Source organism: Chiloscyllium punctatum, chromosome 15 (assembly GCF_047496795.1).
Source record: "Chiloscyllium punctatum isolate Juve2018m chromosome 15, sChiPun1.3, whole genome shotgun sequence".
Lineage (NCBI taxonomy): Eukaryota > Metazoa > Chordata > Chondrichthyes > Orectolobiformes > Hemiscylliidae > Chiloscyllium > Chiloscyllium punctatum.
The window spans coordinates 61,226,701-61,298,789 of record NC_092753.1 but is presented as its reverse complement, the minus strand read 5'-3'; the positions used below and the strand labels follow the sequence as shown (position 1 = coordinate 61,298,789).

Here is a 72,089-nt window from a genome sequence, read left to right as displayed (position 1 = left end):
AGGTATAGGGAATGCTGGATGACTAAAGAAATTGAGGGTTTGGTTAAGAAAAAGAAGGAAGCATATGTAAGTTTTGGACAGGATAAATCGAGTGAATCCTTAAAAGAGTATAAAGGAAGTAGGAGTATATTTAAGAGGGAAATCAGGAGGGCAAAAAGGGGACATGAGATAGCTTTGGCAAATAGAATCAAGGAGAATTCAAAGAGTTTTTACAAATACATTAAGGACAAAAGGGTAACTAGGGAGAGAATAGGACCCCTCAAACATCAGCTTTTGTGTGGAGCCGCAGAAAATGGGGGAGATACTAAATAAGTATTTTGCATCAGTATTTACTGTGGAAAAGGATATGGAAGATATAGACTGTCGGGAAATAGATAGTGACATCTTGCAAAATGTCCATATTACAGACAAGGAAGTGCTAGATGTCTTGAAATGCATAAAAATGGATAAATCCTCACGACCTGATCAGGTGTACCCTAGAACTCTGTGGGAAACTAGAGAAGTGATTGCTGGGCCTCTTGCTGATATATTTGTATCATTGATAGACACAGGTGAGGTGCCGGAAGACTGGAGGTTGGCTAATGCAGTGCCACTGTTTAAGAAGGGCGGTAAAGACAAGCCAGGGAATTATAGACTAGTGAGCATGATGTTGGTGGTGGGCAAGTTGTTGGAGGGAATCCTGAGGAACAGGATGTACATGCATTTGGAAAGGCAAGGACTGATTAGGGATAGTCAACATGGCTTTGTGCGTGGGAAATCATGTCTCACAAACTTGATTGAGTTTTTTGAGGAAGTAACAAAGAAGATTGATGAGTGCAGAGCAGTAGATGTGATCTATATGGACTTCAGTATGGTGTTCGACAATGTTCCCCATGGGAGACTGGTTAGCAAGGTTAGATCTCATGAAATACAGGGAGAACTAGCCATTTGGATACAGAACTGGCTCAAAGGTAGAAGACAGTGGGTGGTGGTGGAGGCCTGTGACCAGTGGAGTTCCACAAGGATCAGTGCTGGGCCCTCTACTTTTTGTCATTTACATAAATGATTTAGATGCGAGCATAAGAGGTAGAGTTAGTAAGTTTTCAGTTGACGCCAAAATTGGAGGTGTAGTGGACAGCAAAGAGAGTTACCTCAGATTACACCAGGATCTTGACCAGATGGGCCAATGGGCTGAAAAGTGACAGATGGAGTTTATTTCAGATAAATGCAAGGTGCTGCATTTTGAGAAAGCAAATCTTAGCAGGACATATACACTTCATGGTAAGGTCCTGGGGGGGGGGGGGCGTTGCTGAACAAAGAGACCTTGGAGTGCAGGTTCATACCTCCTTGAAAGTGGAGTCACTGGTAGATAGGTTGGTGAAGAAGGCGTTTGGTATGCTTTCCTTTATTGGTCAGAGTATTGAGTACAGGAGTTGGGAGGTCATGTTGCGGCTGTACAGGACATTGATTTGGCCACTATTGGAATATTGCGTGCAATTCTGGTCTCCTTCCTATAGGAAAGATGTTGTGAAATCTGAAAGGGTTCAGAAAAGATTTACAAGATGTTGCCAGGGTTGAAGGATTTGAGCTGTAGAGAGTGGCTGAACAGGTTGTGGCTGTTCTCCCTGGAACGTTGGAGGCTGAGGTGTGACCTTATAGAGGTTTACAAAATTACGAGGGGCATGGATAGGATAAATAGACAAAGTCTTTTCCCTGGGGTCAGGGAGTCCAGAACTGGAGGGCATGGGTTTAGGGTGAGAGGGGAAAGATATAAAAGAGACCTACGGGGCAACCTTTTCACACACAGGGTGGTACGTGTATGGAATGAGCTGCCAGAGGAAGTGGTGGAGGCTGGTACAATTGCAACATTTAAAAGGCATTTGGATTGGTATATGAATAGGAAGGGTTTGGATGGATATGGGCTGGGTGCTGGCAGGTGGGACTAGATTGGGTTGGGATATCTTGTCGGCATGGGTGGGTTGGACCGAAGGGTCTGTTTCCATACTATATATCTCTATGACTCTAAAAGTGGCTTTGACCCAAATTGCTCTGACAAGTTGGGAAGCCAATTGTTCAGGTATTTCAATTGTTGGAACTAATACTCATACTGGAACAGAAGCATCCTCTTTCCTTCTTTTAGGTATCTTTCGTATTTGCTCAGATGAGCGGGTATGGATCAGACATAAAAACAATGGGTTATGAGGGGGTAAGTGATTTTGGTTAGTTTAGTCCAGTTTCTATCAGGTGAGAGCATATGAAATCAGAGCCATCTGGCTGGGACCAGGCAATGAGCATAAAAACCCACTGGCCTTTTGTCTCTGACATTTAGTAACATCCAGTCCAAGAGAATTAGGTAAATGTTTTTGCAATCTGTTAACTGTAAAGTTTCATATAAAATGACTTCAGACGTCTGAACTGAGTTACAGTAAGTCCAATTAACAAAACTCACACTAAAGTGACACATAAAAGTCACAAGGAATTAGTTCATGAATTTCATCACAGAACTTCATCGCAGAAATTGGACCAGGCAATTTTCAGACCACCTGAACTATACCAGTGTTCATACTCCACAAATATCCTCCCATTCTAATTACCACTTCCCACCTTGCCCTCATATGTTGCTTTTCTCTTTACTTTCATTTATGCTTAAACTGCCCATTGAACATATCAATGCTGTCTACTTCAACCATTCCATTGAGTATTACTTCTCATCTCTTCTGTGAAGAAATTATTTCTAAATTCTCTATATGATCAGATTAGACAGACTAATAATTACTGGCTAGCTTATATTTTTGCACCCTTGCTCCGGACCCCAGGAAGAAGAAAAATCAAGTTCTCACAATAGAAGTTACACTTGTGGGTTGGGGCTGCAATACCACATTGGAGTATCATATTTTATTCCTTTATAATACTTTTCAATATTGTGATCTGCTTTGAAAACACTGAATATTCAGAAAATCTGACACTTCCAATACACTGTACAAAATGACAAAATAGTAGTATTTGGTGTCCAAGATTCAAGAGTTAATTTATCATCGTTGTTATAGTCTCAACCAACTTTAATAAAATAATATCGGAAGACTCATAATTCAAGACAGATAGATTATTTTTATGAGTAGATTTATTTAAAAATTGTGAAAAAATCTTGGTTTTGAATAAACCTACCTTGACCCAAAGACATTCTTCACAGTATTTGCTCATGTGATGAAAATCAATCACTTCTGAAGCAATTGAGGCTGACCTTGAAGAACACAGCAAGAAAGTGACCAAAGGGATTTCCTCAGAACAGCATGAGTTCCAGTTTACAAAGAAAGGAACTAATACCGCAGTAGAGGAGAACATTGAAGTATGAGGTAGAGCTAACACAGACAAGGAGAAGGAAAGCAAGCACCATTGGTTTGATCACAGCCAGGATATAGTGGCCAAGTCCAGAGAGACCTAAGATGAAGAATACTAATAAATTTTGCACAAAATAACTGGGAGTCTTTACAGCATTAAATATTTGGCAGTTGCTGCAACAAAATTAAAGTCTGAACAAAAATAAACAACGATTTTAATCCTCAGTTATTTCAAACAGACTTGTATTCCCAAAGTTTCCTTGACTTATATACATTTTTATGACACTACTCAACAACATTTCTTCTCAGTAGTTGCATAAAATTAATTCACTGATTTTAATCAAAAGAGATTTTCATGTTTCCCAAAGAGGCAGCTGTTTTTCAGTGCTTATTCTTCTATGAATGGACTTGAGAATATTTTACCCTCTTTGCTTAAAAGAATTGCCTGAGTCTGTTTCAAATGTACAATGTGTGAAATTGACATCTGCAATTTTAATATTCTTGTGTCTGAAAGTTTTCTGAGACAGTGCAGTTGATAGGTTTATCACTGATAAGGAAAAGACACGACATTGGTAAATGACTCAAATTTGTTTCATTAGATAACCAGACTTGATATGCCTTTGGTATTGAAGTCAAAAGTGCAGAAAAACTTCCTAATGCTTGAAATTTAAAATGTTGTTGAAAATGATTTCAAGCTAAAATCTTATGTGTGTCATTGTCTCTCTGATATAACAAACTCCATGTTTGGCCAGGTTTTGTACACCTGTGCTTGCAACACTCCAACCTTCAGACACAGCTATGAGGACATCATCCACACATCAGTGTCACATACTTCCTTTACTTTTCTTATCTGTAAGGAGAACAGCAGGGCATGAGATCTCAGAGATTCGTCCTTGTGATCACCTTCAAGAAAGATGATAGGTCAGAGTGCAGTAACTTTAGAGGAATTTCCCAACTTTGGTCACAAGGAAAGTTATCATAAGAATTTTCCTCAATCACATTCTCCCTGAGACTGAAGAGCTCTTTCCAGAGTAACAATGTGAATTCTGCCCTCTATGGGTGCAGTTAACATGATCTTCACTGCACAGCAATAGTAAGAGAAATATAGGGAACAGCAGCAACCCTTATAAATGCCCTTCTTTGACCCCACTAAGGCTTTGACATTGTCAGCTGTGAGATATGATGGAACGTCATATTTTTCGGCTGCCCTCAGAATTTTGTTGTCATCCTCTACTTGCTCCACAATGACATGTCAACTGTGAACCTAAGCAATGGATCCATCACAGACTCAAATCACCTTCAGGCTGAGATCATGCAAGGCCTGGTCATCACACGCTGATGCCCTTCCTTGCTACAGTACTCCACCTTACCCTCAATAAGCTCTTTCCCAGAGTGGAGCTTACCTGCAGAACAAATGGGAACCTGTTCAAAATCTACCACTTTCAGGCCAGTCTCAAGGTCATTGCAGCCTGTCATTGAGCTATAGTATTCAAATGATCCTTGCATCTGTGCTCACCTGGCTGCTGAGTTTCTAGCTGTTGCCAAAATCTTCACTGACGGGTACAAGAACTTTTGACTTACACTAAGCATTCACAAGACAAAGGTTCTCTATCAGCCTACCACCCTCCCTGGTTCTGAAAATCCATTGCGAGGTCTTGGACAACATGGACCACTTTCCATACCAGATTGTTAACAATGGTGAAGATCACTGAGGAGGTTCAACACTCTCTTCAGTGTGCCAGCAAAGCCTTCAGTCACCTGAGGAAAAGACTGGGATCTCAAACCCGACACCAACTTCACAATCTGGAGAATTGTAATGATAATTGCTCTCCTATATGGCTCAGAGGCATGGCTGATATACAGCAAGCACCTCAAAACCCTAGCGAGGTATCACTAGCACTGCCTACACATGATCCTGCAAATCCATTGGCAGGATAGGTACACCAATGTCAGTGTTCTTTTTCAGCCCAACATACCCAGCATTGAAACATTGACTGCACCCGGTCAGCTCTACTGGACAGGCTACAGTATCAGCATAATGGGCTTGAGACTCTCAAAACAGGTGTTATAGACTCAAAGCTTTGAAGCACCAAGTGAGCCCGGGGGGTGGGGGTGGGGGTGGGGGTCAGAGAAACTATCACAAGGACACTTTCAATGCCTCATTGTAAAAGTGCAACATTCTCAACGAACGGAAAATGAGAAGCCCTCAGGAATGAGATAACGAGAGTCCAGAGACAGTATATTCCTTTTACGATGAAAGAAAAGGCTGGTAGGTGTAGGGAATGGTGGGTGACTAAAGAAATTGAGGGTTTGGTCAAAAAAAAAGAAGGAAGCATATGACAGCTATAGACAGGATAGATCAAGTGAATCATTAGAAGAGTATGAAGACAGTAGGAGTATACTTAAGAGGAAAATCAGGAGGGCAAAAAGGGGAAATGAGATAGCTTTGGCAAATAGGGTTAAGGGGAATCCAAAGGGTTTCTACAAATTCGTTAAGGACAAAAGGGTAACTAGGGAGAGAATAGGGCTTCTCAAAGATCAGCAAGGTGGCCTTTGTGTGGAGCCGCAGGAGATGGGGGAGATACTAAACAAGTATTTTGCATAGTGTTTACTGTGGAAAAGGACATGGAAGATATAGAATGTAGGGAAATAGATGGTGACATCTTGAAAAATATCCATATTACAGAGGAGGAAGTCTTGAATATGTCTTGAAACATATTTAAATGGACAATGTCCAGGACTTGATCAGGTGTACCCTTGAACTCTGTGGGAAGCCAGGGAAGTGATTGCTGGGCCCCTTGCTAAAATATTTGGATCATCAATAGTTACAGGTGAGATGCTGGAGATTGGCTAACGTGGTGCCACTGTTTAATAAAGGTGGTAAGGACAAGTCAGGGAACCATAGACCAGTGAGCCTGATGTCGGTGGTGGGCAAGTTGTTGAAGGGAATCCTAAGGGCCAGGATGTACATGTATCTGGAAAGGCAAGGACTGATTAGGGATAGTCAACATAGCTCTGTGCGTGGGAAATCATGTCTCACAAACTTGATTGAGTTTTTTGAAGAAGTAACAAAGAGGATTAATGAGAGCGGAGCGGTAGACGTGATCTGTATGGACTTCAGTAAGGCGTTCGACAAGGTTCTCCATGGGAGACTGGTTAGCAAGGTTAGATCTCACGGAATACACGGAAAACTAGCCGTTGGATACAAAGGTGGAAGACAGAGGGTGGTGATGGAGGGTTGTTTTTCAGACTGTAGGCCTGCGACGAGTGGAATGCCACAAGGATTGGTGCTGGGTCCACTGCTTTTCATCATTTATATAAATGGTTTGGATGTGAGCTTAAGAGGTACTGGATGGAGAAGAAGGTTACCTCAGGGTACAACGGGATCTTGATCAGACGGGCCAATGGGCTGAGGAGTGGCAAAAGGAGTTTAATTTAGATAAATGCGAGGTGCTGCTTTTTAGGAAAGCAAATCTTAGCTGGAGTTATACACTTATGGTAAGGCCCTAGGGAGTATTGCTGAACAAAGAGACCTTGGAGTGCAGGTTCATAGCTCCTTGAAAGTGGAGTCACAGCTAGATAGGATAGTGAAGAAGGCGTTTGGTATGTTTTCTTTTATTGGTCAGAGTATTGAGTATAGGAGTTGGGAGGTCCTATTGCAGCTATACAGGACATTAGTTTGGCCACTGTTGGAATATTGCATGCAATTCGGGTCACCTTCCTATCAGAAGGATGTTGTGAAACTTGAAAGGGTTCAGAAAAGATTTGCAAGACGTTGTCAGGATTGGAGGGTTTGAGCTAAAGGGAGAGGCCGAATAGGTTGAGGCTGTTTTCCCTGGCTCATCAGAGGCTGACGGGTGACCTTTATAGAGGTTTATAAAATCATGAGGGCAGAGATAGGGTAAATAGACAAAGTCTTTTCCCTGAGTTGGGGGAGTCCAGAACTAGAGGGCATAGGTTTAGGGTATTTTCATGCAGAGGGTGGTACATGTATGGAATGAGCTGCCAGAGGAAGTGGTGGAGGCTGGTACAATTGCAACATTTAAAAGGCATCAGGATGCATGTACGAATAGGAAGGGATATGGGCCGGGTGCTGGCAGGTGGGACTAGATTAGGTTGGGATAACTGGTCGGCATAGACGAGTTGGACTGATGGGTCTGTTTCCGTGCTGTACATCTCTATGACTCTGTGACTCTATAAAGCACACCAGGTCTCACAATAAGAATCTCCCCACACAACCTGACACAATTCACACTGAGCCATAAAAAGCAGGTAGGAAAAAGTGAGGACTGCAGATGCTGGAGATCAGAGCTTAAAAATGTATTGCTGGAAAAGTGCAGCAGGTCAGGCAGCATCAATGGAACAGGAGAATCGACGTTTTGGGCATTAGCTTATAAGGTCCCTGATTTACTTTGCTGTTTCTGTGGCTTCTGTGATACCAATGTAAATTGCTCAATTACTGTATAAGGAAACTATACTTAAAGAAATATTTATCATGTCAACTTTTATAACAAAAAACAAAGGAATTATTTATTTTCCTTTCTATCCTTCTTTCTCTTTCTATTCTTTCCTCTGTTTATTGCTTTCTCTCTATTTGATTTAAAAATTGAGTTCTTTGACTCTTCATCCACTGTCTTTCACAGACTATCCTGTTTATTTCTCAATGTTTTAATCTCAATGGTAAAAGAATTATATTGTTAGTCTCATTGTTAAGATGCTCTGCTGCACTCACCATGTTATCTGAGCTATCCATCTTCCAGCACAAAGCATCACAGTGGTCTCCCATTACTTTCTGCATTTTGGCAGAACATCCTGAAATTTCAAAATAAGTATCTCTCAGGTGGACATAGAAGTTCGCATGTATCCATTCCAAAGAAGAACAGAGGAGTTATCACCATTGTTCTGGCTGATATTTATCATTCATATCATAAAAAGAGATTGACCGTGTATCATCGCATTGGATTTTGTGACAGCTTCCTTTGCATTGATTAACTGTCATATTCCATACAGTACAAGAGTGGCTACACTTTAAAACAAAACAGAATTAGCTGCAATGCACTGTGGGACATTCTATGCTGTGGAAAGTGCTTCATAACTGCAAGTTTTTCTTTTCCTTCTTCAGGTCTAGGGTTTACTTTCCTTGAACTGCAAAATCAATTATCAAGACTGCCCTCTTCCATTTCTCTGAGCTGATAAGAGGATACTCAGGAGCAAATGCAAACCTATGTGGGTCGGGAAAAATCATCTGTGAAGACAAAAATAAAGTTTTTTAATCATTGACTTTCCAACTATGAACTGTTTACATTTCACAAGATTGTTCAAAGAAACATAAGTGCAAGAATTGATTTATTAAGAATTCTTCATTCACAATTAAGAATTATTCATAATGAACATATTCATTTACATAAATAGTTCTTTGTCCCAAAGGCAATGAAGCAAGTAATATTTTTCCATTCATCCTACTTACTGTTTGTCAATACCCAACTTTCTCGACAGCAAAGTACATATTATGTCCTGGAGTGCATTTGATCATTGTAGTACTAATCTCAATTCCAACAAGCTATTTCCAGTTATTTTAATCTAATTAATTTTTCTTTCATTTCTTTTAAACTTTCACTTCATTAAAGATCATTTCTAACTCTAAATAAAATGACTGCTTACATCTATGTCTGTGTGATATTTTAAATATTTGAGAATTATCACACCAACATTTTCATTCTGCCAAGGGAAACAAGTTTAGCCATAGAAAAAAAACTTCCTACATAAGCTAGAGCTCTAAATTCCAAAGTCAGCATTGCAACTTTTATCACTCCATAGCATAAACTGCCTTTTGAAAATAGGACCTCATCCCTGTTTTGAATGTACTGTTAATACAAACTGGAATAACTTCTATGGGTTTATAACAAATATCTCTAACTCTAATATTTATTTATGAATTATATGCAAGTGTAATACAGAAGTGATGTTAAACTCTATGACAGTCATTAAAATAAGTTTGATATTTACTGGAACATGAAGTGCACAGGTATTGGCCTGCACACAAAGTGAGAGAGTTTCAGGATGTTTTGTTAATATATTATTAGCAGTACATGTAAAGATGGTAAAGACTGCAGCAATATTTCAGCAATATAGGAAATGCAACATTAATGTCATCTCCACACTTAAGGTTATTGATAAGGTTTCTTGAGTCCAGTCATCCAAAACTGTTTGAACATTGAGCATCCTTCATTTTATAGAGAAAGAAAGTAGGTCATGGAACCACATTTGTTGCTCACAGTGTAACACCAGTGCCATTAGAATTTGCTGACACCGAGATTTAAAAGTATGTGGAGCCAAAATATAAATTTCCTGTGAGAAATCAGAATTTCTAAACATATCTAAAGAACTTCTGCAAGCCGCAGATTAAAAAGTCACCAAGAAATTGTCACATCTTCTTCTGAAACAGTCCCTCATGGTCAAGGATAACTTGCTACCTCAATAAAATGATTCTCAGGAGACTGAGGAATCTAGTGCAAGACCTACAGTTTCTGTCAGAGGTGGGAAGACAGTGGTTGGAGAAATGGAGAGTGAGATGACTGGATTGACAGGCAGTTCTTTCTCCCTTAGATTACAACGGGATCTTGATGAGATGGGCCAATGGACTGAGAAGTGGTAGACGGAGTTTAATTTAGATAAATGTGAGGTGCTGCATTTTGGGAAAGCAAAGCTTAGCAGGACTTATACACTTAACTGTAAAGTCCTTGGGAGTGTTTCTGAACAAAGAGAGCTTGGAGTGCAGGTTCATAGTTCCTTGAATGTAGAGTCACAAGTCGATAGGATAGTGAATAAGGCGTTTGGGATGTTTCCCTTTATTGGCCAGAGTATTGAATACAGGAGTTGGGAAGTCATATTGTGGCTGTACAGGACATTGGTTAGGCCACACTTCCTAGGACCTTACCATTAAGTGTATAGAGCATTTCTATTGAATCATCACACTGTAATATGCAATTCTATATTAACAATATACCTCTATATATTACAGTTATCTATATATATATATATATATATACGAAATAAGTTTTCAAGAAATAGATTTGCATGTGTCAATACTACAAACTCATAACTCAAATCTGAATGCGATAAGCTTCATTAAATTCAACTGAAAACAATTTTATCAGTGTGAAAGCCAATTCAAAATTTCTGAAAATTATTGTTATATAGAATTGATGTTGATTACAAATCAAATGAAGAATTGGTAGACTGGTACCTTGAAATTTGAGGCCAGTTGACAATTTCAGGCACTCTTTCTCTTGATAAGCAAGGTGGGTTGTAATATCACCAACACAAATGCCTGAATAATTGTGAATATCTCTGGCAGAACTTATAATTGTGCTTTATCATTTCAAGTCTTGTCTGGTGCAAGGTAAAATGGTTAGTACATGTCGACTATTAAGAATGCATAATGATATTGTATTCTTGGGAGATGGCATACTGTAGTTTTTGCTGGTTCAAGTTCCCAAACTTAAGCAATAATGACAGAAATAGAAAAGCAGCACTTCATATTGGGAAACAAAGTTTGCCACCTTAACAATTTGTGCTGAATTTCTAACTCAAAGTTTAGTAACCCACGGTACATGGTGCAATGTTTCTGCATGTCCTTCCAAAAGGAAAATCAGTCAATGTCCATGATTTTTATCTAACCTGAGAGTGGCATTATTGAACCGATTATTTCTTTGTAAAACAGTCCCTTGATCCCTGAAGCTGCAGAGTCACCGTGTCCCACACAGCACTTGATCATTTCACCTTCTATCCCACATTCCAATCCTGAACAAAGTGTAATCTATCTTTTATGAAGCTATAATTGAAAGATGATTAATTGTCATTGTTTAACTGTGGTCTACATGTACACCCCACTGCAGAAAACAAATCTTTATAATTTTGAGTGATACTTGTGAATAATATAATTTAATCACAATTCAAGTTAAATAGTGCGTTTACATTGTCTTCACAGAAACCTTCGACCTTATAAACTGAAATCGTGCTCCTTCTAGTTATGTTTTCATGATCAAAATTGAATGTATTATATGGAAAAATTAGAGTAGCTGAGGTTGTTCTCATTAGAACAGAGATGGCTAAAAGGAGAGTTGATGGAGATATTCAAAATCATGGAGATCTAGATAGAGTAGGTGCAGAAAATTTGTTCTCATTAACAGGAGGATGAAGGTCCAAAAATTGCAAACTGAAAGTGATTGACATAATAAATAAAGCAAAAATGAGGAAAAACATTTATGCATGGTGTTACAATCTGAAGTGCATGATCTGTACAGGTAATGGAGGTGAATTCATTTCTGGCTCGCCAAATGGGATTAGATAGGCACTTGAAGGAAAGAAAAAATATTGCTTTCCTGGAAAAGGGTGTGAGTGAAGGACTAACTATATTGTTCTTGCACAGAGCCATCATGGGCTCAATGGACCAAGAGCCTCCTTCTGTGGTGCAATCACTTTGAGAATATATTTTATGATGCTATGATGTCTGTGATTCTACTCACAGAGCCAGCAGATAACTTCTTCATTCTCTGTTGTGGCCCTTTTCCCCCAGGTCTTGGAAAAATCTCTCCTTTTTCAGATACTTCTAGCTCCTTTTCCTAATTCATGTGTTTCTATGTCAATTAATTTGTGTAATCAAAACTAAAACCAAAACTTTCACCCTAAAAGCTCAGAAAAACGCTGTCCAATACATACATCTCCCTCATCATGCACACCCCCTCTATCACCAATGGGGACTGTAACAACACACAATATTTCAAAATTAAAACCGTCAGTTAGAACAATGTTTGTAAGTCAAACAAAATAGAGGATAAAATAGTAGACAGACACCTTTGTGTCCTCTTTGGCCACAAGTGAGAACTGGAGAATAACCAATGCTGTCCCCTTGTTTAAGAAGGGTAACAGTAATAATTCTGGGAATTACAGGCCTGTGAGTCTCACGTCGATGGTGGGAAACCATTGGGAAAGATTCTCAGGGACGAGATCTCTACGCATTTAGAAGCAAATGGACTTATTAGCGAGAGACAGCATAGGTTTGTGCGGGGGGATAGTGTGCCTCAATAACTTGATCGAATGGAGGTGACAAAGATGATTGATGATGGAAAAGCAGTTGATGTCTGCAAGGACTTCAGTAAAGCCTCTGACAAGGTCCCTCGTGCAGACAGGTACAAAAGGTGAAGTCACAAGGTATCAGGGTGAGCTGGCAAGATGGATACAGAACTGGCTACATCATAGGAAACAGAGAGTAGCAGTGGAAGGATGTTTTTTGAAATGAAGGAGGACACAAAGGTGTCTGTCTACTATTTTATCCTCTATTTTGTTTGACTTACAAACATTGTTCTAACTGACGGTTTTAGTTTTGAAATATTGTGTGTTGTTACAGTCCCCATTGGTGATAGGGAGGGTGTGCATGATGAGGGAGATGTATGTATTGGACAGCGTTTTTCTGAGCTTTTAGGGTGAAGGTTTTGGTTTTAGTTTTGATTACACAAATTAATTGACATAGAAACACATGAATTAGGAAAAGGAGTTAGAAGTATCTGAAAAAGGAGAGATTTTTCCAAGACCTGGGGGAAAAGGGCCACAACAGAGAATGAAGAAGTTATCTGCTGGCTCTGTGAGTAGAATCACAGACATCATAGAATCATAAAATATATTCTCAAAGTGATGTTGGTGTTCCATAGAGATCAGAGACTTCTGCTGTTTGGGAACGACATAAATGATTTGGAGGAAAACATATTTGCTCTAATTAGTAAGTTTGCAGACAATACAAAGATTGGTGGAGTTGTGGATAGTGAGGAGGATTGTCAGAGGATCCAGCAGGATATAGATCATTTGGAGGCTTGGGCAGAAAAATAGCAGATGGAGCTTAATTTGGACAAATGTGAGGTGATGCATTCACAGTACAGTCTACAGAAATTATACAATGAATGGCGGAACTCTTAGGAGCATTGCTATGCAGAGGGATCTGGGTGTGCAGATCCCCAGATCACTGAAGGTGGCAGTGCAGGTAATAAAATAGTAAAGAAGACCTATTGAATGCTTGCCTTCATTGGAAAGAGTATTGAGTATAAGGTTAGACAAGTTATGCTGCAGTTTTATAGAATTTTAATTAGGCCATGCATGGAATATTGTATATTGTTCTGATCACCACACTACCAAAAGGATGAGGATGCTTTGGAAATGGTGCAGAAAAAGTTTACTAGGATGTTGCCTGATATAGGGGATTTTAGCTTAGAAGAATGGTTGGGTTTGTTTTCACTGGAACACAGGAAATTGAGGGGGCGGTCTGATAGAAGTTTATAAGATTGGGAAGGACATGGATAGAGTGGAAAGCATGAGACTTTTTCCAAGGGTGGAGAATTCAATTACTAGGAGGCACAGGTTCAGGAGGCGAGGGAGGAAGTTTAGAAGAGTTGTGTGAGGTAAGGCTTTCACACAAAAGGTGGTGAGTGTCTGGAATGCACTGCCAGTGGAGGTGGTAGAAGCAGACACAATGGCAGCATGCAAGAAGCACCTGGATGAATTAATGAATAGGAAGGGATTGGAGGGATACAGATCCTGTAAGTAAAGATAGTTACAGTATGGAAGAGCAAAATGTGTCGGCGCAGGCTTAGAGGGCTGAAGAGCCTGTTCTTGTGCTGTATTATTCTTTGTTCTATCATGCTTCATTTTTTTTCAAATTATTAGCACGTAGTAATTTCTGAGAATTAGATGAAAGCATTCCAAATTATTTACATACTTCAAGTAATAGGTAAACATCCAGATACAATTAAAATTTCCTTAAATGAGTGAATCTAGTGAAAATAGCATTGTCCACATCTGACATGTAATTTTCTTCAAATAGATTCAAGGTGGGTTAGGTAAGATTTATTGACTTAGATTTAAAACTAGTTTAGAAACAAAAATCTCTGATTTTTAAAAGTGAAGTTTCTGACTTATACCCTGTGGCCCCAATGTATTTGTTGCCAGACAGGCCTTATAGCACCATTCAGTCAAATGATCATTAACGGAGACTAAGGTTAGAGTTCAGATTGTAAACCACCGTGCCCCATCAGATGTTAGAACCGCTCTTCATGCTGATACTGTATTTGGAATGCACATGCTGTTTTGCTTCTACTTGTCAACAGAATGACCTTGTATCAGAACCATACTGAGATTCACAACAGGCCACCACAGGGACCACACTTGCCAGTTAGTTAAGAAAACAGTTGTCCTGCCTTTGGCTTCTGCTCTCATTGCCCCTGTTAGGAATGCCATAATGTCTCCCAGGCACTTTACTAATTGTTTTACCACATCAGGCATCCTGTATATCTTGCAAGGCACAATAGAGATTGCTAAGGTTAGTAAGAAAGAATCATTAACAAAACAGATTTATGAAGTACCAAGATCCAATATACTGGCTGATTGAAGCAAAGGAATGTTGATTTTATTCTGGGACAGACGTGGAGCAATTTAAGAATAAAATTATTTTGGTCAGCCAGTGTATGAAGTACAGTGAACTTCATTACCATCTTTAAATCTCTTCAAATCAAACCATTAAGAAAGCCAGGGTTTCTCTTTGGCTGTTATATAGTGCAGTCTCAATTTTTATCACCATTTTCCTCAACTCCACACAAATTGAGCAATTTGGGATTCATATTCACAATTAAATCTTCCATTTGTGTTGTTCATGAGCAGCTGTTGCTATAAACAATTTTATGGTCAATGATGTACTCTTTAAAGTGTTGGCATTGTATAATGTAGGGAATATGGCAACAGTATATGGTCGCAAACGGCAACATGATAATAATCAAAATATCAGCTTTGGTGGTAATGATTGAGAGATCATTAATAATCAGCCAGGAAACTCGCACTGCTCACCTTCACCTTGTGTTAGTTTGCTGTTGTTCATATAGACATCTATATGTAATTAACTAATCACTGATGCTTGTTTACCTTATTGCCTTCAATTATAAAGTATGTAACAACTATCAACAGAATCATCAACAGATTCTAGTTCATTTTATATAAACTAAGTTAGTATGCAAAAAAGTACTAATCATAAAAAATACATTATGCTAATACTTTTTTATTACATAATTATACAATTGACAGTTACCATACTCCACATTACCCCTGCCTTGGAAACTAAAAGGAACTTCAGTGAGATGACAACTTGAATGTCTTTGTAGTCTTTTAATTTATTATTATGCAAGACATTCCTCTAATACTGAATTTTTCCAGAAATCGGCTAAGTGTTAGTTTTGGCAAGTTTAACGGAGGGGTTTCTCTCCATGAATTCACCCAATGAGTTTTCTCTTGCTTTCTTTTCAGAATTGCCTCATTACCTATGTACTATGCCTGGATGGCATCCCATTTGCCATACTCTCCCACTGGCCATATGTGGAAGTATTCGCCATTGCTGGTACCTCGCAGAATTCTCATCTCATACGATCCACCCAATGTCTTTGTCATTGGCCATGTCATTCAGCAGCTGGGAAGATTCTGCCCTTTTTGTAAAACAATCTGATAGCTGGTGTTCCGTATCACGCAATTTCATTTCAGAAATCAACTTTGATTTTTCAACATCTCTTTCCTACTCATTAGATCAATCCTCAACCTCTTAATGTTTTACTCTTTATTGAGTGGACATTGTCCCAGAACAAATGGTTATCATTATAGCATTTTATAGGCCCATATCTAACTATATATGCTTAAAAACTCCTAAAGCATCTTCTAATTTTGAATTCCTTTATAATTTTAACCACCGCAAATTTCTCAAATGCCTCAGATCTTCCCCGCAGAATTACATTAAGGAAATGCCTTCGAGGTTTCTTTACAGTTCCAATAAAACTTTACTTGATCTGCTTTTGGCTGAATACAACCAGCTTTCAGTAGGATGGACCCAAATGAAAAATACCACACCCTGGCTGCATAATTAACCCTCCATAATGTCCTGTCTATACCTCCAGCTTCCTAAGGAAACTTTGAAATTTCATCCTTGCAAAAATACTGCTTTAATACCAATGAATATAAATCACGCCATGAATTGTATCACTAAAAATGGTAGGAAAATCCTAAAGTTCACTTTTCCCTCTTTTGGGAAATGTATTCACTCTGCTTGGTCCCCAGTTGTTCTCAAGTCCCTCAACTGTAAACCTGGTCTGAGCTTTGTGCATACCATCGGCAACTACTTGCTCTATACACATCCATTTATGGGATGATGCTGGCAGTTCTATATCTGGAACTTCCATGTGTACCTCAAACTCTCTCCAAATGTTAAGTTATTTGCCTTCTTTACCAATATACCATCTAACTCATTCGTAGCTACTTGGGCTTTTCCATTGTAAGGGCTCCTACTTCTTACAGCACTCCACACCTGTTCTTTGGTTCTTGCACTTATTAAACTATATCCTTTACTTTGTCTCCTGTCCTGATCTAATGTAGTACTACCTGAGCTGCCCATTCTGCAACCAAATATTTTTTCACAGGTTTTTGATCTTTTCTTTGGCCTTTACGCTACATTTCCTGACTTTCCAGATTTTTACTTCCTTCAGCCAAACTAAAGTTAATATTTTATCCTTTGTCTTGGCCATTTATCTAGCTTTTCATAGTTTCCTGTATCCTGTGCCTTTTCCACTACGTTGTTTTCCCTCCGCTCACTAGATCTTCCTGGCTTTCCCCCAACTTTTAGCAGTCAATCTTTGTGATAAATGGCCTTATCCTGATCTTTGCTGTCACTTGGTCCCCTCTTAGTTAGCTAATCATCTGCTACAATCTGTTATCTGTAAAGATCTGACAAATGTGTGCATGAAGTGACAACTGATATGCAAAGTGTTGATGTAACATTTAAATAATTTCCTCTTCCTGTAAATCTTTATTCCCAGATGCCATTAACATGTCTTTAACATTATGCTCAGAGAGGATAGGCCTTATTAAGGAGTTGCAATAATGTCCAGACACTGAGAATTACAAATTTACAGATCTCCCAATGACAATTGTTTTATTATATCCTATATCTAACTTAATTTGCTATTTTTTTTTCAGTGTCATAGAGTTATAGAGACGTACAGCACAGAAACAGACCCTTCAGTCCAACTTGTCCATGCCGACCAGATAAATCAACCTTATCTAGTCCCAATTGCCATCACCTGGCCCATATCCCTCCAAGCCCTTCCTGTTCATATACCCATCCAGATGCCTTTTAAATGTTGCAATTGTACCAGTCTCCACCACTTCCTCTGGCAGCTCATTCCATAAACGCACCATCTTCTGCATGAAAAAATTGGCCCTTAGGTCCCCTTTATATCTTTCCCCTCACACCCTAAGCCTATGCCCTCTAGTTTGGGACTCCTCCAACCCAGGGAAAAGACCATGTCTATTTACCCTATCCATGCCCCTCATGATTTTTATGAACCTTTATAAGGTCACCCCTCAGCCTCCAATGCTCCAGGGAAAACAGCCCAGTCTCTTCATCCTCTCCCTATAGCTCAAACCCTCCAACCCTGGCAACATCCTTGTAAATCTTTCCTGAACCCTTTCAAGTTTCACAACATCTTTCTGATAGGAAGGAGACCAGAATTGCATGCAATATTCCAAAAGTGCTCTAACCAACGTCCTGTACAGCTGCTACATGACCTCCCAATTCCTATACTCAGTGTCCTGACCAATAAAGGAAAGTATACCAAAAGCCTTCTTCACTATCCTATCTACCTGCGACTCTACTTTCAAGGAGCTATGAAGCTGCATTCCAAGGTCTCTTTGTTTGTGAAGCATTACTTTACAGTAAAGATATATCACTGGATACTTAAGATGTGATTCACCTGCTCCTTTTCATGGAATTAATACTCCTCTTTATGATTTCATGTTATTAACCCTGAATCTGAAACAAGTAGTACCTTAAGTAATATTTGTTGATTTTGCTTCTGTCTTCCTTGCTTGAAGAGTCTATTTTAATCAGTCTACACCACATTGCGTCAATTTACACCCACAGTTTAGAATTGTGCAATGGAATGGATTTGTGACTGGGGCACTCATTCTGGCCAATATGATTCCATCTGATTGGTCACTATTGCCAGCATTCTCTTTTATACATGACATTCTCTCGCATGTCATGTGTCATAGCAAAAACTCTTATTTCTTTTTGGACAACTCAGTGCATCATGATACTTTGAGTCAAAGTTGAGGCATCTACTAGCTACCTCTTGGCTTACTCCTGGGAGCCATCCTTCTTTCATAATTGCCTAATTCCTGCTGCGTGGCATTAAGGTTTGTATCCTTATTCTTATCAATGGTTCTTCTTTTGTACTGCTTTTTATGCCCAATAGTTGAATTGCCTTGAAATGCTGTTGGTGCTGTATCCTGTATTTTTTTGTGCCATTGCTGACCAGCCAACATATGCCAAGAAAGCATCTGGAAATGATTGCTTATTGCCAAATTTTTTTAAAGGCTTTAGATGACTGATCTAGAAGCACGACTGTCTCTGGATCTACTTCCAGTAAATCCAAGAGTGTATTCTTATTTGATATTCTAGCGTAATCCAACAATGTGAAAGAAAATACAGGTCATTATGCAATATCGCATGTTTCATTAAAACAAAATCACTACAACACGATTGACAAATTGGGGACACTGTTTTTAAAGCACAAACTTTTAACTTGTATGTTGGTTGTAATGTGATTACATCGCCAACACTTTAAGCACTGTTTCTAAAGTGCGATTTTTCTATACTGGGGGGTTGCACAAGAAAGCAGTCATTGCATCATAGAGGAACTACTTGTACAGATAGAGGAATTTCCAAATGGAATTGCTACAATCTCATATATAATCAATTAAACTCCATGATGTGTCCTTTTCTTTGGAAAAAGTATCTTGTTTTCTGATTTTATCAAAATGCATAGGTATAAACATTCAAAAAGTTAAACCACATAAATCTTATCCTTAAAGTTTAAGATGAAGTCAAAAACTCCTTCACTGTACATCATTCAGCTTCCAGTTCTGAGAAAACTTTACTGCTGGTCTTGCTTTTGATTCCTAATTTTCTGTAACCCATGTCCATGCATTAACTTATGAAGTTCCACCTTATAAAATAGCAGTAGAAAATCAAATCATGGCATTTACACCAGGTTTCAAACATCCTTCCACAAGTACTCTGCAGCAAAGCCTTCTAAAAAAATTCAAATTGAAACCTTCCATTTAAATATCTCTATCCTTCTCTTTTAAGTCACTATCCTCTGTTACCAATGCTAGAGGACATCCAAAAGCCTATTTGTTAAGAATAACTAAGGCCAGACCGTTTCAGTGAAGGTTGATTATTGCTTGCCTCAGACCTTACATTCCCACTCTAAATAAAGTCCCCTTGTGCGAGCTGCCTCTTCTTCATATACACATTAAAGGATAATTAACTAATCATTACCTGACACATTATTGCTTTCAACTGCTAGATATTTACCATCCATCAATAGATCATATTAAATGTTAACTGTTGATCTATACTTCAACAGCATTGGCCCCCTTTAGTTCTATAATCTACTCTGGCTGAACAATAATCCATGTATCCCACATAAATTTAGCAGCTTTTTGAGACAGAAAGTTCCAGATTTCCACAATGTGAAAAAATGCTTTCTAACGTTATTCTGAAAGACACATCTCTAGTTTTAAGGTTGTATCCCTTATTCAGCATTCCCTTAGGGTGACTGGGCAGAAACTATTTAATCTATCAAAACATTTGATTAAATTAAGCACTTCAATTAGAACACAAATAAACTTCTATATTCGAGGGTATAGAAATCTAGTGCATGCAGGAGTTCTTAAATAAATTGTATTTTGTTCAATGGCTACTCTTTGTTTCTGCACAACTGAATATTGTGCATTTTTCGAATCTGAGATTTCATTCAGATGCAACTCAAGTCATAATATTATTACATTGGGTATTAGTCTTGCTGATCTGAAATCGCAAATACTTTTAAATAATTAGCGATTTCTCTTTACAAGTAACGTATCAGAAAGTAAATGTTTTTAACCTTCTAATATTTTATTCTTGTTAAAATAATTACCAACTAATTACTTTCCATTCTAATTTGCTGGAAAGCTTTCAATAACCTGAGGTTAAGTGGAAATTTTAATTCAACCATAGAATTACTTCTCTTGTTACTTCTAGTGACTCTAGAAGCCTCCACAACTAGCTGATGAAGGAGCGGCACTCTGAAAGCTAGTACTTCCAAATATACCTGTTGGACTATAACCTGATCTTGTGTAATTTTTAACTTCAAAATTATGGTTAGTCATGCACTCACACAGGTCAGAGGCTCTCCACAAGTGATAAGTCACCTCTATCTCGAGAAATGAGTGCTGTTGCGTTAACATGAAATATTTCTTCTGCTATGTGACCTGCTTAGCATCCATTCTTTCAAGTGCCTCAGAAATGGATGTTACAAATTAGAGCTAGTGGGTTGGGATGAATAACAAATGGCATAATTCATAGATACCTCCACAGTCTATGAATGACATTGAAATAGCTAAGAAGAGATGGAAGAACCTTAATGAATGCAACACTAAACACTTTCAAACAATAGGGAACAACAATAAATGGAATGAACAAAATGCTGAATTATATAGTCAAAACAGAGGAGGTAATGGTCAAGCTTTAGTTTTCTTGTAAGACTACACCTTGATGATGTCATTCATATTTTGGTTATCAGGAAACTATAGAATAGAATAGGATAGAATAGCAAATTATTGTCACATGTCTTCTTAGAAAATAAAGTGAAAAATTTTAAAAATTGCCACCTGTATTAATTAGATTCCCTACAGTGTCGAAACAGCCCCTTCGACCCAACCAGTCCACATCAACCCTCCGAAGAGTAACCCACCCAGACCCTTTCCCTCTGACTAATGCACCAAGCACTATGGGCAATTTAGCATGGCCAATTCACCTGACCTGCACATCTTTGGACTGTGGGAGGAAACTGGAGCACCCAGAGGAAACCCACACAGACACGGAGAGATTGTACAAACTCCACACAGACAGTCACCAAGGCTGGAATTGAACCTGGGTGCTGTGAGGCAGCAGTGCTGACACTGAGCTATCATGCCATGACATAAGCCATAGATAAGAAGAAAAAAAGTAAAAGTTAAGGCAAGATGAGACCACCAAGCCAGGACTGTCCATGTGGGACAAGGCAACTGCCGCGACAGGCTGAAACCACCACCATTGCTGCTGGAATACCCAAAACGAGACTTCCATACCAAGACGAGACCTCCACACCAAGACGAGACCTTCACACCAAGAAGAGATCTTCATACCAGGACAAGACCCTCATACCAGGACACAACCCTCACACCAGGACAAGACCTCCTCACCAGGACGAGACCGCCACACCAGGACAAGACCCTCATACCAGGACACAACCCTCACACCAGGACAAGACCCTCATACCAGGACACAACCCTCACACCAGGACAAGACCTCCATACCAGGACAAGACCGCCACACCAGGACGAGACCTCCACACCAAGACGAGACCTCCACACCAAGACGAGACCTCCATACCAAGATGAGACTTCCACACCAAGACGAGACCTCCACACCAAGACGAGACCTTCACACCAGGACGAGACCTTCACACCAGGACGAGACCTTCACACCAAGAAGAGATCTTCACACCAGGACAAAACCCTCATACCAGGACACAACCCTCACACCAGGACAATACCTCCACACCAGGACGAGACCTTCACAACAGGACGAGACCTCCACACCAAGAGGAGACCTTCACACCAAAATGAGACCTCCACACCAAGACAAGACCTCCACATCAGGACGAGACCTCCACACCAGGACGAGACCTCCACACCAGGACGAGACCTCCACACCAAGAGGAGACCTTCACACCAGGACGAGACTTCCACACCAAGTCAAGATGTCCACCACCAGGACAAGACCTCCACACAACGATGAGACCTCCACACCAGGACTAAACCACCAAAAAAACTGCCCCTCCGGAATGAGGCCATCACATCAGGTCATCGCTGGGCTGAGACCATCACGCTGGGCTAGAAACCTCCTCATCACTGAGCCTGGGCCAGGAGAAGATGCCTTCCGCCAAAACCATTAAAAGAGGTAAGATGATAAATGGAAACATTAATAGAAAACACAGAGAAAAATATAAAAGTAAAAAGTGGACGGCAAGCAATGCAAAGAAGAACCATAAGTTTAATCCTCATGCCAGGGAGTTGAGTTAGGAAGAAGACTGGGGAAAAATAGGCTATTCATCCAGGAAAAGACGCATCAATGAAGTGATATAGTAGATGTTAGAATAAATAGTAATTTTGTCGAACAGAACTTTGATATTGCTGGAAAAGACAGGTTTTATCAAAGCATTTCATCTTACTCTCATCAGGACAACTTCCATGAAATACCTCAGTAAATAGAAAGCAACAGTTATACTGCATAGGAAGAGAGTGCTGATTCGTTGACAAGTGGACTGTGATGCTAGATGTGGTGCCACGATGAATAAAGTTAATGATGACTGACAGTTAACTGCCATGTTTTATTTAAGTTTAAACAAGGCAGGTTGACTTTTATTGTTCAAGGAATTGTAGTGAGAAATGAATCGCAGAATGGCTGTCATCTATTTTGTTGTGTTGAAATAGGTGTAATGTGTAACATATTCATTTGTCTACATGAACAGGGCCCTGTGGGTTGCTACATGGAGCTTCTGGTACCCACAAGTACATTACATTGCGAGCCTGACTGAGAATCTGAAATTGGTTGTGTAAAGTTTTTTTTGCACTCTCAGGATAATGTAGCAAATGTTGTCCAATTGACAACCAATTTAGGATTGTCAGTCAGGCTTGCAGTATTAAGAAGGTTTAAATCCATCTGTTCTACAGGAAGATTTTATTTCTTATCACAGAATAGACAATCAACAGCTGCACCTACCTAAGCATATTTATGCCTCAAGGTCACAGCTGAAGTAATGGATTGGGTACATGCAGACACTGTTGTGAAGTGGCTGGTGATGAATATGCTCAGAAGGCTGTGTTATTTATTGCAGTCAAACACATTGCTTATGTGGTAGAATTCTATAATGGTTGGTGGAGGTATGTGGAGGGTATGTAAATTCCAGTAACATATAGCCATTCTATTCCCCTTCATTTTAAAACTTTACCACAGCACACAATCCTCTGTTTCAGTGGCTTTGCATTTCAATGCAGTGAAGGTCAATTGCTTCCACGCATAGATGACAAATATTGTAAATAACTTTTCACAGACTTTTAGGCTGATTTACAGATCAGCTGCAACTACTGCAAATTGAAAGTGTGAGGTAATTCACTTTGGAAGAAGTAACAGGAATGAGAGTACTGGGCTCGTGGTAAAATTCTTGGCAGTGTAGATGAACAGGTGGATCTCGGTGTCCAGGTGCATAAATTCCTGAAAGTTGCCAGCCAGGTTGACAGGGTTGTTAAGAAGGCATCTGGTGTGTTGGCGTTTATTGGTAGAGGGATTAAGTTTCGGAGCCACGAGGTCATGCTTCAGCTGTACAAGACACTGGTAAGGCCCCACCTGGAATATCGTGTGCAGTTCTGGTCACCTTTGGAAGCTTTGGAAAGGGTTCAGAAAAGATTTACTAGGATGTTGCCTGGTATGAAAGAAAATTCTTACGAGGAAAGGCTGAGGGAACTGAAGCTGTTTTCGCTGGAGTGAAGAAGGTTGAGAGGTGACTTAATTGTGACATATAAGATAATCAGAGAGTTAGATAGGGTGGACAGTGAAGGCTACTTGAATGTAGATTATGTGAGTAATTATAGCCTAAAAAGAATCAGTATCATTTAAGCAAATAATTCTAACATTAATTTTGCACAGCCAAACACCCTGGTTCTTTAGACATCAAAATATATTACTTAAATCTGTTCAGGTTTCATCGGAAGGTGAAGGCTAACACAGGAGGGAATAGCTTTAAGTTGAGGGGTGATAGATTTAGGACAGATGTCAGAAGTAGTTTCTTCACTCAGAGAGTAAGAGGGATGTCGAACAACCTACCTGCAACAGTAGTAGACTCGCCGACGTTAAGGACATTTAAATGGGCATTGGACATCCATATGATAATAATGGAATGGTGTAGGTTAGATGGGCATCAGATTATTTTCACAGGTTGGCGCAACATCGAGGGCTGAAGGGCCTGTACTGTGGTGTAATATTCTATATTTTATGTTCTATTAGGATTGCTTGATAATAGAGATTTGTGCAAATGAATCTAGTACTGTGCTCCCCATGAGGTTGAGTTTGCAGGCTCTGAGATTGGCTTTCAAAATTACTTTTTCTCGGTTTTCGGTATCCTATAGTGAAGGTTCATGCTCAGTTAAATATAAAATGCTGTCTTAGGTGCAAGTCCCACAACTGATCCAGTGAAACTGTGATCCTGATCATTACATCAGGTAGACAACACCATGCAAGAATTTCAATGGCAAATATTTGTCTTGCTATTTGGTGATGCAGGTAGATCTTAAGGAGCAAATGTGGAATACATTGAATTGTATTAAGTAGCATTGGTACTGGTAGACTGTCCATGCCTCACTGTGATGGAGGAAGTGATGTGGAAACCATTACTTGGTTGACAACAATAATTATTTTGAGACAGGTTCTATGTTCTCTCTATACCTTGCAGGTGAGCCTGCCAAATGCCAAGTTTGCTTTAACTTTGGCAATGACGATTTCATCATTCAGCATAGTGTTGCAGGAGAGGACACTCCCAATTGCATAACTCCTGAACAGATTTAAGTAATATATTTTGATGTCTAAAGAACCAGGGTGTTTGGCTGTGCAAAATTAGTGTTAGAATTATTTGCTTAAATGATACTGATTCTTTTTAGGCTATAATTACTCACATAATCTACATTCAAGTTTTTAAAAAAAATGTAATTAGAGATGTGGACTGGTTGGGCCTAAGGGCCTGTTTCCACACTGTAGGGAATCTAATCTAATCTAATCTAATATAATTTAAATCACCATGTCTGATATGTATTAGTAGTACATGGGAAAATGGTGCACTTCAAAATGTCATGCATATAAAATGTAAGCCACACTTATGGGATTGGCTCCTTACCCAAGTGAAGACATATTTACTTGTCTTTAGAGTAAGACCTGATTACTCCAGCACTCCTCTGATCATGCACTCATCTTCCACCCTCCATAAATTTGAGCGGATTCACCATTACTTTGCTTGTTGGCCCTCACAGGTTCTCAGCCTTGCAGGCTCTCAATTTTCTAATTCTCACTCTTGTGTATGATCTCCATGACCTCACTGCTCCTTCCCTTTGCAACCATCTCCAGACGGTACCCTCCAAAGTCCCTGAAATACCTGTAGCAAAGGACTTGTGTGCCCCCTCTCTCTCCCTTTTTGCTACCACTGGCAGATGCACCTTCAGCTGTGTGGACTTTAAGCTTTGGAATTCCTTCCTTACACCTCTGACTCTTCAACTCTCTAATTTTCTTCAAGCCCCTCCATAATATTTAACCCATTGAACATGCTTTGAATCACCTGTCCTTGTTTTTCTTCCTTTGGCATGGTGTTTATTTTTGCCTCAATACATTCCTGTGAAACACTTTATGACATTTTCCAACAGTGTAGGTATTACATAAATTAAAATTATTGTTAAGTGCTCACTTCTTGGAAATATTTCAGCTGAAGCATCATAATGTTAAATTACCACTCGTATGATATTACATATATGCATGGAAACCTGGCACTTGTGTTGAGTGAACTTCTTCAAATTTGGGCTTTGCTAAGGCATCTTTACTATAATCACATTATTCCAAGTTTTCATACTTTAAATCTCAGTGCAGAAATACTTGCAGAAGAACAAGATTACTTTATGCATTTACCTCTGAATTCTTCATTTCTTCGTGCCTCTAAAAGTATAAAAATGTGATTTAGCAGGAATTAGTACTCTGGAAAATAATGGAAGGGAAACAACTTTAATAAAAACAAGATTGGGTAACTCTTGCAAGACATTTGGAGTGTCTGGAGAAATGTAACACCACAGGTCTTGGAGGAAATCCTTTGGGAGAGCGAGATTCAAGGAGGAAAGAAAATTACTCACACAATCCACCAGTTGGACTTGCAGGTATTCATCAGATTCAACTTCATTAAAATGCACACTGATATCCTCATAACTACATCGTACTTCACCAAAACACAACTTTAACATTTAATTACTGGTTGATAATTAAGTGCACATGCACAGAGCAGTAAGAGGAGGGGGTGGTGTAAGCAGAAATTCACATTAAAACGTAGTTTGAATTTTATTACTAAACAATCTTTCCAATAAACTGGAGTGTTTTATGATTCTACTAAAGACAAAAAAAAGTACAAATTACAGCAGGCAGATGGGAGAGCAGAGGGTCTGAAAAGCCTATAATAAGTAAATCCTTTCTCCAGAGAATGGAGGGTGTGCTATAAAATCTATATGAGGGGGTGTAAATCAGCCAGCAGCATACAGCGCTTTGGTGGCAGCGGCCGCTCCAGGGGATGGGGTCTGCACAGTATCTACTGCTTTTTCATTTCCTGTTGCTTTCCATGCTTTTGCAGAGTTGGAACATTCCTACAATTATGGATTTTTATATGTTAAACAGACCCTTTGGAAGACGAGGTACGTATCTGGAGTCTGAGGAACATATGGCTGGCACTTGAGCAGATATTTATTCATTACTTTGACTTTCAATGACGGTGAGTCTAAACATTCCTAATGTAACACAAAAGCCCTTCAGAATAGTTTTCATTAAATTAAATCCTCTTACAATTAATTGCTGCAATTTAATTTATTATTTACTAATTTAACGCAATTACATTAAATTCTGTCTCAGATCTTTTTTTGATTTTGCAATTGTAAGTTATCAAAGTTCTAATTTATTACTGTCTTGCGTATGTCTTGCATTTATGCAATTGTCAGCCTGCTGACTCTCAATCGAAAATGGATAATTGGCAGAGGACTATCTGATGGGGACCATGAGCACAAAAGTCAGCCTGAATCCAATTTCAGTTTGGCCAGAGCTTCCACTGAAGAAGGACAAGAAGCTGATTTAGTAAATAGGGTACAATTTCAGTTGTAGTTTTCATGAATAAATAGGAACCAAACCTAATTGCCAGCTACATTTTTCCCGTAAGTGCCTAAGGGACAGACCTTAAAGCAATTATCATGTGGCTAGGAGAAGCAAAAATTCTCTGAACAGGTTGATTGAGCACTAGGCACCTGGGTTCGATTCCAGCCTTGGGCGACTGTCAGTGTGGAGTTTGCACCTTCTCCCCGTGTTTGTGTGGGCTTCCTCCCAATACTCTGGTTTCATCCCACAATCCAAAGATGCACAAGTTAGGTGAACCGGTCATGTTAAATTGCCCCATAGTGTTCAGGGATGTGTAGGTGCATTAGTCAGGGGTAGAGTGATGGGGGAATGGGTATGGGTGAGTTACTCTTCAGAAGGTCGGTGTGGACTTGTTGGGCTGAAGGGCCTGTTTCCACACTGTAGGGATTCTTTACATCCCCTGTCCAGCCTCAACAGCTCATACCTGTTGACTGGCTGCATGCTAGAACCCAATAATTTTCTATCATGGCTAAGGGGGTAGGTACAGGAAGGTCTCTTTTAATGCCTACAATGTTACAGTAACATGTTAAAGTCACTAAAAGGTTCTCGTCTCTCAACTGCCTAACTCAGGCTGATTTTGTGCCCAATAGAGCCCATGTAGGAAATTTTCCTCACCATTTTCCAAGCCTCTATTCAACTGAACATGAGTAAAGTGCTTTATTATTAAGAAATCTTTGGCATTGTTTCAAAGAGAATGTTGGCCTTAGAGTTCATTTGAAAGAATGGATTGTCATATGATGCTCAGATCCCCTGGATCTTTTTGAGACAGCTTGTCAGGCTGTTGCCAGTCCTGCATTACATCATATAACAGTTCCATACTGTCACACTTGAACAACTGAAGTTCTGACTTGAAAGTTGTGATATTCCTTGTAATATCAGATACACGTCTGGTTTTCCTGCAATTCATGAAATATCTTCATTTGGTGAAAATCAAACTGTTCTTCAGATCTGAGTTAGTGACTGTTGCTGGAAGTGCATGGTTGCTTCCATGCCATCATAGTTGACTATCGGTTGACACTTATTGCCAGGGGACGTGTGAGGAATAGCCAAATGGGCAAAGAAGCAGGGGCTTATTAATATCTATAGCACCTCTCATAAAAGAAGCCACTATTTCGGAAGAGGTGAATTGAAAGAGAGGAAAAAAATAATTACAGCAGCAGAAAATAATTCCTCTGGTGATTCACCTGCTTTATAATGAGAAGCTGATGCTGGAGTACTTCAAATCTTTGTCACTTCAAAAGTCCAGAAACAGTTTTATTTCAACAAATGACTATCTTAGAGGTTCACACTAATCAATTTTATTTTTGAATAGACCTGTCCAAACAGTTCTGATTACTTTGTCAGGGAGTTATAGAGTTATAGAGTCATCGAGTTATACAGCATGGAAACAGACCCTTCGGTCCAACCAGTCCATGCTGACCATAATCCCAAACTAAACTAGTTCCACCTGCCTGTGCTGGGCCCATATCCCTCCAAACATTTCTTATTCATTTACTAATGTCTTTTAAACATTGTAACTGTAACAGTGTGCACCACTTCTTCTACACACTAACTACTGTGTGTAAAAATAAATTGCTCCTTATGTCTTTTTTTTAAATCATTCTCTTCTCACGTTAAAAATATGTCCCAGTCTTGAAATCTCCCAAACTAGTGAAAAGATCCTGGTAAATCTCTTCTAAATGCTCTCCACTTTAATAATATCTTTCCTATAACAGGGTAACCAGAACAAGATGCAATAATTCAGAAGAGGCCTCACCAACGTTCCATACAACTGCAACATGACATCCCAACTCCTACGTTCAAACATCCGAGCAATTAAGGCAAGCTGTTAAATACCTTTTTAATCACCCTGAGACTATCTGCTATGTCATCAGAAGTATTAGCGTAGATTTTTCAATTTTCCAATATACTTTACATCCCCATCTCAAGACTAGCTGATCAAGAGAAGAGGTATCCACGAAGGTGTTAGCCAAGTTAAGCATTTGCAACAGGCTCGAATGGAGGCCAAGTACAAACAGCAGAAAGAGCATGTGAAAACCTGAGCATCCCACACTGCTGCTTCAGCAAATACCAACACCCCAGCTCTGGACCACTTCAGATTAGTTAGCCACCTCAGGACCTACAGCTCTAGCACACAAGAATGTCATCCTTGATCTTGTAAAAGAGAAGTATAAGATTTGCATCAGGCACAGATGCAGCATTGGTCCAAAAGGCGCTTTCTTGTTTTTTTGTTTTTCTCTCACATGCCTGGGCAATCCTCAAATGAGACAGGACACCAACTTGTGGATCGTTTCAGAGACTTGCAGACTGTGACATCTGCATTTGTCTGATTCGGTTAATTGGCTTTCCAGCACTATTGCAGTGAGTCAATGGAAAATTGCACAGATCAAAGACCTCCTGCTACCAGCTAAGTGGCAGGACTATCCAGCCGAGTCCTCAGAGTTGTGAATAAGGCAGTGATGAGACTCTGCAACAAGGCAGGCCTGTGCTTTCTCACAGACCCTAGAGATACAAGCCCACTCTTCCTTGCCCCATTTGGAAATAAAACAAATTGTTCTTAAATACTTAGCACTCTGAACCTCTTCCAGCCTGATCGTCTTCCAAGGATTAAGACTTGCAAGGAATCCAGTGTTTGCTTATTGGCCTCTCTGATGACTCAGGTAGGTAAAAACAATGACTGCAGATGCTGGAAACCAGATTCTGGATTAGTGGTGCTGGAAGAGCACAGCAGTTCAGGCAGCATCCAAGGAGCTTCGAAATCGACCTTTCGGGCAAAAGCCCTTCATCAGGAATAAAGGCAGTGAGCCTGAAGCGTGGAGAGATAAGCTAGAGGAGGGTGGGGGTGGGGAGAAAGTAGCATAGAGTCGAGTTTGTTTCACGACATGGTTGAAGAGCTTCAGGGCAGAGGAAATGACCTGGGAGTTGCAGTGGGAGAGGGACTCCCTAAGATTCTTGTAGAGAGAGGAGGAAAACATCTTCAAGGCAGGCATCCTTGCAAGAGGATTCACAGTAGTGTTAAAATCAACAAGGTAAAAACAATGACTGCAGATGCTGGAAACCAGATTCTAGATTAGTGGTGCTGGAAGAGCACAGCAGTTCAGGCAGCATCCAAGGAGCTTCGAAATTGACGTTTCAGGCAAAAGCCCTTCATCAGGAATAAAGGCAGTGAGCCTGGAGCATGGAAGAAGTTTTCCTTCTCTCTCTACAAGAATCTCAGGGAGTCCCTCTCCCACTGCAACTCCCAGGTCATTTCCTCTGCCATGAAGCTCTTCATTCATGTCGTGAAACAAACTCGACTCTATGCTACTCTCTCCCCACCCCACCCTTCTCTAGCTTATCTCTCCATGCTTCAGGCTCACTGCCTTTATTCCTGACGAAGGGTTTTTGCCCGAAACGTCGATTTCGAAGCTCCTTGGATGCTGCCTGAACTGCTGTGCTCTTCCAGCACCACTAATCCAGTCTCTGATGACTCAGTAGACTTTCTTAAGCATCTTTAAAATTTGTCTCATAACTTTAAGAAAAGGAGATAATTCTGAGCTCAGCTGTGAAATGCTGGTATGTTTTATGTCCTGAGCCCTGGCTTTGCTGCATGCTGGGCCACAAGTAAGGAATTGGAGGAAATGCTTTTGTAGGTTCCAGGAATTGACCTCCAGTTCCCCCATGGCACAGAAAAAGTTTTCTCTGAGAATGATGTAGAAACTACTTTCTGCCACTTCCCTTGAAGCTTTGCCTTGAGTTCAGAAGAAGGTAATTTACTCCTCAGTTATACTGATAAGACTGTATGTAGAGTATTATGTACAGTACTGATCACCTTATTTTAAGGAAATGTAAATGAGTTGGAAGCAATTCGGAGCAAGTTTAGTGGACTATACCTGGTATTAGTGGACTGTCTTATAAGGAAATGTCAAACAGGGTAGGCTTGTATACACAGGAGTTAGGAGAGTAAGAAACAACTGGACTGAAATGTAAAATTCTGAGGGGTCATGACAGGAAAGATGCGGGAAGGCTGTTTCTTATCATGAAAGATTTTAGAACTAAGGGTCACTGTTTAAAAGTCAAGGCTTGTCTATTTTAAACAGAGATAGAGCAACATTCTTTTCTCTCAAAGGGGTGTTAGGGTTGAAACACTTTCCCTTAAAAGGTGGTGCAAAGAAAAGCTTTTCTAAGGCAGAGATAGGTAACTTCTTGTTAAATAACAGATTGAAAGATTATTAGAGTTAGGTGGGAATGTGGATTTACGTATGATCAGGTCAGTCATAATTTTATTGAATGGGTGGAGCAGACTTGAGGAGCTGAATGCTGTATTCTTCACTCTCGATACGTACAGTGTCATATTCGTCAGTCTGTTGCTGCAGCAGCAGGGAGGCTGGTAAACCCATTTGGGACAAAAGTGAATAACATTGTACAGTTACTAGGGGTTGATTGCCTCTCTCTCTTCCCTTTCATTTCCTGTGTTACGTGGAATATCATACTTTTTTTAGCTCTGTCTATTTTTCTGGCTAAAGTATTGTACTGTAGCAGAAATATCCTTTATGTCCAGTGCTGAGATCAACCGGGAAAACTAAGAGGGAAGCTGCAGGTAGGAAGGATGATCATTGGCACTAGTGCCTTCTGGTTGTTCAATAGACTCATGGAAATCCAGTCACAAGCCACACAGACATGTTCACATCCCTCGCGTTATGGCATAATGCCAGTTGGGGTTCCATAATTTGTTTCCATTCCATACAAGACACGCCAAAGTATCAAGCTCCCAGATGAGGAGACATGAACTAGCTCTCCTTCTTTATTCCCCCACACCCCTTAGTTGGTCACAGCAGGGTTAATTTAGAAAGGATCCCTTCCCTTGTGGATACCTTTTTTCCAGCATGAGAGAAGATTGTGCGCATAACCTGGGGTGATATTGGTAAAGCAGATGGTGGATGAGTGGTCGTTTATAAGATTTTGGTTTTGAAGGTCAGCTGATATCCTTTGTCCTGTTTCCTTTCGACTGGTGACATTTGCTCTGGCTTCCAGCAAAGAGACAGACACATTGTATTTGTTTTTACCTGCAGCACAGAGATGACTTGGGGTTTTCTACGGGCTTTTGCCCGAAACGTCGATTTCGCTGCTCGTTGGATGCTGCCTGAACTGCTGTGCTCTTCCAGCACCACTAATCCAGTATTTGGTTTTCAGCAACTGCAGTCATTGTTTTTACCTTGTTTTCTCAGCTGTGACCATCACAGGACACACCTTCACCCACTCGCACAAACAAACCATTGTTGAAACTGGATTTTAACTTATGTTCTTCAGTGTTCTTGAAAGGGAAAACCATAAATCTCTCTCTCACCCAGATTGTCCCCTTTCTCCCATTCTGTTAACAGTCTGAGATAACTCACATGGGGATTACAGTTCACTTTGCAATGCATTTCCCTTCTTGAAGCCTTCTCTTTGAAATTTCCTAGACACCTATCAGTTGTGACATTCCAAGTCTTCTTTGAGCCTGCTAATATCTGGCCTGCCTGACAGTCTTCGAATTACATCACTCAGAATTTACATTCTCAGTCATTTTTAAGCTCAATGTCCTCTTTTTAAAAAGCAAAAGTTCAATATGTCACTAGGTGGCCCAGGAATATGATCCATGATCTTGACAATCTGCATTTGAGGATTGCCTAGGCGTGCTGAGAGAAAAGCAAAAAAAACAAGAAAGCACCTTTTGGACCAATGCTGAGTCTGTGCCTGATGCAAATCTTATGCTTCTGTTTTACGAGATCAAAGTTAACATTCTGGCACTTGAGAGCTGTAGGTCCTGAGGTGGCTAACTAACCTGAAGTGGTCCAGAGCTGGGGCAGTGGTGTTTGCTGAAGCAGCAGTGTGGGATGCTCAGGTTTTCATACGCTCTGTCTGCTGTTTGTGCTTGGTCCGCATTCGAACCTATTGTAAATGCTCAATATGGTTAACATCTTCATGGATACTTCTTCTCTTGTTCAGCTCGTCTTGGGATGGGGATTCCCATATATTGAGGGGTTACAGAATTCTTTCAGGGAGACTTTTAGGATGCTGGCATGGACGGTTTGGACCGAAGTGTCTGTTTCCATGCTGTACATCTCTATGACTCTGTGACTCTAATACACTAGACAGCTATATTGAGTAACCTGTAAAGTGCAGATGTAAATAATAAGTGTGATAATACTGAAGGAGTGAAAGAGCCTTACTCTAGCATAAACATGCAGCAGCCTCTAGGAGTGTATATCCCACAGCTCAGAGTAATGAATGAGTAGTATCTAACTAGTAATGTCTAACAATGCTAGCAGTAGTGTAAGCATGAAACATCAAATAAAGAAACCTGTCCCACTGTAAAATTACAGTGAAGTTGTTGGGGTAGCTGGGAGTCGATTAGGAACTCAATTCAAAGAATTTTACAGAACACCAACTCTGCAAACCCATGGTAATGGTATCTTTAGTGTCATGTGCAAGAAATGGAACAGGCAGCCTTACATCTGAAGTGGCAAATGTTTAATACATGCCATCCTGTCTACTGCACATTAATCTTGGGTGGTATTTATGTCAGGGGACTGGGGACCCTGCTGATAGGGTCAACCTGGGGTCAGCAGCCTACTCTGTGTGCGCTGTGCTTTGATTTTCCCGGAATTAATGGCCAGTGACGAGGCTTGCCATCCAATTAAGAATGGTGTGTGTAGGCTTTCAAAGCCAGAGAGCCAACAGGAGTCCTCAGAGCACTGAAGAAGCATTGGGCTGCCTTTCCAGGAATGGGAGGGAGACACTTCAACATTTTTAAAAATGGCCCCCTAATCCAGCCTGGACCTCTTATTTTCAGGCAGCTCTCCTGTTCTTCAGTGCCTTTGGAGGCCAATGGCATGTTTGGAAAATTCCAGTCACCTCTGGCAATATGCCTGCATATGGCTTTAATTATTACTTATCCATCACTTTGTGCTGCCACACATCCTTCCACCCTCCCACTCCAGCACCAACCAAATAACATCATTAGGAAAATGGCTTAGCAGTGGGATGTAGAGGGCAAACTGACAAAAAACCTATGCATTCACGTACCCACCTCTGCATTCAGTCCAAACCCAGCCTAAAACTTCTGTCCCTAATGTACCAATCCAAATTATGCACTCAACTCCCAGCAGCAAGAGCAAGTATATGTTTGATTTCGCTCTTGCAATTTTGTTTAGTTAAGATAATAGATCTTTATCAGACCAAATATAGAGAACATAAAATAAAGAAATGGTAATTTAATGTGAGTTTCTGGGTTTATTTCATCCTAATACACCTGTCATTCATTTCATGTAGCTTTCACACACAGTAAAATGTCCCGTCTTATGGCTTTCTGACCTTGTCACGTAGTTTTAATAACCCACTGCTGAGTTGGAAGGTTCTTGCCTTAAGCAATGGGTCAGGAACTCAGGATTTTGTTGAGGTATGTTTTGTTCTTGGTGGCAGACTAATTAACAATGGTTCCATCAGCAGGTAAAGCACCATCAGGATAATAACGCCAATACATCTGACACCAAAAAGGAAAACTTTCTCGATCCAATTACCAGGGGATCTGTATCCCAGACTGGGTTATGTGTGACTACTTGTTACTTGTGTCTGAGTCTTACATTTTTTTGCCATGAGACCCAGTGAGATTTCTCATCATATCATACCAAATGTGCCTCATTAACAACCTACTCTACCCTATGATGGCCCTCTCATCTGATTCGATCCCCACTTTACCATGGACTGTTCCCAGAATATCCCTTATTCAATGGATAGCTGCCAAAAGACTGACATTCCTTGCATCCCTGCCATCCTTGAATGAACACTGTGCATCAGGACAAATGCTGGCAATCTTGTGCCACCCCTCACCAACAGTGTAATGGCACAAAGCCAGGTTGCCTTCCACCCATAGCCAACATGACTGGCACTCCCTCACACAATGTGACCACAGCCTAGTTGTCATTTAACTACAATGCTATGCATCTCTGAAGCTTTTATTGTCAGCCAACAAAAAGAAACACAAAGAAAACTGAGAAGGCTGCAGTGTGCAGTCACAAAGCAAACCAAGTACTGGCAGCTTGAGCTTGACAGTCCATAATTGTCTTGTGTGCCCAGCTCCATTTAGAATCATAGAATTTTACAGAACAGAAGGAAGCCATTCGACTGACTCCTGAAAGAGCTACCCAGCTAGTTGCATTCTCTAGCTCGATGTCCATAGCCCACTATTTACATCACTTTCAAATATATATCCAGCTCTCTTTTGAAACCTCCTGTGGAATCCATCTCTACCACTTTCCCAAGTAGCGCATGCAAAATTCCTAACAACTCTCAGAGTAGAAAAGTATCCTGGAACCGAGTGTCAGTCAGGCCCTGTCTGGATTGTACAGCCTGATGGAGCTGAGCTATGTCATTCACAAGGACAATTTCCTCCAGCTCAATATCACCATCCTTCTCCTTGGAAGGCTTCTCCCATTCCTCCGATTCCTCAGTATCCAACACATCACCTCTCTGCCTTCTCCAGTTGTGCAGAGGACAGCCTGCTAGAATGGCATACACTGTCAGGACTATACTGGAGCATCTCCCCTGCATCTCCCTCTCTGGGACTGGTGCAACCTGTGGAACTACATCCTCAGCAGTGTCTGCTCCACCATGGCTCTGCTCACAGCATGTGCCCCAACCTGGTTAAGATAGCATGCAACTGAGTAACCAATGCATTACATTGAGAATGGTAGTGTCTGCTGCGCTACAAACTCCTTCTTATCCCAGACCCACCTCAAACATTCCACTTTCTGCTACATTCATTAAAGCACATTGTAATACCATAAACCATAAGATATAGGAGCAAACCTAGGCCATCATATTTACATAACTCATAATATGGTGGTGTTCCCCTTGTTGTACAAAACCTTTGCAAATTCCGCAAATGATGGAACACTTTTGTCTACCTTTGACCTCCTTTTAAGATATTGCTCCAGCCTCCTGCATCACTGGAATGACAATGTTATTTTGGTGAGCACCAATGGCATGGTGTATTCTGACTTTGACCAAAGTTGGCTGAATAAGCACATTTGTTCTGTACGTATTGCATATAGGTGAAGAAATGTTTGCAGCTAAAACATAGCTGGTGTTTGAAAACCCATGCTCCATGTATTTATCCCTTCAATTTTCTAACATCCAGCAGATGTGGACCTCCACATTTGTCCATCAAATGACACTGGCTCTACCTAACTTGGGCATAGGCCCGGCTATTTACATTTTGCATATAGAGAATGACAAGTGATGAAAGGAAATGCAGTTCATAATGGATAATGTCAGCAAGGGGTCCTGTCAGGTCACCAGGACCTCTTAGAGCCCCCATGTCTCACCCTACCTCTTTCCCAAGCTTTAATGTTCCCTTTTAACCAAATAGGACATTTCCACCCATCTCCCCAATGTGGAGACCCACCCCATTGAACTTCACCTCTAATTATCTTCTTTGCCCCCTGATCCCAGCATTGTACTTTAATGATGTTCATCCTGCACCTTTGCATTCTCCCAATGGAGGCCACTGACCTTCCCCCACCACTAGCATAGCCTGCCGTGCCCTCCAATTCTGTTTCACTGACTCCCCCCCACCCCATACATCTTGAGATTCTCCACATCATTGTTCTTATTCCCACCTCTACAAGTGCCTCAGGTTTCCTCCTTCCCTTTTGACAGTAATTCCCTCACTATCTATTGACTCTCCATTAATGGCTGACTGACAGACCCCCAAGACTGTATTTGCCTCAGACCTCATACCAACTTTGAGAAACAGCTCTTGGACATGACAGACCAAACTCCTGACTGCTGGAGGACTTGTAGCTCCCTGACTATCAATACATGATAGCCCTGACTGCTGGTGATGGGCCTATAGGAATGACTGCTGACTACTCGCTAGAGTCTAATTGCTCAAATCACTGTTAGATTTGATAAGTAGGTCCTAGATATGACTGATCAGAAACCTGGTTTCTGTCTTTGCACCTCACCACCTGAGATGATTACCCTGACTATAGCTGCTGCCAGTATAAGACAGACCAGTTCCCATTCCTGGACTGCAGTCAGACAAGTGCCCGATGGTGCAAGTCCCAAGCTGGTGATTAACCATGGCTGGGCACTCAGACTGTGCTTCTAAATGATGGTCTCAGGATTCCCTGCTGTACAGCAGTGCCCCAGTGACTGGGCTGAGAACCAGCTCCCACTCACTTTCCCACATGGTCATTTGGTTGAATAAATGTACAGTATGTTTGCTGCATAGGTACCCACACAAAGAAGTTCATTAATATGGCAAGACCTTGGCTCTGGCTGACATGGTGGTTGCTGCAAACAAGAGGTAGCCGCTAAGTCAGTAAGCACTAAGAGAGCAAATGCCACTTCTGAGATGCAGCCTGATCTAATCCATGAGTTGGTGTCTGGCTTTGTGGGCATAATGTCCATGCTGCAGTCTTTCAATGCTAGTTACCACTGCATTGCTCATCTGAGCTTTTTTGATGGATGACCACTATATCAGAGAAGTGTCATGATGGTTGTGAGGGGTTTGCAAACATTGAATGCCAATGCCCATGGATGAGATGGACACGCGGCTGGTGCCCATTATTTGTGCCCTGAGATGCTGTCTTGTATTGAACAACATAGAGGTTCCTTGCAGCCAGTGGAGAGGTAAAGTTGCCAAATACTACTCTACAATTTCCATGCCAAGATTTCTCGTCATCTAGCTTGTTTGACATGTTTGATAAGACAAAAAGCTGAATAGTAACGAGGTAAGTTGTGCCATTAACAAGGTGTTTAGCAAGCAATAATCTTCCATAATTGGCACCTCGCCAATACAGAGTAAGTAACACTTTCCCGCTTGACAAAAGTTGAACTTTTATTGTTATAAAGATTTTGTTGCAGCACCTAAAGTGTTAAATTTTCTGCAGTTCTAGATACTGTTTTTGGTATAAAGTTTGGTTTCTCTTTATCAATATGCACCTTCACAGAGCTAAATGAAAATATTCCTCATCCAAGATGGCTGAAAGACTACCAAAGGATGTGAGGGTAGAAATTTCTCAAAATCACTTCACTCAATAAGATGCAACGTTCTTTTTGATTGTATGAGAAATGGCTGCCAAGACTGAATGTTTTTTGACTGCATCAAGCAAGCTGTTATGATGGCATCAGAACAGATCTTCTCTGCATTTGAGGTATTTCTGCAAAGGAAGTGTCACCATGTGATCGGATTTGCACTACTCTCCTTTATCCTATGTTTTGTGTTTTAGTTCATAAAATCAATGAACATCTTATTTGCTGAATTTGTTTTCTGAAATATTGAAATAATAAAAATTTCACTAACTTCACAATTAGGGCTTTGATACTTCAAATGATTTCAAAGAATCATAGAAATGTGCGGCACGGAAACAGACCCTTCAGTTCAACTTGTCCATGCTGACCAGATATCCTAAGTTAATCTAGTCCAAATTGCCAGCACTTGGTCCATATCCACCTAAACCCTTCCTATTCATATACTCATCTGGATGTCTTTTTAATGTTGTAATTGTACCAGCCTCCATCACTTCCTCTGGCAGCTCACACCATACACGCACCACCCTCTGCATGAAAATGTTGCCCCTTAGTTCCTTTTTACATCTTTCCTCTCTCACCTGAAACCTATTCCCTCTACTTCTGGACTCCCCCACCCCAGGGAAAGGACCTTGCCTATTTACCTTATCCATGCCCCTCATGATTGTACAAACCTCTATAAGGTCACCCCTCAACCTCTGACTTTCCAGGGAAAATAGCCCCAGCCTATTCAGCTTCTTCCTGTAGCTCAAATCCTCCAAACTTGGTAACATCCTTGTAAATCTTTTCTGAACCCTTTCAAGGTTCACAACACCCTTCCTATAGGAAGGAGACCAGAATTGCACGCAATATTTCAAAAGTGGCCGAACCAATGCTCTGTACTGCTGCAATATGACCGCCCAACTCCTAACTTTCTCATCCCAAATTTATTTTCTTTTTAAATTGATTTTCTTTAAGTCTGAAGCTGAAGCATTAACTTACATTGTCATCAAGTAAATAGCTCAGAAATTTGTTAATGCACTGATAGAATTCTTAACTCTGTTCCAGCTTAGATTTTCAGGTGGAATCAAAACTCCTTTGTCTCTTAACTTAAGAAATCAAATCTGCGTTGGTGAACAATAATTGATCTTTTTTTCAAGGGTACTGAATTGAAATTCTCTCTCTTAGCTGAATCCCTTACACAACAAGCACATGACCTGCCGGATCGGAAAAATTATGCACACACTGTTCATGTGGTGTCTGATCTCAGGAATATCATTTCACACATCTAGAAAAAAAATTCTGTCCTTTTTGTGAAGGATTCTTAGTTTTCATCTTAATATGAAGTAAGAATGAGGGCAGCAAGATGATTCAGTGGTTAGCACTACTGCCTCACAGTGCCAGGGACCTGGGTTCAATTCCACCCTTGGATGACTGTCTGTGTGGAGTTTGCACGTTCTCCCTGTGTTTGTGTGGATTTCCTCCAGGTGTTTCGGTTTCCTTTCACAATCCAAAGATGAGCAGGCTTTGAGGATTAGCTGTGGGAAATGTAGAGTTACAGGTATAGGCAGTGGGGTGGGTCTGTGTTGGGTGCTCTTTGGAGGGTTGGTATAAACTCGATGGGCTGAATGGCCTGTTTTCACAGTGTTGGGATTCTGTGAAAAAGGATTGAGTTGATAGCTTGTGGGAGAAAAGCATCTGAGTCTAATGTCACTGTGAACTCCTATAACAGCAGAGGTGTTTTGTGTCTCTTTTCCACTACTTATCACTTATCACTACCATCCAGAAAAGACACTACATAGCTTAGGTACAATGAAAGAGTATACACGAAGAGGTAATTCTTCGTGCACAATACATGCGTTCTTCATTAGGGCAATTCTATAGGTGTCAGGATACCAGGAATCCCTATCAATACTTTCAGCTAGGTATAAGGGGCCTGGTTAATCTTCCTAGACACATTGTGCCTTTACTTCAACTCCAGCAGAGCTACTATGCTTGTTGCAACTCTTCCACTAAGATCTCTAAATAATAAATACCAAAGAGCTGAGAATTTATCCTCCTAATTTTGTTAATTGCCTCCCATTATGGCTATGCTGTTACTTTAAAAGATGGCTAGAGGCAGGAATGCCCCATTCTGCTCAATCCTCTAGACTATTGCCTTTTCAACTGAGCGATGTGAGCCTAAAGTGCACTCCTTCTAGGACTAAGCCTTCCTTATCTGCTGACTTTTAAAAATTCATTCATGAGATTTTGGGGGGGTTGCTGGCTGGGCTAGCATTTATTGCCCATTCCCCAGTGATCCTTGAGAAGGTGGTAGCGAGCTGTCTTTTTGAATAGCTGAAATGCATTTGGTTTAGAGACCCACAACGCTGTTCCAGATTTGGACCTAGCAACACTGAAGGAACAGTGATGCATTTCCAAGTCACAAGGGTGAGTGGCTTGGAGGGGAATTTTTAGGTAGTGGTGTTCCCATGTATCTGCTGCCCTTGTGTTTCCAGCCTATAGCAGTCCTGGGTCTGGAAGGTGCTGTCTAAGGACCCTTGGTGAATTGATTGTATCTAAGTGAAATACATTTGGTCAGGTAACAATTTGTTAAATGCCAAACAAGCACAGTTCACAAGAATTTGGTCATCACCATGAAAATATACATATTGCTAAATTGGAAAATAAGAAAATGTATCACAGTGTAATATTATTAGGTGAGAGCCTGAGGCTGTTAGATCAATTTGACTTAAACGAGTTAGCTTGAATGGTCTCCTGGCTTATGCCATTTACAATTTTTTTTAAAATTTAGCTCAAATCTCCTCACTGTACAATTGTGATTAAAGGAGGACAGTCAGATTATAAAATCAAAATGGACTACATACAAACTATCAAACGTATAGAATTCTAGTAGGACTGGCAGGTTAAACTCAGAAGGTATGTTCCTGATGACCAGATAGTCCAGAACTAGGGGTCACAGTCTAAGGCTATGGGGTGGGCCATTTCAGATCGAGGTGAGAAGAAATTATTTTATCTTGTAATCCTGTAGAATCCTCTGTCACAGAAAACAGTTGACGGCAAAACATTAAATACAGACAAGTGGAAAATTGAATACAGGTATACAGCTATAATAAAAAGAGAACTTGCATTCGTAGAGCACCTTTCATGATCACTGGGTATTCCAATGCAGTTTGCAGCCAGTGAAATGCTTTTTGAACAGTACTCATTGTTGCAAGATAGGAAGTATAGAAAACTAATTTATGCATAGTAAATTCTCAATCAAAACAAAAATATGATAATGACCTGATAACCAGTTTTTGGTGCTGTTTGGCTGGGTCATCTGAGCTATTTCCCCAGATCCCATTCAAAGTCTTGAGTTGAGATAATTTTAACCTACTTGAGAAGGAAGGAAGTGCATTTGTTTAACATCCCATCCAAGGGGACAGCATCTCTGACAGTGTAGCACCCCCTCAATGCTATCTGGGTGTTGAAGTAGATAATAATGTTCAAACTAAAATGTGGAACATGCCCATAACCTTACGAATTGTGAGGGGTAAAGGTACGACCAACAGAGTCACAACCAATCATCTGATAGTAAATGCATTGATGAAATTATATCATTAGTACACTAGGAAATGAAGACCACTCATATCTTCTCGAGATCAGCAAGGATCAAAAAAATGAACATTTTCTTGTTAATATATAATTTATATAGCTGCTCTGTTTAATGGTTGGTCACTTTTATTTTTAAAAATAGTCTTTCACATAATCAAACTACTGTTAACACTTGGATTTTTATGCAGACAGGTGTCCAAACATGGACAATACAGCAGAACTCATGAAGTGAAGTGAGACTTCAAGGCCACATTTGAAAGAGTGCAGTATCAAGGAGTCCTAGCAAAACTGAAGCCAATGGGAACCTCGTGTACTCTTCACTGGTTGGAGTCATACTTCGTACAAAGGTCATGGCTGCTAGGAGTCAGTCATCTAGCTCCACATCTCAGTGTAGTGTCCTTAGTCCAACCATATCAGCTGCTTTATCTGTGACCCTCCTACTGTCATAAGGTTAGAAAAGGGATGCTTGCCAATGATTGTATAATATTCAGTATCATTCACCACTCCTCAGAAGCAGATGCCCAAATGTGGAAGACTTGGGCAACATTCTGGCTTGGGCTGCTAAGTGGCAGGTAAGCATTGACCATCTCCAACAAGAGATAATCTAACCATTGCCCTTTGATATTCAATAGCATTACCACTGTTGAATCTCTCATTTTCACCATCCTCAGCGTTACCTTTGACCAGAAACTGGCTACAACAACAGGTCAGAAACTAAGAATCTCATGGTGAGTAACTTACTTTCATCTCCCCAAGTACAGTCCCCAAAGACAGGAGCTCTTGGCCCAATTGTACAAGCTGCTAAAAATAGTCAAAAATGTGGACAATATTGTGAATAGCTTGGAGATGCTGAAGGGTGTTTTCCCAAAGTGGCAAAACTACAAACCAAGTTATTGGTTTGTTAGAGTGAAGGTGGTGAGATTGTGGAAGTTTCACAGGACCAGTAATCCTGGACCCCAGGTTTATGTCCTGGTGAATGGGTTAGAATCCCACCTTGGCAAGTGATGAAATTTGAAACCATGAAAATCTGGAATGAAAAGCTAGCCTAATGGGGACCATATAACCACTGTCAATTGTCATAAAAATCTACCTGGTTCATTAATATGCTTTAGGCACAGAAATTTGTCATCTGGCCTACATGTGACTCCAGTTCCATAGCAACATGGTATCTGGGCAATTAGGGAAGAGCAACAGGTGTTGTCCTAACCAGTGACAATAAAACATTCTATGAATTAGTCAACAAAAAACTCTAGAAAGATACACCCAGATTAGTTGTCACTTCAGAGAGAGAGAGAGGATTTGTAGGTATGGGATTGGTCATGATAATTGTATTCATGAAACCTTTAGTTGAAAGTTATTGTTGGATAGGACTCTTGATCTACCCTGAATAATGAACAGTATCTTATAGGACATTTTAATTATGTATCGCCGTATGTATATGGAGTGTGATGAAGTTGCTCATTTTTATATAAAATACATCTTTGCTTAATTAACCAAATTTAAGTGCAATTTACTCATGTATTTGAAGTGCCATTTCCCTGTTAATACATGTGTTGGTTCCAATTTGTATTAAATTTACAAAGTTTAGAGTCTTAATGATTTCTTCTTTGACATGCATTTGATTGGTTTTGTTTTGTATTGGATCCTCCAAGGATTAGTAACACCTCATCGTTGTCACCTGAAGATAGTTTTCGTGAATATTCAGAACACGGTGGCTCAGTGGTTAGTACTGCTGCCTCTCAACATCAGGGACCTAGATTCAATTCCAGCCTTGCATGACTGTGTGCTCTGGTTTCCTCTCACAATTTGCAGGTTAGGTGAATTGGCCATGCTAGATTGCCTATGGTGTTCAGGCATGTATAGGTGAGGTGCATTAGTCAGGGTATATATGGGGTAATAGAGTCAGGGGATGGGTCTGGGTGCATTGCTGTTATGAAGATCAATGTGGATTTGCTGGGCCTAAAGGCCTGTTTCCATACTGCAGGGATTCTATGAACTATGCATACCGTTGCATCATTCTTTATAATTTGTAAAAGTTAACCAGCCACATCGAAATCAAAATATCCAGAGGGGGTCACATTTGTGTTACTTGACAGAACTATCTTAAATTATGCATTTTGTGTTTGGAGTCTGGAACAGTGCTTATTCTCATTAGGTGTTCAAAAGGCAGTTACTAGCAATGAGACTGTGACTCACTGATAGTTTTATATTACAAAAACATGCAGTTTTCACTCTGAAAAACAAGTATGCAGAAAACATCCAGCAACAAACAAGGAGCCAGCAGGATGTCCAGTTGACCTTGAGGGACATTTTCCTGTACTGTGGTCTCAACAGTCATTAGTTGAAAATGCAAGTACCAGGAGCTTGAATGTATGGCCTCCCTCCAGCCCCCAATTCTATGAAAAGTCAGAAAAAACAGATGTTCCCAGATTTACAGCCCACATACCGTCACAAGGGAAAGTGTGTGGTTAAAAAGTGACTTGACATCGAACTATAAGAATCCGTAATAAATCCCAGCTGAGATAAAATGTAAAGATTATTTCCAAGAGGAGATTGTGAAAGAAAAATATAAGTAGAGATTAACTTGAGTCATTTTCAGAAAAAAAACATTTGTGGAGGATTGATTACAGGGAGACTGAACAGTAGAGTATACCCTCCCTGTAGTGGAGTAAGCAATGGTGAAAAAGTTGGGGAGATGCAATGAAAATTATGAAATCGGAATCTCGATGTTGAGAAAAACAACCTTATTTCTATGCATTTGCATTTCACTAACCCTCCAACGTTCTTCAGTTCTAAGCTATTTCTAATTCTCTGAAGCCAGATTTGGATAAATTCCCACCAAGAGAATCGGAGCAGTTCCCTGCTTTGTACTGCTCATTATCTAACCCTGCACATGCAAAATGTCCCAACATGCTCGATGGCTGCCACCTTCCTCACGCTTTCATCTGCACAAGTCAGTGTCACTAAACACCCCATCGCAGTACATCAGTATGACTGCTCTTGGACTAGCTTTCACAACATTTCAGCCCTTCAAAACTTTGCTTTGGAGCTCAGGAACACCTATGCCGTACATGTTTTTGCCAGGGACACACATGCATCTCATGCATCTACACTGGAAGTATCTTATGGTTTTTAGCTTGCTTTCTTAATGCTCACTCTCCTTGTGCTTACCTGGAGTCTGTGTGACTTGCACTGTGTGCTGCGTGAGGGGCAGCGACTTGCAACAGTGGGGAGAACTGAACAGTCAAGTGGGTGGATACATCCCTGTATGGCTAAGGCTATGTCAATCTCACGCATGCAACATGTGCCAGCAGTTTATGAAGCAAACACACTGCATGTGCTTCAAGTAAAAGGCCATGTCTGAATGGAAAAGAGGAGCGATCCTTAGTGGGGCCAAGGAGGACTGTAGTGAGTCAAGTGGTACAGTCACACTCAGCCAAGGAGCTTGTCCTATTTCAATCCAGGGTGTCAGGCATTGTCAGTCTGGCGCTCTGTCCTACCAGAGTCTAGAGATCCTTGTCCATTCAGTCTTGGAATTGGGCCACGCGCTGTCCTGCTCATCAAATGCAAGCAGTTAGCAGGATACAGATATGGTAGCTTTGTTGTTAAGGAGACAACAGTCAGCTGTGCTCCATCAGGACTGTCCTGCTAAGTCAGTCCTGCGGGTTAGGACCATAGTGGTCACAGGTCACTGTCACTCTAGCTTCAACATGGAAAGAATGTAAGGCCAACAAAGGCATGGGAACTCACACACCACGGGCTCTGAAGGTAAAGTTAGGATATTAACAGTTGTATAAAGGAGGACCAAAGATGCAGGGAGAGCAACATCGAAAGGAACATGAAAGATTAAGGGATTATCCGACATATAAAATGGAACCTGGAACTCAGTCATAAGAACACAAAGCTGAAACCTTACCATCTTAGATCACTGTTGTGGAGATGACAGTGCTGGACTGAGGTGGACAAAATCAGAAGTCACACAGCACCAAGTTATAGTCCAACAGGTTTATTTGAAATCACAAGCTGTTGGAGCACTGCTCCTTCATTAGGTGGACTGGAAGGAAGCGTTGTGCTTAGATCAAAACTCAGTTGTGCAATAACTTCACAAGATGGCTGACATCATTTGCAGAATAGACAGTAATTGATGCCACCCAGCTAGCATCAATTCATACTTCACCAGCAAGTTACTCATTATACACAGTAACAATGATGGATTTGAGAAAACATGACCATTACATTGTGTGCGGTTATTACATGTTTGTCACTACAGAAAGTTGTGTGCATCATAGAAACTAACCTCCCATCAATGGACTCCATTTATACTTCTTTTTGCTGCAGAAAGGCTGCCAAGTCATCAAAGACCCCTCCCACCCTGGTAATCCCCTCTTCCAACCTCTTTCATCAGGCAGAAGATACAGAAGCTTGAACACACACACACACATCAACATGTTTACGAACAGCTTCTTCCCTGCTGTTATCAGACTGCTGAATGGACTCTCTAACTTCAAATCTAATATTGACCTTGCTTTGTGCATCTCTTATGCACTTGTAATCTTGCTCTGTGTAAGCACCCTATGATATATATATCATTGTTTGCTATGATCTGCCTGTACTGCCCACAAACATAGCTTTTCACTGTACTTAGGTACAAGTGACAGCAATAAATCAAATCAAGTCAAAATCAAATCAGTTAAACATTTGTAATCAGTTTGTTTCAAAGTGTGGTCAAAAAGCTGGAGGGCTGAAGACGTCATTGAGTGCACATCTGAGGGAGGCAGAGAACTCCTTCAAAGTGGGCATTCTTTGAAGAGACTTCCCAGTTGTACAAACTTGGTTGGAGACAAAAAGACTGCAGATGCTGGAGTCCAAGGTAGACAAGCAGGAGGCTGGAAGAACACAGCAGGCCAAGCAGCATCAGGAGATGGAGAAGTCAATGTTTCAGGTGTAACATTGACTTCTCCACTTCCTGATCCTGTCTGGTTTGCTGTGTTCTTCCAGCCGCCTGCTTGTCTACCTTGGATTCCAACATCTGCAGTTTTTTGTCTCTAAGCAAATGTAATCAGACAAACATAACTAAAAGTGCTATATGAAAGTTTCATGTTAGAAGGACATAACAGTGCTAGTATTGGAAGCAAATACTTAAGAGCTGCACATTCAGTCATTGAACTGTAGGCAAGGTAGAATATAATTCATGATCTGCAAGAACACCTCTTCTTTTGAGGGACGGCTATATCGTATTGTTTCACTGGCAGTCTCATCTACTCCCTAATTGTAGCATGAAAACTTTAGCGGTATAACGCATGTTTGGATAAGGTTATATACCTCAGAGCCTCCATATGGACATGACATTGATCTCCTTGAGAAACCCCTTACCACACTTTGCCTGTCATAATATGAGGCTTCCTTGTGATGCGTGTGATGGCTCAGTGATACCCATAATAAAATTGTGTTCTTTTTCTGACCTTCCTCAAAGATTGTTTGCCCACACATCTGCTGGACCTCGGCCTCCCTGGCAGTTATGAACTGTCCATGGGGACATCCTATGCATACTAAAACCATGATGTTGGTAGATATCCTCTATCCTTCGATACAGCTTACTGAGTACCTCTGACAAACTATCTGTTGTTCTGACACTGTCTGTGCATTTTAACCAAGTCTATCAGGTCATCTTCTGCTGGGGCTAAGAAAATGCCTAGTGTCCAGAAATTCTCTGAATGCCAGAGACCTGGAGCACTTGTTCATTGACCAGTCACAAATATACGTCGATGATGTGCTCACTAGATTGTTTTACTAAAGCTAATCCAGATACAGAACCCACAGAGTTCTCTGAGCTGGTGGAGGGTGCAAATGAAAGATTTGTCAGTTAATTCTCAGGAATTTGGTCTCCTTCCTATTGGAAGGATGTTCTGAAACTTGGACGGGTTCAGAAAAGATTTACAAGGAGAGTTAGAGGATTTGAGCTATAGGGAGAAGCTGAATAGGCTGGGGCTGTTTTCCCTAGAGCATCGGAGGCTGAGGGGTGACCCTATAGAGGTTTATAAAATCATGAGGGGCATTCGTAGGGTAAAATGACAAAGTCTTTTCCCTTGGGTGGGGGAGTCCAGAACTAGAGGGCATAGGTTTAGGGTAAGAGGGAGAGATATAAAAGAAACCTAAGGGGCAACATTTTCATGTAGAGGGTGGTGTGTGTATGGAATGAGCTGCCAGAGGAAGTGGTGGAGGCTGGTACAATTGCAACATTTAAAAGGCATCTGGCTGGGTATATGAATAGGAAGGGTTTGGAGGGATATGGAACAATTGCTGGCAAATAGGACTAGATTAAGTTAGGATATCTGAATCGCCTAGACAAGTTGGACCGAAGGGTTTGTTTCCGTGCTGTACATCTCTATGACTTTATGATTCTATGATTCAATGGCTTCCTGCTCAGATGTGGAGGTGGTGCTGACTGTCTCTTTGGGGCAGAGGTTCACTGTGTGCTACAAGTGCACATGTAAGAAAAGAGAGAGAATAGGTCATGTAACGGAGATCAGTGCTTGTGCAGGTTACAAATGAGCTGGTACTGGTGTTAATGAGAGTGTAGTGCAGCTTAGCACAAAGAAGCTTATTTGGCTGAGTTGTCAATGAGGGCTCCCCAAACCTATATAAGTTGTTGAGCTCTTCTCTGGCTAAATTGAGCATCCTTTTCTCAGCTGGAGTGAGGAGCCTGATGTCTGTCACTCCCCCACTGGTCTTGGACCTCTCGGACTTGCTATGGGCTGATTTCTTACGCAATGAAACCAAGTGAAGGATTGAGTATAACGGAATGGATGGAGAGCAGTTAGTGGTGATGCATGAGTAGGTGAGGTGATGAGGTCTTGCTAGTGAGTGAATAAAATCATAGAGTCATACAGCACAGAAACAGAGCCTTTGGTCTAATTTATCCATGCTGAACACGTTTCCAAAATTAAACTAGTCCTATTTGCCTGCACTTGGCCAATATATCTTTAAACCTTTCCTATTCATGTACCTGTTCAAACATCTCTTCAATGTTGTAACTGTATCTGCATCGACCAATTCCTCTGGCAGTTTATTCTACATGTGAACCATCCTTTGTCTTTCTCCTTTCACCTTAAATTCATGCCCTCTAGTTTTGAACTCCCCCACCCTACGGAAAAGGTCTTTGCTATTCACTTTATCTATGCCTCTCAAGATTTTAAAAACCTCTACAAGGTCGCACCTCAATCTCATATGCTCCAGTGAAAATGGTCCTAGCCTATCCAGCCTCTCCCTATAACTCAAACCATCTAATCTCAGTAACATCCTTGTAAATCTTTTCAGTACTTTCTCCATTTTAATAATGTTCCTCTTATGTCAGAGCAATCAAAACTGTATACAGTACTCAAAAAGTGGCCTGAACAATGCTCTGTACAACTGCAACATGACATCCCCACACCTAAACTCAGTGATCTGAGCAATGAAGGCAAGCACTCAAAATGCCTTATTTTCCTCTCTGAGACCTGTGATGCAACTTTGAATGAACTATATACCTGAACCACTAGGACTCCCTATTCTAGAAGCACAGAGCACAGGGTAGGTTCATAATTGTGTAAGAGGAGAGTGAGAGCTACTGAATGGATGTGATGAATGCAATAATGAAATTAACCAAAAATTTCTGGAGAAACTCAGCAGGTCTGGCAGCATCTGCCAAGGGTAAGCAGGATCACTGGGACTTGAAATGTTAATTCTGCTTTCTTTCAGCAATTTCTCCAGCAATTTCTGTTTTTGTGTCTGGTATCCAGCATCCATAGATCTTTGTTTTATTTGATTACAGTAGCCATGAGAGGTGTGAGTGCAGATCCTAGGAGTGGGTGGGAGCAGAGGGAAACTGGTGGCACATATCCCTGTGGGGCATTGACCTTCTTCTTGTACTGCTGGGCATTCCATTTAACCCAGGACACTCGGACCCTCTCTGTGTCCAGTCTGGCTATGTCTGGTGGCGTGGCCTCCTTTGGTCGTGTGCAGGAAGAGGATGGCCCACTTCTCCACCACTCTACCCACCAGCACGTCCAGCTCCAGATCTCCCAAATTAGGAGCTCACTCACCTTTTTGGGCCATGTCGGGGAGCCCTACAATGTCAGGGGGATGTCCAGTCTGCAGCATCTGGAATGGTGTGCAGATGGGTGCCAATGGCCTGAGGTTAGAGAGGTCCCGACAATTCCATCTCTCTAACTGTGCAAGTAGGACACCAAACATCTCAGTTACAAAATTATGGAAGTGAAGACTGAAAGATTGTGTGAGAAAGGCTGACTTGAGCCATGCTGGAGCAGGCACCATGAAAATTCAGTCCATTGTTTTCTTAATATTTTAAAGCTTAAGATTAAATTTAAGATTAAATTTTTACATCCCTGTAATTTAAAATTATGTCTCCTATTGTATTATGTTATCCATGGCAAAATATAATTAAAGACCTATTTCACTCTGATTCAAAAGAGGGAAGACCAAAAAAATTGTTTTTTTTATCTGTTCATATGAGACTGTTGCACTAGTCACCATGAAATAGATGTTAGTTTGAATTGGCAGTAACTGGTTCAAGACCTACTCTAGCTTTTAAGTATAATGCATGAACTAAAATTTCGGCTCAGTACTAAAGGGCAATCTGAAGTATTGGAGCTATCATCTTTTGGCTGAGACTTTAGGCTTTTTTTTCAACGATAGTGTTACTGGTGGGTACGTGAAAGATATGATTTGAAAAAATAAAGCAGATATAGTTTCACAGCGGGGCTGGATGCATAGCCTCCCTTGTATATGAGCTATCGCAACAGTTTACATTTCCAAAGCACCTTTAATAAATAAAATGACCTAAATTGCTTTACAAATGTGTAAGAAACAAACCTGTTTGCTCTACTGTTCCCAGCAATTGGCCTCTATAAACATTTCACCCAGTATTTCACATCAAATAATCAGGTTGAAAACAGGGCTGATAGTGAAAGTGAGCAATTGAGAAGCTACTTCTTAAATTGACAAAGGTGAAGGTCAGGACTTCAATAACTGGTAATGACGATGTAAGTGAACAAGGGAGCAGACCTGCAATGAAAACTTCATCTCAGACTTGACCAGTATTCACAAATTGTTCACTATCTATTTCAGCTTGAGAGCTGGTGGAGCTGCTTGCTGTCAGATTTATATAGTTGCTGAATCAGAGTGGAGAAGGATGGTCTCATTTTATTCTGATGTTGAGTCACAGGAAAAGTTAACTTGAGTTGGATTTAATTTTGGACAGGAAGTGGAGGCATAGCAGTAATCTTCAAGTCAGTAATGAGAGGGTATGTTGGGCTTTAGCAGTGTATTTGTGAAAGCTGATCTGCTGCTTCTGGCTGATGATGATAAGGGGTAGGGCTTATTGGACATGACCATGCTGCTTTAAGAGGAGAAACCATTGAATGAGTTATATTGGACTGGTGCTGGGACAATTTGGAGTAAAATCATGTGAGCACACTATTGTGCAAGGCATCTGAAATGCCAAAGAACATAACAGTTAACGGATCATAAGAAATTGAGGAAAGACATATCTGCACTGAATGCTTCAGGCAATGCAGTCTTACTATTGTTGGTAGTATACAAAATTGGGCCTCCCATGCAATCAAACTGGGGACGGAAAAGCAAAATGGCTGTGAGCAACAAACTCACAGCAAACAAATCAGCAAGAATCATGTGAAAGAACAAGGTATGGATAATAAATTTCATCTTCATCCTGCCTCAGGACTCCTCTGTAATGCAGTGAGAAATGCTAATGATACCGTCGTGTTCTTCAGTTCTCTGGCCAATGGCAGGTTTGATTCATCACACCACAACTTTGAAAATAGGTAGTGCAATGAGGCAGGTCCTGAATCCATTCCACACTGATCCCCACTGGCCATCCAATTTACTATGCCAATGGCCATCCCAAGGATTCTGAGTTGCTGTGGCTACATGCACTTTTATTTGCATGCAATAGGTTGGAGTCATGAGTAGTAACCAGTAGAGTCTCAGGTATTCTTTCTATCTTATGGCTGCTCAGAAATTTCTTCTTCTCTTACTGCCTGCCACTGGTGTATGTTGGAAGGATTTACTGGTTGTTTCTTAACCGGTTCAGCCATTACGTCTTGGACAATGACTTGGACCCCGATCTTCTTGCTCAGTTACAGGGACTTGATCCACCATACCACAAGATCACCTCTCGCAAAATTAGCAAATAGTCATCTGTTAGTACAGAATTTGAGCGTTGCTGAAAAAAGATACATTTTGTTGAAAACCTTTGTCTTGGACAATTCACAAGAAAACTAATTTGAGGGAAAAACAAACATTTGTTCTAGATAAAGGGAAAGTGCTGATTGGTTGACAAATGGACTTTAGTTGGTAGAAGCATTGTCATGCAAAATGATAATTAAATGTTCGGCTTTGTTTAAATTTCAAATGAAACAGGTTGACTCTGGTTTGGCATGAAACTGCACTGAGTGATAAATCAACAAGTGGCAGTTACCTGTTTTGTTGAGGTTAAATAGGCACAATGTGTCCCCCACCCAAAGTACTTTCTGTGCCACCTTAAGTATATCATCCAAGTGGTGTTCAATGTGGAGAGGATTGATTCATCAGCCAAAAGGGGGTCAGTATGTCAAAAGCATCAGGAGGTTTCCTCGGCAATATTTAACCTGATACCATGAGATTTAATGGGGTCCAGAGTCACACTGATCACTCCTAAGGCAACTCTTTCTAATAGTATACCATTTACTGCCACCTCTGGTGGTTTTGTTCTACTAGTGGGACAGAACATATCCAAGAATGGTTTCTGGGACATTGTGAGATGCAATTCCCTGAGTATGACTATGTAAGGCTGGAATTTACTAGTCTGAGGGACAGCTTTCCCAATTTGGTGTTAGCCAGGAATATTTTGTACGGGTTGATGTGGCTGAGTTTATCATTGTCCATTGAGGTGCTGAGATTGATGCGAGATGGTCAGTCAGACTTCATTCCTTTCTTTATACTTTGTAGAGGTTTGACACAATCAAGTAGCTTGCTAGGCCATTTAAGGTTAACCACTTTTCTGCGGGTCCAGAGCCACATGTAGTTCAGATCAAGTAAAGATGGCAGATTTCATTCCTTAAAGAGCATTAGTGATCCAGCTGGGTTTGTACAACAATTGAAAGTAGTTAAATGTTCGTCATGGGCTTAAATTTTAAGTCTAGATCATTATTCAATTCAAATCTCTTCATCTACAATGTTGGGATGCAAACCTATGTGTGTTTGTGCCAGTTCCTCAGAAGGAGGATGGCATAAAGGTGTGTGGACATTATTATTCCATGGGGAGGTGTTTTTACACTGAAGCTACCATAAACTCCGGCTGACCATGAAACTCTCTTGGTCTTAATGTCTGCCATAGGCACATTGGAAATTTTGCAGATTGATGATCACCCTGGTTGTATTATGATGCACATTTCATGGCTATGTCATCCTGTGGTAGATCTTGGCATCTGGCCTAGATGAAGGGAATTTACTACTGTACTATTCAACCTCCTCTGAACAGCGGGTACTTTTAAAGGAGAGGTTAAAACAAAAGCAAACTACTGATGATTATGCAAATCTTAAATAAGGAGCAAAAATATTTGAAAAAAAAAGGCAGCATTTGTGGAGATGAACAGCATTAATATTTCAAGTTAATGATCTGGTTTGAAGAGACATAAACACGGAACCTTTAGGCCAGTGTGGGGTGAGGATTAGGAACAACAAAGCAGAAGTCCTGTCGAAGGATAAAGGTTGGGAGAAGATTAAATAACAAAAGATATCATGATATAATTGTCAAAAATATGGTATGGGTTTTGTGAAGAAACAAAAGTTGTGCCAAAATGAGGCATGAATTGCTGTATAAAAAATGTTTTAATTACACAAGAGAGAATATAAAAAGACACAAAAATAAGATCAAATTCTGCAAAATAAAGTGAAAGAAAAACTTGTAGCAAAAAATGGAGCCTGAGGTTATGATATAGGTTATTACTTGGTTGGGACTTTTCAGATAACTTGAGCACGAGTTCATCAAATAGGCATCTTGGTAATGTAGGTGCATTATCTCTTTACAGCTCAGAGTGACATGGGAAACATGCTGAATTAGGGTAAATTTATAGGCATTTTGGATTCATAGAATACTGTTCACTATAAGTTAATTTCTAATGAAACTTATTTTACATAAATGGCACATGTTTGCAAACATAATATGTCAACTTTTCTCACCATACTTAACATGCCAGCGGAAAGGGTCAAATTTGTGAACATCAAACCAATGCAGCCATTTTAAGACAAATGCGTTGTGAATTCAACTTTAGTCAATGATTTCAATTATCCACTGATGTTGTGATTTCTCATTTAATTAGAACAATTGAATGTACTTTGCTGATCTGAGCACTTGTATTACCCTTTGCACTACAAAACCCCTGACTAGTAATGAATACTGAGCTATCACAGTGTCCAGCCACTTTTGTCGGAAGTAGAATGTTCTCTTTTCCTTTTCTTTAGATTGATTTGCTGAATAAATAAGTAAACAAACCATGGACTGAAGTTTGTGAGTTGGTTTTTGATGTCTTGTTTCCTGAAATCCTGATCCAAATAAAGTATTGCTTGGCGAAGCAGTTTCTACATTATTCAAGGTTTTTCAACAATACCTGATATGCCATCAATCCTGATCAACCTTGATTTTTGGAACATGTTTGCTTGTGGTTATGGTCATAATTTTTTCTTCTCTTTCTCCTTCCCCTTTCCTTTGAATATAGTAACATTGCCTCACGTCCTCAAACCACAGCTTGAGTCAAAAAAGCAGTATGTGGAAATTATGCATGCTTTCAATGTGGCTCCTTGGTAATATTTGGCTTGGATACAATTAGATAACCCTGTAAACTATACTGCACACACACTATACAGTGGAAACTTACCTCTAGGAATCAAATGATTCTTGATGGTATAAATTGTGAAATGGAAATTGCAGATGCAAATTATCAAAAACAAAGCAAAATAAAATTCTACCCAACTACTGACAGGAAAATGAATAACACATACAAAGATTGACTAGTCTTTGAGCTTGATAATAACAGCAAAAATTCCGTGCAAACAGGATAGGTAGTTCCAGTTGATTCTGAAGTAATTTTTTTTCCATTGACTGAATCTGTTTTCTTTATGTATAAGTTCTAACATTATTAGCAGAACTTGAAGATAAATTCGAAACTGTAGAGGAAATAAATTGTACATGAAACTTTATTTTCTTTCTCTTCTGATTTTAAAAGATTTTTGAATAATGAATGCATGTTGATTTAGTAAAATTAAAAATGTCAAACTACCCTGAAATAATCCCATCCTCTTGCAATATTAAGAAGGATCCAAATTTAATTCAAATGGTTTGACCTTTCTAGGTAGGGGAAAAGTTATTGCAAAATTGCTGAAATTAACAATTCTCTTTTAAATTTATGAATTCTATTTTTGTTCAGTTTCAGTTCATGATAGAAACCCCATCCACTCCCATTATTTAGAACTAAGCAGTGATTTTAGCCAGAAAAATTACTTGAGGGAAATGTCTTTTAAAGACACATGTAAAGAATGTTAACAAAATGCCTATAAGCATCATGACCCTTTTTCCAATGAAATTACTTACTGAAATAAAATTTATCAAACAGCTTGTACTAAGATCTCATTGGAGTTGTGCCTTTTGAACAACTGAATTGTGTGATGCAAGTGAATTTATTTACTGCCTTTAGTCATTGCGCTAATTGGAAAATAAATTAAAGTTTGAAGGAATTCCAACTGAGATTTACCAAAAAAAAAGGCAGCACAATTCTCTAGTTTATGTTTGTGTATTATGTGTGAAAGAATGAAGGCTTGATGAATGGGTCTGTGTCTTGGCACAAAGCAGTCAAGTTAAATTTAATTTTTCCCAAGAAAATGGTGGAGGATTTTTCTTTCTGTAAATAGAATTGTAAAATTCTTTAATATAATTATAAAATGTAAGGCTGCAGCAGACCTGTGGACTGTGCATTGCTGGACATTGCCCAGGGACATGGCTTTGTTAAACCCCTTCAACTTACTTTGTCAATGCTTGTGTGGTCAAGCAAAGGTTTCACAATGTACATGGCCTTTGCAGGCTCCAGACACACCTGGGGCAGCTCCTTGCTGATAATGCTGGAAAATGCATTGTAGCTGCCAGTGTCCATATCTAAGGGGGGGTTGAGGTTTCAGCTCTAAGTAACTCTGCAGCAAAGTGTAGCTTTAAATGTTTTAATAGCAAAAACTACAAGACAAACTTAAGAGATACAAGAGGGTGGGCCATTACATTAGAGCTGAGACATTCCAGGGATGGCAAGAATGTGTTCTCATGAAATGCACAATAGGTGAGGGGATGCTATGTTTCGTTGAGGGCCCAGGCTATTAAATCACTTGTCCTTTAAGACATTTTTTGAAATGAGTCAAGGATCTGAATCCAGAACATCATCTATAAATGATAGGCTGGGAATTGGTATATCCAGGTCACAGCTTCATTTCCATTGTTTCATGGGGATACATGCTCAAGGTATGAAAGAAAGAAATGTATTTATGGAATGTTTTTCAAACCTTAAAGGTGAACCACAGTTCTATGCAGCCAATGAAGCATTTTTGAAGTGTGGTTCACTCTTGTAGCATAGATAACACAGCAACCTGGCGCCTGATGGTCTACATCCCAGACTACTGAAGGAGGTGGCTTGGGAAATCATGGATGCGTTGGTGATTATTTTCCAGAGTTCGATAGATTTGGGGTCGGTTCCTGAGGATTGGAGGGTGGCTAATGTTATACCACTTTTTAAGAAAGGTGGGAGAGAGAAAGCAGGAAATTATAGACCAGTTAGTCTGACCTCAGTGGTGGGAAAGATGCTGGAGTCTATTATAAATGATGAAATTACGGCACATCTGGATAGTAGTAATAGGATAGGACAGAGTCAGCAAGGATTTATAAAGGGGAAATCATGCTTGACTAATCTTCTTGAATTTTTTGAGGATGTAACTCTGAAGGTGGATGAGGGAGATCCAGTAGATGCAGTGTACCTGGACTTTCAGAAAGCTTTTGATAAAGTCTCACACGGGAGGTTAGTGAGTAAAATTAGGGCGCATGGTATTGGGGGCAGAGTACTAGATTGGATTGAAAATTGGTTGGCTGATAGGAAACAAAGGGTAGTGATAAATGGCTCCATTTCAGAATGGCAGGCAGTGACCAATGGGGTATCGCATGGATCTGTGCTGGGACTGCAGCTTTTTACAATATATGTTAATGATATAGAAGATGGTATCAGCAATAACATTAGCAAATTTGCTGATGATACAAAGCTGAGTGGCAGGGTGAAATGTGATGAGGATGTTAGGAGATTACAGGGTGACCTGGACAACTTAGGTGAGTGGGCAGATGCATGGCAGATGCAGTTTAATGTGGATAAATGTATGGTTATCCACTTTGGTGGCAAGAACAGGAAGGCAGATTACTACCTAAATGCAATCAATTTAGGTAAAGGAGCAGTACAGAGAGATCTGGCTGTTCTTGTACACCAGTCAATGAAGGCAAGCACGCAGGTACAGCAGGTAGTGAAGAAGGCTAATAGCTTGCTGGCCTTCATAACAAGAGGAATTGAGTATCGAAGCAAAGAGGTTCTTCTGCAGCTGTACAGGGCCCTGGTGAGACCACACCTGGAGTACTGTGTGCAGTTTTCGTCTCCAAATTTGAGGAAAGACATTCTGGCTATTGAGGGAGTGCAGCGTAGGTTCACGAGGTCAATTCCTGGAATGGTGGGATTACCTTACACCGAAAGACTGAAGCGACTGGGCTTGTATACCCTTGAGTTGAGAAGACTGAGAGGGGATCTGATTGAGACATATAAGATTATGAGAGGATTGAACACTCTGGCAGCAGGAAACATGTTTCCGCTGATGGGTGAGTGTCGAACCAGAGGACACATCTTAAAAATACGGGGTAGACCATTTAGGACAGAGATGAGGAGAAACTTCTTCACCCAGAGAGTGGTGGCTGTGTGGAATGCTCTGCCCCAGAGGGCAGTGGAGGCCCAGTCTCTGGATTCATTTAAGAAAGAGTTGGATAGAGCTCTCAAAGATAGTGGAATCAAGGGTAATGGAGATAAGGCAGGAAGAGGATACTGATTAGGAATGATCAGCCACGATCATATTGAATGACGGTGCAGGCTCAAAGGGCTGAATGGCCTACTCCTGCACCTATTGTCTATTGTCTATTGTCTATTGTCTAACCCACTTGTTTATAGAAAGGCTCAACAGCAACATACAAATGATCAGTTTCTTTTCTGTTGTTTCAGAGAAAAATATGATGTTATGGTAGGAATATGCGAATAGTCATGGATTTTAAGTTTCAGGATAAATAACCATATGCGAACAAGTATGTTAATTTGTGGATGTATAGCACAGTTGGAACAAGTCACATTGAGTTAGAGATGATATTTTTATGCTAGGTATGCAAAGGATTTTTTTCAATGAAAACTGTTGAAAATATAAATCAGGATATCGTTCAGATTAACGTTGTTATGCTGACATGTTTTGACTTTTCATATTGTGATTGGGAAACCTTTTGCAATGCTGCTGCTGAAAATTGCGCTGCTCTACTAATTTATAATATCAAAAAAGCTTCTTAATCAGCTGCTGTTGCACAACAGCTCAATCCATTCCTGTGCCTGAGCAGCACTGCAAAACGTCAACATTCAGCTGTTCTCTTCTCCCCAACCCAGCAGGTGAATTGTCCCAAAGCGCCTGTCAGATTGTTATGGTAGCAGGACAAATAGTAATGACTTGAAACCACCAGTCATCCATCAAAGTTATAGCTTGTCCCTGCATAGCCTGGATCCAAACATAGTAGTTTTACTGTAAAAGACTGAGTGAATGGTTAATTAGTCACACTTAAGGGGTTTAATTGAATAACCTTTAACTCTATTCCAACATAGTGTTTATTTGTGCTAAAACAATAGACATACTTTGCTTTATTAAATCAATTAGCACACCAAACAGCAAGTAAGAACATCTGGTTCAGGTTAGTCAGGGTGTAAGAAGGTATTTAGGATGGCTAGACAATACGTAGCCTCCTGTAGCAGGTGACAGAACAGAACTATCGTCATCTCAATCAGACAACAGCTCTAGTTCGTTCTTAAAGAGATAATATTGTCCATGTTTAGAAATGTCTTCAAAATGTAGTTTAACTATAATCATCACAGACCTTGATGAGTGAGAAGCCAGAATTGACCCTTTTTAAGTCATTTGCCAACTTCAGGAAGCAATGGGGATGTAGGGTGCAAACATTTTTGTTAGAATCTCTACTACAAAAAGTAAAAATATTAGGTTCTCTTTTCAATAACTGCTGTTGGAATGGTGTAATGTATGTATGTGTTTTTATATTTAAAGGGTAAATTTTAACTCAATGCAAAATCAGCAACAAAACGGATGAATGCTTAATGTTGCAGGAGGGGACTTATCCCAGACTCTTGACATGCTTCTTTTAGTTGCTATATTAGACATGCAGTTTTCAAAATTCCCTGAAGCTACTCCAGAGGCAAGCAGGAACTTCTGGAATACATGCAAATTGAAATCCTATGACATAATTATGATCCTAGGACCAATTATTGCAACATGACAGAAGTCCTGCCCAGTTCTCAATCTGCTAGTAAAAGCAAATACTTCAAAACAATTAAATAGTGATGAAATTATGGAGATGCAAGATGAAAACCAGGACACCAGTAATGAAACAACAGAAAGTGTGGTATTATGTAAAAACGAGGCATTTTTCTCCAAGATTAAGGCTGATATTGGCCTTTTCAATTCTGTACCAGAATGTCAGGAAATAAGAAGTAGCTTCATTAAAATAATTTAAATCACATCCTAATGCAGCTATTACAGATTTTGTTTGGTTTCTCTGTTCCTCTTGCTTGAGGAAGGAAGCAAGTCATCAAATACAGATACAAACATCTCATGGGATCTATTCGATAGGCAGTCCCTTATAATTTATTTAAGTTTGCTTGATTCCAGTTACTTTTCTTTCAAAAGAATCTTTTTCTTAAATGTTTTATGATAGTTTTTAGGTGAGGGTGTTAAAGAAAGAAAGGAAAACTTTAAATCATTTTGTACTTCTTGAGAGTTCCCGAAATGATTCAAACTCATTCAAAGATATTTCTGAATGCTGCATGTCTAAACCTCCCTCTAATGAGTTTTTCTACTGCTTGGATCTCTGAGGTTTGTGCACAGTTACAGCTTCTGGAGTGGCGTTACACCAATTGGTATGTGTGGAACCAACCTCCCAAATGCCATCAAGTCACACAACTTAGAGGGAATGTTGATGGCCACTAGTACTAGTGTATCAGAAATACAGCAATAAGTCCTCTCACTTGACTTTAAACACCCATCAACATTATTTCTGAATCTGCTTTGGGTTAAAATCACACCTTTAAATGCACAAATACGCGCAGACATACATGTACTCCCTCAGTTTCAGAGCAGCTATCAGAAAAGTATTATTTTTGATATGTAATTGTTGTGGATTTACAGGCTAATGTGTTTGCACACAAAACGATCCGAAAGTAGTAATGAGACAATTGATCAATTAATCTGCACTGATGTTGGCTGTGGGATAAGTGTGTCAGGGGTGTATCAGGGTTTCCTGCTTCTTTCTTTTCTAACGTGCCACGTTATATTTTAGGGCAATTTGGGAAGGCAAACCTGTCCTCAGTGTAAGATCTCATTTGGAACAATGGCATCTCCAACAATGAAGTACACTCTCTGTGATGTGCTGAGAAGTGTCAACTTCAAGAGCTGAACAATGCTTGAACACACAGCCTTCAGACTTGGATATGTTTGGAATCTGCTCCTTTAACATCCTGACGAATGAGCTATAGGGAGATTGCTTCTACCTGTCAAATGTTTATATATTATTAATCTACTATTGAATGCAGCACATACAAAAGGTGATGTCACCGCCACATAATAGGAATATTATTTACGCATGTTTATAAATTGCAGCAGTTGTCCTAATTGACTGTCATGATTGATTTTCATGTAATGTAGCCCGAGCTTTAAATCTTCAGTTTCCAAAGAGCAAAGTGGTCTAAAGAAACTGGCAAGGAACTCTGAAATAGTTGAGTCTCCACCAAACCATTTTGACATCATATGGAGCACTGGGGTGGACACAGTCAGAAGTCACATGACACCAGGTTATAGTCCAACTGGTTTATATCTGAAAACTTGTGATTTCAAACAAACCTGTTGGACTATAACCTGGTATTGCATGATTTCTGGGTTTTGACATCACTGTGAAAAGAATGCCTTGGTATCACTTTTAAGAGGTGACGCACCAACAGGATTTATTGAATAAAGGAGGAAAAGTAAGCTTCTTTTTAGCTTGTTTCTTTATTAAAGAGATTTATATGCAGCAAAGGGTTCAGGGCATTTTGGATATATTGTCTGCAATTGATGTCAGCTTGGTAGAGTGCATCTACATGCAAAGCTGATCAAAACAATTGCAATTTTAGTTGAAGTCATGTTGCATGTCTGGTTATTTTTCAACAGTTTTATTTACTGCTGCCAGGATTTAGTTACAAGTTGTGTTGTTTCTAGTTTTTGAATGGGCAATTTAGCATGGCCAATCCACCTAACCCACACATCTTTGGACTGTGCAAATAATGGATTTATCGTAGAGCACATAGTGAATGATGTTCACATTGAAATCAAAGAAAGAAACTATTTAAGATGTTCACAAACTAGCATGAAGCATATTCAGTAAAACCAAATTTCAAAGACAGATCCAAATATATTTTCTGGATGTTATTCTTATATAACATCTTGCTGTACATTGGTTAAATATTATAAATATGGATGGGTAAACCAATTAAGGTAGAAAATAAAATTAAACTTCTTGTAATTAACCTTCTTGAGTAAATAATCTAATACATGTTAGTTAATTACATGTATAAAATAGTCAGTTTGAATAAATGCTGAGTTGAGTATATCAAAATGTTCCAAGCGATTTTGCATTAAATTATAGAACACAGAATCTCAGGGATGTTTGCTTTTCAGAATTGAAGCTCCTCCTGATACTACAGCAGCTCTGTTACATCACATCCAGGAGCTGAACAAGATTACAATGAGGGAGTGTTTCCATAAAAAAAAGTGAGGAAGACAAAATGCTTCTTTTCTGATTTGATAACATAGAAATCCATAAATGTCAAACCACAGGGGTGACATTTTTGCTATCAACAAGTTTATTTGAACAGTTGGCATAACAGCAAGATAGGAACTCCTGCCTTATACTCATGCCCAACTTTTATATAAGAAACATCATCTGGCACCTTTCAGCTCAAACTTGGATTTGCTTCAGAACAGAAAAAGAAACATTAAGAAAATAATTTTTCATTACTGATGAATTCAAATAATTCCAATATTCTAATTGTTTTCTATTTGGTGCAATTATATTTGAGTTCTAATGTCACAAATTTTCAGACACTTCTCTATCATTCTGTTCTTCCAATGTATTCCAATTTTCCATGATATAATTCCCATATGAGACCTTGTCTCATTTATGTCTACTATATTATGTAAACTTCCAAAGTACCAAATTATTTTCCATGCCTTCCCATTACCTCAAAGGAAATATACCATACTGTTTTCCATTTTCTTCATTATGTAGAAGGTGAAAGTATTAAATCATTTCTCTCCTATTTCCCTTGTGTAGATTTCTCAATATAGCTATAAAAACCTCTATTAGAACATTGATAAATAAAGATACTTTCAAAGAATGGAACTAGGATATGGTTCATGTACAAGACTCCCTGGTGGATACAAAACTCTTCATAGAAACTATTTTTATTTTCCAATCTTTATTGCATTATAATGAAAAATATTTTTCCTCTTTTGTTAGGTTTTCAAAGTTAAGATCTAAACACTTGCTGTCGATCCTGTAGGCCCTATTGCTTTTTAAAGACAACTATCACTAAGAATTTCCATGAGGTTCTCCCAAGTAGCTGTCATCATTTTGGTGGAAGATCAGCAAAATGGTGAATAATTTAAATGGAATATCAGTTTATCTGCTGCTGAAGAGTGGCTAATCATAAGGACCCCTGCAGAAATTCCTTCCGCTTCCTTGAGACTATTTAATTTTGATTTTTCAATCAGTGCTGGAGGATCAAACTGAGCAAAGGTCTTCTTTATGAGGAGCCATTGCTGCAAATTCCAAGCTAATAAGTCCACTGTTGAACCTCTGGTTTGCTGGAACTCAGCATATTTTTAAACATGGCAGCCATTACCATCACCCAGGGTTTAGATTAGAGTGGTGCTGGAAAAGCACAGCAGGTCAGGCAGCATTCAAGGAGCAGGAAAATCGATGTTTTGGGTAAAAGGCCCTGCTTTTGCCCGAAACATCGATTTTCCTTCTCCTTGGACGCTGCCTGACCTGCTGTGCTTTTCCAGCACCACTCTAATCTAAACTTTGGTTTCCAGCATCTGCAGTCTTCACTTTTGCCATTACCATCACCCAACCCAACCAAATTAAGGTTTTGTATTCATAAATATTTTAAAACATTGTAATAGAACACAAATCCTTTGCTTAGTATACATATGACCAACTATCAAAGAAATGTATGCGCTTCTAAGAAATGCCATTTGAACCTTTAAATTGTGGAACATAACCTTTATGAAAATTACTGGCATATCTTCGCAATACTTTGAAATGCTGCATGACATAGATGTAAATGTAAAATAATTTTTCTTCTCCCATAGAGCAACCTATAAGGCCATTTTTGTCATTTACCCCAATGTTTTAAAATGCTGAAATTTCAAAGGCCCATCCAGAATTTCCTTTGCCTCCAAAATTCCTTGGTAACATTGCAGATCCTCTCCTTCAAATCACCTTCTTCAAACAGCCATTTCTTCTTTTGCAGAACAAAAAAAATTGAATTTGATTATGTTTAATTGAGCCTGAATTAAGTGGCCACCTGTGATAATAAAAACAGCTGAGATGAGCAGCTCATCACATGCAATTGAAACTGACATTGGTTGGAAACCAATCTCCCCTGCCCAATCAGAATCAAAATTACATTCAAAGATGGACTTATAATGTCAAGTGTCAATAAAGTGCGGATCTGGAAAAAGTACAGCAGGTCAAGCAGCATCAGTGATGCAGGGGAGTTTACGTTTCAGGTCAGAGCCTTTCATCAGAAACGTTGACTCCCCCTGCTCCTCTGATGCTACTTGACCTGCTGTACTTTCTCCAGCTCCACGCTTTATCGAATCTGACTTTCCAGCATCTGCAGTCCTCACCATCTCCAGTTTATAATGTCACATGCCAGCCCTGAGTGAGATAACCACTCCACCTCCCAGCAATCAATATTCAGGATCCTCTTCCAAACCAACTACCTTAAAGGCCGAGTTAAAAAAGAGGTCCATTTCTTTTGCAAAGTTCACGCAGGTGACATTAACTGCAATATTTGAAAGCCTTTGACAAATTGGATTTTGAGTGCTGGTTCACTTCACAGCCACTCCTTTTCTTTCATGCAGTACAGGTGTCTCTGGCTAGGCCAATATTTGTTAGCCATCTCCTAGTTGTCCTTGAAATGATTGGTTTACCACGTCATTTCATTAGGGCATTTAAAAAGTCAGCTACCTCTGGGTCTAGAGTCACATGTATGTCAGACAAGGTAAGGACAACAGATTTGCTTCACATTTGTAAACCAGATGGCTTTTACAACCAATGATGATAGTTGCACAATCACCGTTGCTGAGACTAGTTTTATAATTCCATATTTATTGATGAAATCTACATACTGTCTGCTACTATTGTGGCATTTGGACCCAAAGCATTGATCTGAATATCCAGATGTGTAATGCAGTAAAATTACCACCACCTTCCTCACATCCGCAAGTGAGTGTGTGCAGAACAAGTTTACAGTAAATTATTTGTTTCTCTTTTCCTTTCAGATGAAGGAGAGGACTTGAAATTATGGAAATAAAATACACAGCTATTAAGCCTATTCTTTTAAAGTTCTCCTACCTGTTATTTTAGTAAAGAATTTTGTTACTTTAAATTTGAATTACAGACTTTACTAAACCATTGCTAGAGATCAGAGTCAAACAGTGTGGCAGTGGAAAAGCACACTGGTCAGGCAACATCTGAGGAGCAGGAGAGTCGATGTTTCAAGCATAAGTTCTTTTTTTAATTATAAAAAATTGCTTCAGGACGTGGCTGAAGTGCTTCAGGGCAGTGGAGATGACCTGGGAAGTGCAGTGAGAGAGAGACTCACTGAGATCCTTTTGGAGGAAGGAGGAGAACTACTTCAAGGTGGCTATTCTTGGAAGCGGCTTTGCAGTAAGGTTATAGTCAACTGGGAGAAAGTGAGGACTGCAGATGCTGGAGATCCCAGTCAAAAAGTGTGGCACCAAAAAAGTGCAGCCAATCAGGTAGCTTCTGAGGAGCAGGAAAGTCGACTTTTTGAGCATTAGCTCTTCGTTTTAATTAGAAAACATTGCTTCAGGATGTGGCTAAGGAGCTTATACTCAAAATGTCGACTCTCCTGCTCCTCACATACTCCCTGACTGGCTGTGCTTTTCCAGCCCCACATGTTTTGACTCTGATCTCCAGCATCTGCAGTCCTCAAGTCTTCCCATTGTTAGAAATCAATAAACTTTCAAGAAACAAAAAGATAATTAAAAGTGACTGACATTTATGAAATTTAAGTTTGCTAATTACAGACAGTTCAGCAGATAAATCACAGATAGAAAACTGGCTAGAAGGAAAGAGGCAGAGAGTTTGTGTAAAAGGAAAATACGTAGATTAACACACAGTAAGAAACTTTATAAAATAAGAGTAAGAGGTTAAAAATAGCAAAAAGACTCAGCTTTTTAAAAATATCATAGATGTTGGTGTCATTAGCTAGGGCAGCATTTATTGCACATCCATAAGCACAAAAAATATAACTACAGGGAAGAACTATACACAACATAATTTTTAAAACTAAATAGATTGAAAGAAAAATAATGAATGCTGGAAATAAAATGGCAAATGTACAGCAGCTGTGTGTGTATTATTTATTCATGGGATCTGTTCTTTGTAGATTTCAAAGTTGTAAAGCACATTCAATGATGTCCTAACTCATATCTTTTATTCTTCCTAAAGTTGTAGGTGTTGCTGATTAGGCCGGTGTTAATTTCTCATCCTTAATTGCCCTGAGGTAGGTGGTTGTGAGCTGTTTTCTTGAACAACTGCAGTCCATGAGGTAAAGGGGTTACCCACAAATCGGTTAGAAAAGGAGTTCCAGGATTTTGACCTGGTGATAGATGCTGTGATCCCATTTGATATTCTTCCTGGACAAGTGAGATCACAGACAGGAATCTGACTTGATAGATCATATTTTTGTTTGTTTTGGTTTTAATGAATCAGTCTGTCGCCGAAACATAAGCACCAAACACTACAGAATTTGCTCTGACAATAAAGCTAGTTTATTAAAGGAAGAAATTAAGATGAAAATGAAATAATCAAGACTATCTACACATAATGCAAATTCAAAGATTGTTAGATACACAGTGCAAGTATAATCCCATCAACCCCAAAACAGTCCCTTATGAGGAAAGGAAATGAAACAGGTTTTTGTATAGTACCCAAAACCCCATTTGTACAATATGCTTACCAGAGACACTTGTATTTAACACCACAGTGAGATTAAGTCATTTGTGATTTCAACTGTTAAACTGGGACTGCAAATAGCTTGTTTCTGCAGCCATCATATACTTAAGCTTCAAAGTACTCCTTTTTAATTAATCTCTTCATGGCGTAATCCCAATGCTTCTGTTCTGGGACAAACACTAACTCCTCACTCCAAAGTAATATAGTTCATTCTATATATTCTCTGAAGCAATATTCCAAGGTTTCACAGGATTGTCCCTCTCAAAGTCAAAAGTAAAATGAGCAGTTTCTCTCTCTCAGCAATGGGCACTTCCCTCAAGCTTCTAAAATAAAGTTCCCGACCTCTCTAACAAACACTGAAGCCCAATTATTTATCTTGCTAGGACACAAAATAAACTAAAATCTATCAGTGCTGCATAAAACCCCTTCACTTTAAAGCTAGTCTTCAAAAACTACTCTTGCCCCAGTTGTGAGACCTTTTCTTCTTTCAATAAGGCAAAATAAGAGTTAAGTGTGATGGATTTGTACAGGAGAGCCATTAATAGTGATGCAAGGAGAAGTGCTGTAATGTTCCCAGTGAGTGAGTAGGAAGTGTTAGTACTTTGGAAGACTGAGATGGGTGAAGGCCATTGAATAGGTGTGCTGCATGCACTAGTGAGAGCTTTAGTCCATAAGCCTTGGGGAGAAGTCTGTGCAGTCACAGTGGCAGAATGAATGGTGTCCCTGTGAGTGTGAACTAGCAAAGTGACTATGTTTGTACTTATTTTAGTGGAACACAGAAGATCATACTGCTTGACGTTTCTTTAAATTCAGGCTGCTATCGTGGTCCAGGCAGGTGGAGTGTGATGGAGTGGCCTCCTTTGTTGGTCAGCAGGAAAATAGACAGTCCTCCTTTCCCCAATCCATCCACCAGTGCCTCAAATTCCCTATTCACAAAGTAGAGAGCTAGTTCCTCTTTCTGAGCCATTTCCCCTTGAATAATGATGGAACACTCCAGTTTGAGAGGCAATTCCTTGCTGACTGTGCCTGATGTGTTGTGCTAGTGGCGTGATTGTCACAAAGTCCCAGCAGGAGTGAGCACACCCCCTCCCCCCACCCCAAACAGAATTCCAAGAGCAGACAGGCATTGAAGAGACCCCGGTGTGTAATAAATGGCAGAATGGGAGAAGGTTGTGAGAGAAAAGTCAACAGATGTCACAGCAGATCAGTTGCCATGAATCTCACTGAAAAACCACTTTGCAAGCAAATGGGAAAATTCAGCCCTCCATTTGCAAAACTGCTGCTCAAACCCCTTCAATCACAGGCTTCCTCTCTCCTACTCCTCCAGGGATAGCATCTATGATTGGAGGAGTAACGAGGCTGCGAGAGAGGGAACGAAAGATTGGATGAGCTGGAACAGCAGCAAGAAAGAAACACAAGGAAAGAGAGTAAAGAGGTGAAGTGACTCTGCTGTTCATGTGAGAGAGTATGTATAATGTGTGCATGAAAGAGAGAGAGAAAGAGAAAGCAGGGGATGGGGGAGAAGGTGGTCTCTCAGATTGAGCGAGAGGGTGTGTGCAACAGATAACACTCATCACTTTCACATTTATCATTTATTTTATTGATGCATATCAATAATTTGCCAACTTTTTCTTTTACGTTGGTTTTTAAGTTTAAGAGAAGAAGAATGTAAACTTACCATCTCATGAAGAAGAATAGGCCTCGGTTGGTTACCTCAGTCGGCTGGATGACTGGTTTGTGATTCACAGCATGGGCTCAATTCTCACATTGGCTGAAATTGCCATGAAGGACTCTCCTGTCCACTCCCCTGAGGTATGCTGACCGTCAGGTTGAACCACCATCGGTCATCTCTTTGATGAGAGATTAGCCCTTCATCAACTTAACTTATTTTTTTCGTTGGTGTCAATCAGCAGACTTTAGGACTCAAAAGCCTCTGATTTCTGATTGGTTGGTAGCTTCCAGTGACCCTGTCACCAATATTTAGGGCAAGACCTGCTCCCTTGTCCAGCTGTTAGCTTTTAATGAGCTGTTTGGTGGGCGTTCCAATGAGCTATCTCCCAGTGAGATGGCAATGTTAATTGCCACCTAATACACTTGCCCTACTTCTAGTACAAAAAAGGAGAAATCTCAGTCACAGATTGGTTTTCTATTCAACATGGAATTTTCATTAAATATATCAAAATATGTGTGGCTGTATATCAACTTTTCTTGGTCTTCAATGTGTGTATTTAAAAAAACATTTTGAAGTGTGTAAGATATTGAGTGTCCAGTTGATTCAGAAAAGCCCAAGCTTCCAGTTTGTTTTAATATTAACCACCAGAAGAGGATGTCAATGGGGTGGGTGGTGGAGGTGATGTCAGCTGTTGGGGTGTTGGTGAATAAAGAAACACTGTTTAATCCTTGTTGGATTCTTGGCTGCCTGCCCTCCACTAAGTTGCATATTGCTTCAATATCCTTGACTGGAGGCTTAGAGTGAGCTTGCAAATTCCTGCGTTGAGAGCAGTTTGATTTCTGACTTCAACCATAAGATCGAAGGACAGCCTAAAAATCAAAATTGAAATCAAACAGAAAGTCTTAGCAAAAGCAAATAAATTATACCCTGCTTAGCACACAATGTCAGGCCATTTGAATTGTAGTCACTATGTCAGAAAGCTAGAAGCTAATTTGTGCACAGCAAGCTCCCAGAAATAATAATGTGATAATGACCAAATGTTGAGTGAGAGAGAAACAATAACTCGCAGATAACTTCCCTGTTCTTGTTAAAAATAGGACCATGGAGTATTTTGCATGCCCTTGAGAGACCAGGCAGCATCTGAAAGACAGGACCGCTGACAGAGCAGTGTTCCTTTCGTATTTCAGTACAGAGTCTGTTCAGATTTTTATCCTCAAGCAGACCAGAATGAAGCTGTAGGCCTTACTTTTCTGACACAAAGATGAAAGTATGGCCAACTAAATTGAAATAGCTGATTATTAAGCGTGCAGTTTCCTCATAAGCAAATTAATATATGAAATAATAGATTAACTGTAATTCTCAGAAAGTATCCCAAACTACAAACAATTACAAACTCCAGTGAGGTAAATTTCATTAGATTTTATTATGCTCATGGATGAAGCATGTCCTCAACAAGAGTAATATTAAGAACTAAAGTAATGATTTAACGAGGTCAGCCAGCTGGGCATCATAGAACATGTGTTCCCTAATTGGGGCTGTTAATCTGGTCCAATCAGGGAGCCCTGGCTAACAGATAAAATGGGGAGTGGCCCGGGTGTCCTTGGAGAAGGAGCACGCGGGTGTCCACTGACACCCTGGAGTTGTGACTGGCCACTTTAAAAAAAAAAAACCAGGAGATTCAGAATCTCCGTTCTTCGGTGACTGAATCGAACTGGCTGGCTGCACATGTAAATAAAGGATGACTTTGTGAAAAAAAAAAAAAAAAAAAAGAAATAGGAGTGTTAAAAGAAAAAAAAAAGAAATAGGAGTGTTTGTGTCTCACACCTGCACACACACACCATGGGTGCTGGGGAAAAAAATAAGCACTACCGCGATTAGGCGGTAGTGTGGGGGTAAATAAAAAAAAAAAAAAAAAAAAAAAAATAAAAAAAAAAAAAAAAAAAAAATTAACAGGAGATTTACGAAAAAAAAAAAAAAAAAAAAAAAAAAAAAATGGGGAGTGTCCTGAAGACCTCCTCGTGGGTCTGCTCCTGGGCCTGGCCAAACTGGCCATCAACAGGTCCAGGCAGCGGGCCGTGGAGGGGGTCGTTAGGGCCGACTGCCTGCCCCTCTTCCGGGGTTACGTTAGAGCCCGGGTGTCCTTGGAGAAGGAGCACGCGGTGTCCACCGACACCCTGGAGTCGTTCAGGGAGAGGTGGGCCCCGCAGGGAGTGGAGTGCCTCATTTCTCCCTCCAACTCTATTTTGATTTAGTCCCTACCCTCCCCTTCACTGTTTTGATCACACAGCATTGCCCTGTGGTTTGAAGGGCAGTGCTTGTCACTGGCCACGCGGGTGTTTTTCCTATCTTCCTGGTGGTGGAAATTGAATAAAGATTCGTACACTTTGTGTCTTTCACCGTGTCTCACACCTGCACACACACACCATGGGTGCTGGGGAAAAAATAAGCACTACCGCACTTAGGCGGTAGTGTGGGGGAGGAAAAAAAAAAAAAAAAAAAAAAAAAAAAAAAAAAAAAAAATGGGGAGTGTCCTGAAGACCTCCTCGTGGGTCTGCTCCTGGGCCTGGCCTAACTGGCCATCAACAGGCAGCGGGCCGTGGAGGGGGTCGTTAGGGCCGACTGCCTGCCCCTCTTCCGGGGTTGCGTTAGAGCCCGGGTGTCCTTGGAGAAGGAGCACGCGGTGTCCACCGACACCCTGGAGTCGTTCAGGGAGAGGTGGGCGCCGCAGGGAGTGGAGTGCATCATTTCTCCCTCCAACTCTATTTTGATTTAGTCCCTACCCTCCCCTTCACTGTTTTGCTCACACAGCATTGCCCTGTGGGCAGTGCTTGTCACTGGCCACTCGGGTGTCTTTCCTATCTTCCTGGTGGTGGAAACTGAATAAAGATTCGTGCACTTTGTGTCTTTTCACAAGAAAAAAAAAAAAAAAAAGAAAGATAAAGAAAAAAAAAAAAATGGGGAGTGTCCTGAAGACCTCTTCGTGGGTCTGCTCCTGGGCCTGGCCAAACTGGCCATCAACAGGTCCAGGCAGCGGGCCGTGGAGGGGGTCGTTAGGGCCGACTGCCTGCCCCTCTTCCGGGGTTACGTTAGAGCCCGGGTGTCCTTGGAGAAGGAGCACGCGGTGTCCACCGACACCCTGGAGTCGTTCAGGGAGAGGTGGGCGCCGCAGGGAGTGGAGTGTATTATTTCCCCATCCAACTCTATTTTGATTTAGTCCCTACCCTTCCCTTCACTGTTTTGCTCACACAGCATTGCCCTGTGGTTTGAAGGGCAGTGCTTGTCACTGGCCACTTGGGTGTTTTTCATATCTTCCTGGTGGTGGAAATTGAATAAAGATTCGTACACTTTGTGTCTTTCACTGTGTCTCACACCTGCAAAAAAAAATAAAAAAAAAAATAAAAAAAATAAAAAATGGGGAGTGTCCTGAAGACCTCTTCGTGGGTCTGCTCCTGGGCCTGGCCAAACTGGCCATCAACAGGTCCAGGCAGCAGGCCGTGGAGGGGGTCGTTAGGGCCGACTGCCTGCCCCTCTTCCGGGGTTACGTTAGGACCCTTGGAGAAGGAGCACGTGGTGTCCACTAACACCCTGGAGTTGTTCAGGGAGAGGTGGGCCCCGCAGGGAGTG

The 72,089-nt window shown here is 40.3% G+C and overlaps 1 long non-coding RNA gene across 1 annotated transcript; it reads left to right on the top strand.

Moving 5' to 3' along the window:
• The first annotated feature begins 26,981 nt into the window (after window positions 1-26,981).
• Window positions 26,982-42,396, top strand: LOC140485911 (uncharacterized). Its single transcript, XR_011962474.1, has 4 exons — window positions 26,982-27,055; window positions 29,184-29,288; window positions 38,448-38,651; window positions 42,291-42,396. It is a non-coding gene; the product is annotated as an uncharacterized lncRNA (long non-coding RNA).
• Window positions 42,397-72,089: the final 29,693 nt, after the last annotated feature.